Source organism: Cryptomeria japonica, chromosome 11 (assembly GCF_030272615.1).
Source record: "Cryptomeria japonica chromosome 11, Sugi_1.0, whole genome shotgun sequence".
Lineage (NCBI taxonomy): Eukaryota > Viridiplantae > Streptophyta > Pinopsida > Cupressales > Cupressaceae > Cryptomeria > Cryptomeria japonica.
Window position 1 is genome coordinate 627,738,765 of NC_081415.1, and position 72,089 is coordinate 627,810,853.

The 72,089-nt window shown below is 36.8% G+C and overlaps 1 protein-coding gene across 1 annotated transcript; it reads left to right on the forward strand.

The window, feature by feature from the left end:
- The first annotated feature begins 28,017 nt into the window (after positions 1–28,017).
- LOC131063071 (uncharacterized) lies at positions 28,018–38,651 on the forward strand. Its single transcript, XM_059214775.1, has 18 exons — positions 28,018–28,521; positions 28,760–28,901; positions 29,396–29,694; positions 31,456–32,155; positions 32,265–32,369; positions 32,410–32,548; positions 32,906–32,994; positions 33,137–33,202; positions 33,480–33,786; positions 33,976–34,130; positions 34,277–34,351; positions 34,442–34,512; positions 34,821–34,878; positions 36,369–37,433; positions 37,550–37,584; positions 37,730–37,914; positions 38,047–38,178; positions 38,310–38,651. The coding sequence occupies exons 1-14, from the start codon at positions 28,217–28,219 to the stop codon at positions 37,296–37,298; spliced, it is 3,441 nt and encodes a 1,146-aa protein (XP_059070758.1). The 5' UTR covers positions 28,018–28,216; the 3' UTR covers positions 37,299–37,433; positions 37,550–37,584; positions 37,730–37,914; positions 38,047–38,178; positions 38,310–38,651.
- Positions 38,652–72,089: the final 33,438 nt, after the last annotated feature.

Genomic DNA, 72,089 nt, shown 5'->3' on the forward strand with positions numbered 1-72,089 from the left:
AATAGTGAGAGAAAACATGGACTTCTCGCCCCTAGATCTTGTCTAGGTGATCCATGTAAGGGAGGAGAGTGAGAAAGTCTAGCCTTATGCTGCTAGTTCCACTCAACCTCGTGCATGTGTGTGTAAGTGAGGTTAGAAGCACCTCATAGGAGTCTATGCCCGAGTATGCTACAACCTGTATATGTATAGTACAAAAGCGTGACATCTTTCTCTAAGAGTCTGTGCTCTGGTTCCGAGAATAATCACCTTGCATAAAAGAAAAAAATGGAGACATCTCGCTCTAAGAGTCTGTGCTCTGGTTCCGAGAATGACCCATTGCTCAAAAAGTGTAATGTTTATATCATAAGCAAAGTAGAACAAGGATACCTACCTTCATCACAAAAGAAGATACCCCAAAAATGCAACAATGTCATAGATCCAAGCAAGAGAGTTTTGCACTCTTTAAGAAAGGATAAGATAGTTGAAAAGGGATATCTTGTAGTATGTGTAAAGGAGATCCTTAGAGGAGAAGAGATCTTTGTACAAAAGACACCTATCCTCGAGAGGAATTGTCTTAGACAAATATAACATCTTCTAGAATAAGACAAAGAAGAGAATAAGAATGCAATACTTCCTTCTTTTGCGAGGTGAAAGTGATTCTTAATGAAGGATGACGCTCTTTTTAACCCAATTGGGAGAGTGAATTCATTATGGATGTATTTTACCAAGTGCAAAAGAGGTTGTAGTCAAGGACTTACACCTCTTGTAAGAGAGAATCCTTGAACCAACAACAACAAATGCATACAAGGAATAACATCAAATAATAAAGTTCACACCATCCACGAAATAGGAAAAAGTGGATCCTTAGATAAAAATAAGGAAAGATCATTGCCTCCCAAGGATAAGGTCAATGAGAAGGACTTACTCAATCTTCCAGGGAGAGATTTAGACATGAACAAAATGTACTACATACTCACATGAGTTCATGCAAGCAAGACATTAGTGTATGTAAAATGCTCCTCATAAGAAGTGGGTAGGATAAGAAAGAGAATACACATCTTCTCCCATATCTAGGAAAAGAGGATTCTAAAGAAAAGATGATCAATATTTCCACATTATTACCCCAAAGGGAAATTTTAACCATAAAAAGAAGAGATGTATGAAATCACTCTTGTCCCCATAGGAACAAGAAAATTAGGCTATTATGTTGCTTCAAAAAATATGATTGCACTTGAAATTGTACCATCATGAATGACAATGAGCCCCCAGTAAATGAGCTACCAATGTCACATAATGATGAGCAACATAACAGCCATTAATGTTATTTAAAGACATGATAGATTGAATGAGGTATTTGAATATGACATGCTAAATGCTCAACTATAAGTGAGATCAAAAACATGTATAAAGTGATAAAAATTGAAGAAGAAAAGTCACAAGAAATCTTAGAAGAGGGATGAGTGTAATTTATTAGAGCCTTATCCCTAGAGGAAAGGACTTTATGATGAATAGGAGATAAAGATTCATAAGTGGATTTAGAAATTTGAGGGGAGTCATAAAGAGATTTGTTCATTGCCAAGATTTCCTTATGAGGGGAATGAGAGTTGATAGAAGTAGAAGATGATTTAGTTGAAGTGAGATCATCATCACTACTAAATATAGCATTCACATTGAGAGATGGTCTTTTAGATGCTTTAGTGCATTTGCAGGGATTGTAGCCAAGTCCAAAGGCATAATTGTGAAAAATAGTCTCTAGAGGAACCTTCATCCCTTGTTCATGAGCGCCACAACCATTTCCATGATACCCATGCTTAGCAAAAATGCGAAAACCACGACCATAATGATCAGCCATTTCAGGAAGAGAAGGTGGTTTTTCATAAGACAAAGAATCAAACTCTTCATAATTAGAGGTGTGAGGAGAAGAAGTTTGAGAATTGGCCACAAAATTATTGCTCAAAGGTTCAGGTAAGACTGATTGATCTCTAGTTTCTTCCTTCTTTTTAACTTTAATCACTCTAGGAGGAACCCTATACTCACCTACAAAGGTGGGATTAAAGTCAAGAGATCCCCAATCGTCTTCTGTGAGAACCTTCTCAGGATCAAAAGCCTTTTCATGTGTAGATTCAAGTCGAGAAGAATCTTCTTCAGGAGCTCCAGACTCATCCAAAGAATTTTGATTATCATAGGGTAATGATTTGTTCATAGGTATCTTGTTTAAAGAGTCATCATTAGAAGAGGAAGATTTAGAAGAACTCCCTTTGGAAGTAGATGTTTGCAAACAAGCTTGAAAATTAGTATCGCCTATCAAGGTATATGTCTTATTGTTATAAATAAATTTAACTTGTCTATGCAATGTAGAGGGGACAGCTTGCATACCGTGAATCCAAGGTCTCCCTAATAACAGGTTGTATGTTAGATTTCCCGACATAACATGGATAGGAGTAGGCAAAGTAACAGGTCCCACTATGATTGGTAAGGTGATAATACCTAATGAAGACTTAGCCACATTATCAAAGCCTCGAATGGGACGAGAGTCAGGCTCAATAAGGGATGTATCCACATTCATCTTATGCAATAGATTGATGCTACACACATTAAGGCCAGAACCATTATCCACCAGTGTTCGTCTTATAGCAGTGTCATTTATGATAACCACAATCATCAAGGGATCATATTGTTGTTGAATTTCACTAGTAGGCAACTCATCTTGGGTAAACACAATTTGAGCTTTAGGATTCATCACAGAGTTAACTAAAGATGCTATATTACTAGATGTATTCGGTGGAGGAACATTCAAATCTTTCAAGGCATCTTGTAACATTCCATGATGAGCGGAAGAAGTTTGGATCAAATCCCAAAGGGATATCTTAGCAGGGGTAGCTTTAAGTTGTTCTATGAGATCATATTCCTTACCAAGAACTTGTGAAATACGTGGAGCTTGTGGAAGAATTGGTTGGGAAGGAGGAAGTGAAGTTGGGATAACTGGAGGAGGATTAGGTTGCCTATTGTTTCTTGTGTTATAGGTATGGGCAACCGCATGATAACTCTCTCTAGTCAGTTGCTTAGCATACTCATAAGGGCTCTTAGTAGAATAACCTCCTTGCACAGTAATAATAGGTTTCTTAGGCGTGCAAAAAGAATCATTAGCATAACCACCTTGAACCACTAAGATAGGCTTATTTAAAGGTTGAGAGTTTTGAGAAGGACAAGAACCTTGGACAGTGAAGAGAGGTTTGTTAGGTGTTTCATTCACACGTATCAAATTGATTGAGGATGGTTCAGAGGAATGAACAAAAGTGTTGGAAGAATTATTGATAGTCTTCTCTTGCACTAAAATCTTATCACGGATTAAATCAATTTTAGGAGAGAGACAAGGGGTAGGCATTGCTGTTCCAGTAGGAAGAGTAATACTAGGAAAGGTCATATCATCCTCTATCATCAAATGATCTACATGGGGAATAAAATCTCTAGGAGAAGGATCAACATTACTCTCTAAAGTCTCACTTTTGAGAGGGAGATCTCTGAAAGAAATGTTAACCATCTTGCTTTGAACTAGGGTTTCCTTATGAGTAGAACCAAGTTGAGGAGAGGGAGATGCTTTATTTTTAGAGGGAGAATAATTAAGATTCAAGGAAGGTGAGAAACTATCAAGGGAGTTTTCAATCTTGATTTCATCCCCTTTGGCTAGGGTTCTCTCACGGGGTAGAGAATAATCTACACCTTCTTCCAATGGTTCATCCCAAATAGTGAAGTTGTTGAAAGGAATGTTTGAAGTATTGTCAATTTCGGGAGAGGAGATAACATTGTTTATTAATTCCTCATCCTTAGAAGGGAGAGCATCAATAGATGTGTTAAACTCATCCTCTTTCCTCAAAATATGTTCAATATGATCTTTAGGGGAGAGAGAATTAAGGAAAGTGCTTATTATTTCATCTTCTTTCTCTAAGGGATGCTTATGAGTAAAACAAACTTTAGGAGAAGGGTAAGCATTTATCATTAATTCATCATCTCTAGTGGGAATTTTGTTGGAAAAGGAAATGCCATCACTAGGAAATGTAGGGATCATGTCATCTTCTTGCACAGAAGGATCCTCATGAAGGGAGTGTTTTTTAGGAGGAACATGAACATATTTCTCCAAAGATTCATGCTTAGGAAGGAGATCTTTGAAAGAAGTGTTCATAACCTCTTGTTGCACTAACATGCCCCATTGGAAGGACCAACTTTAGGAGAAAATAATTCAATGTCCATCAATACCTTTTCACTTAGAGAGGCATCATGGAGGGAAGGTGAAGTAACATTAAGAAAGGTGTTTATGATATCATTCTCTTCCTCTAGGATAGCTAAATAGGAAGGGCACATTTTAGGAGAGTTGTTAAGATCACTCTTAAAGTCTTCATCCTTAGAGCATGGGAGAGTCTCAAAGGGATTGGTAGAAACTCTTTTAGGCACTAAAATGTTGTTATATATGAGGGGAGGTCCTTTAGAGGAAGGAAAAATTGAAACAAGGGAAGCTAACCCATTATCACATCTATGGAATGAATGCATAATGACAACAATTTTCCTCTTTCAAATGATAACACATGCAAAATAGAAGAAAATGTTCAATTTTAACCAATGCAAGCACTTAGAATGTAGATTTAGAAAATGAAATTTATGATTCAAATGAGTTCCTAAATCAGATTTGAAATTATTGATCCCAATTAAGCTATCCACAAGTTCAACTTTGAATTGAAAAATTAGGGTTTTAGCAAAAATTTCCTCTAAATTTTTGAATCTTGCAAGAAATTAAAACTTTTAAATACAAATTTGAATTTGAAAACACTCAAATTTGAAAACATAAATCAGAATTAGAGAAGATTGGAGTTCACGTCGGGTTCACCAAAATGTGTAGGAGAAAAAGTGACACTAAGCAAACATGCCCTAATCTCACTTTCAACCACACACTTGTGGAATACGAAAGAGCCTAGAGGTATCACACAATTGGCTACTTCTTCTTGTGGAAGAGAGAGCCACGGGCTACCTATTAGGATTTCTATTCCTTTGTTGCAATTGAAAGATACAATGATGCAAGTTCAATCCCTAACCCCAAAGTACAAGTATGAACTAATAACGAGATTGCAGAATTGAACTTAAACAATGGAAAGCTGTAAATACAAGGACAAGACAAGAATGCAAATGCGTACCCAGAGTTAAAATCTGAGTGAAATGTTCGGGACGGGGGCGTGGGCACCACTGTCCTGATTCTGCACCTGAAACTGCTCTGGAAACTCCTGTTTTGCAACCTGGCAAGCTGTCAAAAATGCTGAAAATGCTGTCTGTCAGGAGGACCAGGGCGCCCAGCGCCCCTGTCCCAGGGACTAGGGTGCCCAGCGCCCCTGTCCTGGCAGGACCAGGGTGCTCCACGCCCATGTCCTGGTCTTTTGCTCTGAAACTTGATGTGTTGTTTGGTCTCCGTCTGCTTCTTCCGGATCTGTAACTTGCGGCGTCGTCCGAGTCCCGAAACCTGCACTTATATCTGAAAAGGGGATGGGTGGCTATATAGGGTTTTGCCTTAGTCAAACCCCCGCTTCGGTGATTTCCACCTCCACGAATAGCCAAGTTGTATTGTAAAATGTATTGTGTGTGCAGACCTAGTGTGTGTGTAAGGTCCTTAAATGCAAGAAAGCAAACTAGAGCAACGTAGAAAGTAAACCCTAATTGCTTGTAAATGATAATGTAAATGCTCTAAATCAAGATGCAAAGTGATCTAAAGCATGAATAAAGGATATTTGAAGCTTATGCAAAGACATGAAAACAACATGAAATCATACCCAACCCTCAAGGGAGGAGTACAAGCCAATCTTCAGTCGGTAATCTCCTATTGTTCTTCAATGTCTTTCAAGCCCTAAATGGATGAATGAAATTGATAAATGCTTGATGGATGGATGTTGAATGTTATTGAAGTCTTCAAAGATCTTCTCTTTCGCTGCATATGAGGTTCCTGAAAATGAAAATCGGATCCTTTTCAATGAAGAAAGAGAGCTCTTATATATGAAACCCTAGGTCTTAATTTCAACTTTAGGCCGACTTAGAGATTGAATCTCCCACCAATTTCTTGGGGTTAAGCTTTATTTTATGATTGGATCGCGCTCCTAAAATTTCGGGAAAAATGTCCGGGACCATGTTGCACTCCGGGCGCCATGGTCCCGACAACTTTTCACCAAATTTTTAGGGCCGTCAGATATGATGATTTTAGAGAGAATCCCAAAGTTACAGGTGATTTCGAGATGTTTTGACCCCCGAAACCAAGCCCCCAAGTTCAAAATAGGACCTAATTAGGGTTTTTGATTAAATGATGTATTTGAGGAATAAAATGAAAGGGGCACACTTTAATGAAAGGGCCCAACTTTATGATATGGGAGATGATAAAATAGAACCTTAGACCTAATTAATTTAATTAATTAAGTGCTAAAGGGGAAATGCAATGCAAAATGCAAAATGCGCCAAGGCAGGTGCTAAACTAGGTGTGAAATTGTACCACCCAAGCAAGTGCGTACAATTTACGAGGCTACACAAACCACAAATCTGCATATCATCATTTCATCAACATAAACACAAGTACTATCTAACTCATAAGTAGCATCATTCATTCATCATTTTGCATACATAGTCATCATGACATTACATACATAAAGCATAACAATGCATCATACATGTATTAACCTACATCCACATGTTAGCATCACATTCATAAACATGCATAGAGACATCATACAATCATCATCATACACATATAGAAAGAAAAATCATCTATAACATCCATCTAACCATAAATCATAATCATCATCCTGCATCAAACCATACATATCATCAATATGCATATCATCACAAAAGATGGGATCTCCTCATATATCACATCATATATCATCTCGCAAAAGCATACATGTATCAGAGTACAGTGATGTCAAAAATATCAGCTACCAAGAGCCATCCAAGTCACAGTCCAAAATGACAATGTAATAAAATACATAAATCTCTCTCAAATGGCACTCTAGCTAGATGCTGCACCCCCATCACCACCTACTCCACCACTACCCCCTGTACCACCTGCACTACCTCATCATGGAGGAACCATAACACCATCACTGCTCTGCATCCTCTGAGACCGCTCTGATCTTGCCCGAGGCATCGGTGAATAACTCAGTGCCCGCTAATTGGATGATACCACCTGCTCATATAAACCCCGCCAGTAGTCAATCTCTCCCCCTGCTCGCTCGAGTGCACATAGTAACGCATCCTATCCTTGTGCTCCCTCCAAGATCCGAACCCTCTCTCGCAGTTGCATCACCCTATCCACATCATCATCCTGCTCTCGCCTCACTATTGTCAACTTTGATTGCCGTGCAAACAACTAAACATCTCTAGCTGCAATCTCTACCTCACAATCCTCCATTTGTGCCTTAGTGACTGTAAGTCGAGTCTTCATATATACTAGCATATGCTCCTGTAAATCTCCTCCTCCCATCCCCATAGGATCCTCTCCTCCACCTCTAGCTCCCTCTCCTCCACTAGTAGCTCCCTCTCCCATATCCATAGGTGCCTCTCCCTCCCCAATATCCCTGCCACCTAGTCTGACTCCTCCCTGAATCAAAGGACCTTGTGATAGTTGCAATGGTTGCTCGCCTCTCCCTCTCCACTGTAACCATCCTCCTCCACCACCTCCACCTCCAAATCCACCACCACCTCCAAATCCACCACCACCACCCCCTCCACCTCTTCCTCCTCCTCCAAAACCTCCACCTCCACCTCCCCTACCTCCCCCACTACCTCCTCCTTCATCACCTCTACCTCCTCCTCATACTCCTCTGCCACCTCTCCTTTGTCTTCGTCTCCTATCATCCTCAAATGATGGTACTGGCTCAGATCGATCTGAAATGTGTGGAATAGGATGCACGATACGATACTGCGTGTACTCCTCTCTCATTCCTGCATCCACAATCCTTGGCCTCATATGTCATGGTCTCACTTGTAAATTCCAAAACTTGGCTAAGGCTTGATCATACGGTAACACTGGCCCCCACTGAAATCTCTCTTGTACCGCCCATGCATACTCCCCTAATCCACTCGACAATCTTTGCCTCCAACCGAACTGCCTCATCAACCTGGCACCTATCTCTCAACATTGTAGGATGTCCTAGCAATCATATACCGTGTCATAAATACATAAGGCAAAGCCTCTGCATCATCCTCCCAAGGCTCACACTCAATAAATGGCTTCCATATCAGTACATCCAAATCATCTAATGCCTGTTGCCACCACTCCAACTTCCCCAAGTGGGGTTGACTCATCATACCTCTATACATATACACATAGGGCTGATCTACTGCCCTGAATCTGAAACATACTGGTCATGTAATTGGTAGGTGCTCCCATGCCCAGATATGTAACAAAGTAATGCCAACCCCCAGAGAGCTTGTCTCCCGGTATACCACCTCATGCAGCTCCCTGTATAGGTATGATAGCACACATGGCCCCCATGCATAGCAGGTCCCATCTGTCACCATGCGCTCAATCACCTGGCCCTAACCCACGACCAATCCATGCAATCGTCGATCGGGGCACAACAAACCCTCGATAATGCCTGATAAAACAACTAGTAATGGCTCATATAATGCCTCTATCTCTTCCCACGCGATCAAGCCATCCTGATTGTAGAAATCCTCATTGAACATCCGATGTACCACTGCTATACCCAATCCTCTAACATACATCACTAGATCCCCTCGGATAGGGATATGCAAAATCAGCCACACATCCTCTAGTGTAACGATCATCTCTCCCGTTGATAAATGGAATGTGCAGGTCTCACTATGCCACCGCTCCACTAATGCAGTCACTAGTCCATGATTCATCCGAGTCACGGGCATGTACATCATGTCATATAGTCTAGTCGCCGCAACACAATCAATCTCTGCCTCAGTCAGCTGATCTCGCAGCTGCTGCGTGGCCGGATGCCACTCTCGCATCTGAAGCACGGGAAGATCCTCCTACACACACATCAACATCATCATCTGTTGTTTTGTTTGAAAATTTCTTAAGTTTAAACCTAGACTATCAACAAATACTTTGATCAAGTATCTTCGGGTCTCAATAGGTAAGCGATCATGGCAAACCTAGACTACAACAAACATTTATCATAATGACCTAGTCTCAATGGGGCTGCCATGATTCAAAACAACTTATCCATCCATCCACCCAACATCGGCATCAGGAGATCATGTTCCTAACACTGGGGCATCTATTTTTTTCAGACAATAGTGCTATTTTGTTGACAGTCGCACTAAAACAACAAACATGCTAAATGACCTATACAAAAGCGCCATAACATGGCGATAGCGCTACAACAACATTAGCGCTAATGCTACTATAAAACTATGCTACAACAAGCCGATAGCGCTAAAACCACTATACAATAGCGATAGTAGCAAAAAAACTCTATTTTAGTTGACAACCGCGCTAAAACAAAGTTTTAGCGCTATTGTCATAGTTGGACTTGGACGCTTGCAAAAACATATAAAAAATGCATGAAAAACAAAAATTCAAATTTGAGTACCACTGGTCCATAGTCATCTGGCCGCTGGAATTGATGGACTCGCTTTAGTCGATGATCTGCTATCATTACTGACATGCTGACTATTGCTCGCTCTTTCACAAAAGTCACTATCAGAGCTCTGAATCGCTGTGGAGATGGATGCAAATGACCCTGTTTTTACCCCTTCCCCTCCATATATACCCTAAGCCCTAACCCTAATTTTACCCCCCTCACCGTCGTGGTCCCCGTGAACTTCCAATGCCTCTCATTTCTTCATTTTACTCCCGATTTCTTCCGTTCGTTCACCGTTATTGCTATTTTCTTCTCTTCTACCTCTCTGCCAATTCTCATTCTTTTTCGAGAGATCGCCCGATTTATCAAAATTTTTCGGCCCATCTCTCGAGAGGGCATACCACCCATTAAATTAACATTTATGGGGCATATTTCTTCACACCTATTTTTCTTTCTTTAAAAATGACATGATAAACTGCATCGTCTCAAAGAGGGGCAAATGTAGTCACATAAATCTATCCATTTAATTAAATGAATATTTACTATTTATTTGATTAATAAACCCATTAGCCAACAGTTAATTAAATTAACATTTAATTAATTCATCTTCAACCATTCTCCTATTAATTAAATAAATTATTCAATTTATTTCAATTAATTCATTAAACCAAATTCATAATCAATTAAATGAATAAAATCCTATTTATTTAATTTAATCCCCTTTCCTCTTTTAAAAAATAATTAAAACATTTTAACTCCCCCCACTTGCATTCTCCTACAAATGCAAGTTGCAACCAAAAATGAAATAAATTAATTTTAATTTTAATTTAAATCCTATTTTCCCTCACCCACCAAACCCACTTGCAATCCTAAATCCCCTTCTAGACTCTTCTAAACCATTCCTAATTAGCCTAATCCATCCCCTAAATATTGTCACATTCCTAAGCAACTTGGAGTCACTTCTCAAAGCCTTCAAAGTCTTTGAAAAACATTTAATGTTTTATGTGTTCAACAAGCTAACCCCTAAAGTATTCCAAACCACTAATGGCTCTTACATGACCATTAATGACTCTTACATAGCCATTTATGGCTCTTACATAACCGTTTATGGTTAAATCTACTTGCCCCCATGGTTAGAGACTTTACCTCTAACACAACCCTCATTTGACCCATGGGTCTCTTCAAGCATTTATTGCTTTGACCATGGTTATCCTCACTAACTCTTGCACAAGAGTTTATCCATTGGATAAAGACATTATTTATTGGATAATGACTTTATTTTTTCAACTCAACATTAACCTTACCTCCCAAGTTAACCCTCAAGTCATGTTCAGCATTTAATGCTTATTCCCTCTCCTCTCAACCCATCTCATGTTGACATTTGTCATCCTGAGATTGGATTGAAAGCCCTCACATGGATCATAAACCCCTCAATCCTGACCCTTGATGAGAATACTCAATCTCAACCCTCCATTGCTCCATTTTACCTATAAATAGAGCTCATTTCTTCATTATCCAGATCCTAAAATCTTGTATGCATCTAATTTATAGTGAAATTTAGAGAGCATTTAGCATAATCATCCACATTTGCCTTTTTGGGATAAAATTAATATTAGATAATTAGATAATATCTTGTTTTAGCTTGTTCACATTTGCATTCTCATAATCATCCATTTTAGAATTTTGAACCTCCATAAGACATCCAGAATAGTGCAAAAAGCTACTGAGAGCTACACTCATTTGGGAACTTGGAGAGGAGAGGAACAAGGGAGGAGTAGCTACAAGCATGGTGGAGGGCATTTTGAGATGCCTTATTGCATTTCTTAGATTTATCAAGCTTTATATTTTATGTTTTGTGTCTCTCTTGATATGCTTGCTTAGGATAGTGTTTGATTTGTGATTACTAACACTAACACTTTTTTTTTTTTTTGTGTGTTTGTGTTTGTCTTGACAATATCCTAACCATCCTTTTTGTAGAGCATCAATTACTTTTTTAATTTTTAATTAAAGATAAAAAATATTTATTTTATTTTTTAAGATTTCAGTTTTTTTTTTTTTTTTGATTAGATATCATATAAACATTACATATCATCAGGAATGACCGAGTTTAGCAGTATCAAGGCACCAAAGGAGGGTGCATACACAAAAAATATACAGTCGACGAGCACCTCCACTTTTGGGAAGATTATTACATTAGATACATCTAAATTATAACAACAAAAAAAAACAAAATAGATAGTTCTAGAGGACTAGGAAAAAGAGATTTCAGATTCTGGTGCAAGGTTGGCTCCCAATGGAGGGATCCATGACACCCAACCCAGGTTTCCATCTTGCCATACTTCCACTCAACCATCAAGTATGTCTTGTTTGTGGGGGTGTGAGGTGTGCTCATGGAATAGGTTAGCTTCCTCCTGAGAGATCTCCATGTGTAGGTGTCTACGGTGCATCTGTCTCATGAAGGCCATGAATGCTTGTTCAAATGTGGCCTTTCCCGGTTCATCTCTTTCCCACGTGAAGCCGTGAGACAACTCTCGAATGTATACAATGGTGGCACTTTCCTTCATCCATCTATCAAACTTGTCTGAATCCAACTTTATTACCACAGTTACCTGCATCGAAACAGTATAAAAAATGAGTCTCCTAAGAGACTCAGTGAGGTGCCTGGTGTTGTTATTAAAGACATCATCATTACGGTACTTCCAAATGAGCCAAAGAACTTCTAAAGATAAACAAGAGCAGAAGATATTTGCAGTTTTCCTACAGCCCTTAATGTAGCCTAAAACAACATTTATGATTTCAACAAAGTTAGATTCTAGATTAAGGCCGAACAAACTCCATATTTCTTTTGCAAAGTGACATTCAAAAGAGATATGTTTCACAGTTTCAGGTACTCTACATATTTTGTAGTTTAGGTAGTTACCCTCCTTATCTTTTATGGGGAGTTTATTTAACAACAGGCGCCAGCCAAAGAATTCTTTTTTTGGTTCATTTTGAGCCATCCAGAACTTACCCAGCCTATCTTTCCATTCTTTTGATTCCCATATTAGATCCCAACATCTGTTCAAGTGAAGAAAAATGGTATCAACCTCGGTAAGTGAAGCATATATTCATTTGTCTTTAAGGGATGGGAGAGGTGTGCCATCAGCTCAACAGAGTGTAGAGATGGGGGAGTGGGGGAGAAGAGGGTGAGAGGGGGGAAAAGCAGAAACTAAGGCCATTTTAAGGATGTTACAGGTTCTACTCTGGGAAATCGGGATAGAGAAGGTAAGTTTCAGATCCTCCCACATTCTCATTTGGCCATTCTCCAATATCTGATCAAAACACTTAATTCCCATATTGTGCCATTTTAGTGCAGAGCAGCCTTGAAGAGCTGCTAATGGTTTCCCATTATGAAATAGATTCCACCATATAGATCTATTATTGGCAATCTGTCCCTATATACTTCCATTTACATTGTAGTGTACCAAGTGTTTCACCTGCTCCCAAGCTTTCCATAGAGACTTAAAGACCCCAGACCCAGCTGGGGACACCTCTATCTGTCCAAGGAGAAAGTCAATCATGGGGAGATCCTTCCATTTCTTGTCTTTCTTAGGGATTGAGGATGAAATATTATTTCTTATTAGAATTTTTCATGGCTCATCCCCATCCATGGCCTTGAGAATCCATTTGGAGGCAAGGGCCATGCCCTGTAGTTTGAGATCTTTTAGACCTATCCCACCATAAAGCTTATGCATAGTGCACCACTCCCATTTCATTGCATGTTGCTTCCTGGTACCTTTTCCATCTGACCATATGAATTTCCTAATTTGTTTCTAGATATGATTGAATTGATAGTTTTTGAAGAGCTAGGTAGAGGAGAAATAAATGTTATATGATGCCAAAATATTTTGACAGACCTGAAATCTTCTAGCCAAAGACAGATAGTTCCTGTTCCATTTAGAGACCTTCTTCTCTATCTTATTTCTTACACATTCCCACATTTCTTTAGAATTTGGAAGGACAGAGAAGGGGATGCCTAGATATTTTACAATATGAGTAGGGCCCAACTAGTTGAGAGAAAAATTTGAGAGTCAGTTCGAGGGGTTGTCATCCCAACCAAGTAGATTGGATTTGTGCATAGCTATCTTACTGCCAAAGGCTAGCCAAAATATATCTATATTTTTCAGCAGAGCAACAAGGTTTTCTTCCTCAAGTTTAATTAAAATTGTAGTGTCATTAGCAAATTGGACATTACAGATTTCCTTTTTGTTAGGTAAGGATATGCCCTTGACAGGAGGAGTGATAGAGGAGTCTTTGAGTAGGTAGAACATTGCATCAACAACTAGAACAAATAGGGCTCGGGCTAAGGAGAATCCTTGTTTGATAGATCTGGTCAGTGTAAAATTGGGGGATCTTATCCCATTCATTTCAATGGAGGCATTGGCATCACATAATAGTGTTTTGACTAGTTTGCAAAACCCAGGGGGGAAACCTAGTGATTGAAGCATCTGAATGATATATTCCCATTCTATTCTATCATAAGCTTTCTCGAAGTCTATGAGTAATATAGCTCCATTTTTCCCTGATTCCTTTGCCCAATGGAGTGATTCCCAACATGTGATTAGGCTCTCTAGAATATACCGTCCTTTGACAAAACATGTTTGAGTAGTACTGATAATCTTAGGTAAGATCTTTTCCAATCTGCTTGCTGTCAACTTCGCTAAGATTTTATATGACACATTTAACAATGTAATGGGTGTCCAATTTTTAATTAGGGTTTTGTCACCCTCTTTAGGGATGAGCTTGATCAGACCTTGGTTAATGTTTGCTCCCAGGGACCTAATGTGAATAGCCTCAGTATATAAAGTGTGAAGGTCATCCACAACCCATTCAATATTTTCTTTGTAGAATTCTATCGGGACCCATCAGGGCCAGGGGATTTGTCATTATTGAGAGCCAATATAGCTTCCTGGATTTCTTCTTTAGAAATAGTTGTTTCAAGCATCCTGCTATCTTCCTCATCAAGAAGTTTGGGGACCAAAGACATGACTAACTTTATTGCATTATCCCAGTCCTCTCTAACTGGTTTTGTAGAGAACAATTGCTTGTAGAATTGAGCAAAGCACTCTAGAATCTCATTTGGGTTAGAGAGGTTTTTATTCTCTTCCCATATGGTGTCTATTTTCTCTCTTGCTTGTTTCATTTTAAGAATCTGGAAGAAAAATTTAGATCCTCGATCCCCAGTATCTAACCAGTTAAATTTAGCCCTAGTTCTCCATCCTTTGATTTTCTGATTTTGCAACCTTCTAAGGTCATTTTTGGCCTTAATTAGTTGATTGGTGAGTGTTACATTCTTTGGATCCCCTTGAAGTTAAAGCTCAGCCATTTGTAGGGCACTGTGCAATTGCATCTCAGATTCTCTGGCATCTTTAGCTTTCTTTTTACCTACCACCTAACAAAGTGAGGTCCAGGTTGTAACATTTTGATTCCATCTATCAATGTTTGTCAACTGGCTGTTTCCATACTTATTATACATTCTGACCAGGCACAGTGCACATTTTAGGTCATCATCCTTTAGAAGACCAATGTTCATTCTAAATTTCGAGCTAGGGCTTGGTAGGGCCACTCTACTATTAGTTACATTTAGCCCAATCATAATAGGGTGATGATTAGATAATGTATATGGTATGACAACATATTGAATACCCTCCTTATTTTTAACAATTTCAAAAAAGTCTTTGTTGAAGTAAAATCTATCTAGTTTGCAATAGACCCTCTTATTGTACTGTTGGTGGTTACACCAGGTGTACCATATTGAATTATGCTCTCCCTTCTTTCCTGCTATTGGGTCAGTTAATCTCATTTTGTTAACCATCCTTTCCCAGTGTATTCTCTCAGCACCTTTCCATTCCAGCTTGTTCCCTCCCTATTTATCTTGTGCATTGATTACCATGTTAAAGTCCCCTCCCAAGAGCCAGGGGATGTCTTCCAATTTTGCAATCCATTCCCACATCGCCCCCCTTTCTCAGTAATCATTACATGCATAGATTGAGTAGAGACCAAATGTAGAATTTTCATTCTGTATGATAGCCCATACTGCCCTATCACAAGGGGATTGTCCCCATTTGACAACTTTATTCACCCATTTAGGGTTTAACAATATTGCAGCTCCACCCTTTCCTTTAGGGTGATTGGTGAAGAAGGGGGTGGCCTCCCTCCAGATGGATTTTAGACCAATTTCTAGAGAAAACCCCATTGATTTTAGTTCTTGGAGCATAAGGTAATCAATTTCCTTATGCATATTTAGAAATATTTTGACCACATATTTCCTGTTAGGGGCCTCTAATCCCCTGATGTTCCATGAGATGGTTTTCATCATTAGGAGGTTGCTTCAGGAGTGTCCACTAGGGATTTAAACCCTTCAAAACATTTGGGCCATTCCTCAGGTTTAGAAAGATGGCTGGCATCAAAGGCCACAGGTGAGAGTGGTCTACCTCTCTTCTTCCCGAGTTCAGAGAGTTGCTCAGGTCCCAATGATTCTTTCCTAGCTGTATTGTCTTTATTAACCTTAGGAGACCTTTTTCTCTTTTTTTTTTGTTTTATTACCAGCTAGGTCTTCTCCCCCATTATTAGCTCCAACCTCAAAGGTCCTCGGATCAGGGGAGTATGAAGTATCCCCCTCATTATTGCTAGCCACAATTTCATCAGACTGCATCCCAGGTTCAGTACCATGCCCATTCTCTAGGGGTTGGTCAAAAGGAGAAGTGGTAGGCCCCACCTCCCCATCAGTGTTATCAGAGGTCCTCTCAGGAGGTTTGTTGGGGTGTGGTATCCCCTCCATCCTTATTCTCCAATGGAGTATTTTCAATTTGAGGGATGCTCATATCCCCAGAAGGGTCATTTTTATTATCTTTAGGCCCTTGAGGGAAGTGACTAACCACCTCGGTAGCACTGGTGGTAACATGAGTACCACCATCTTTCCCTTCGATCAACTCTTGGAGAAAGGGTATGGTACATGATTCAATCTCCTTTTTTTGGTTAATTAATGTTATTTCAAGCTATTTTCTATGTTCCGTAGTCACTTTCAACTTTTCCATGACAATTTGCTGAGCATTTTGCGTTCTGGGTTCACCTGTATTAGTGGAGTTTTTAACTACAACTGGTTCCCTTGATTTAGGTTCACTGGTAGCCAAATTAGCTTCTTTCAAGGCCAACTGATACTTGAGTAAGGATTCGGCAATTGAGGGAGGAGCACTGGCAAGAGAGGGGTGAGCTTGTGGTTGACAAGTTGGGGGGTAGGTTTAGATGGGGGTAGTGATTCAGTGACAATAGGCTGGGAAGATGGGTCGCAAGATGGAGGTGTAGAGTGCACTGGGTGTGGAGTAGGATCATTCTGCTTAGAATCTTCTGAATCTGGGTGTAGGTGGTTTCGAAAAGAGGTCTTCTTAGAGGAGGTACCATTTTTGTTTACCATCAAAGGGCAGTTTTTAAGGAAGTGCCCACTTCTTCTACATTTATGGCATGCATTAATCCCTCCCACATATTCTAAGGGACATGAGAATAACTGGTTTTCAATACATATATCTATTTCAGAGGGAAAAGTTGATCCAGGGTTGAAAGCAATAAGAACCCTCACATCCATATGGGGTAGTAATGCAGCCAAGGAATCAATTTTAATTACTTTGCCGAGAGGTTCCGTGATTTTATTAATACAACTCCATAAAAATGGGGGGACATTTTTAATAACTACCCATTTAGGGTTGGAGAGTGCCATTATTTCTTCGTTACATGCAAGAGGGGTCCAGGGAACGACCCCAAAATAGGTGTTACCTATACTCCAAAATTGTTTCTCGACAACCTTCCTCTGCATTTCTTTATCATTAAAAAAAAAAAGAAATAGCCCTTTTTGCAACATTCTATAGAATGAAAACTGAATTCCAAATTTTATACACCAAGTATCTTGAAACCATTTATTCAAATATTGCCTAGATGGTATTTTATCTACATCAAGGGCTGCTAAAAAAATCGCAGAATCCCTAAGCCTAGAAATCTCTTTAGAAATGCATTCAATCATAGAGGAATTAGGTTTAATGATGACTCTTGGGGCCGAGGCAACCTCACCTTCTTTGCAGTTTTGGGTTGCTGTTACATCTTTGGCCGCCTCTGGTTCGAACCTCGCCTCATCTGGGAAGGCCGTGCAGAGCCCTTGGACAGCTTGGCTAAACGTTTTTTTGCCATTGTTGGTGACTTTGTGGGTATTAATCCCACCGCCATCAGGTTCCTTCTCAATTAATGGAGGCACAAGCAGGAATAAATGCGGGGGCTTCGCACTAGGTCTGGGAGCCCCTGGGTGGAGAGCTGACCTGCCGCCAAGGACCGTTCGTGTTCGTCCTTGGTTGCGGAGCTCCGCCAAAAACTTCTTTTTTTAGACAATTCAATTTTATTAATTAAGATTTCATTTTTAGTTGTAAAGTAATTTATTATTCTATATTTAAGTTTTATAAAAATACATTAATAAATCCACTTAAAAAAATTACTTAATGATAAAAAATAACAAAACATAAAAAAAATCAATAATAAATTATTTTTCACATGGTTGAACTATTTTACTCAAACTAAATAACTAAATATATTTGTGTTCACTAACATTAAAATACATATGATATTATTAAAAAAATTATAATATCATTTCTATGTTCCATTTATTTATTTTCAAATTGTTTAAGCAAGTCAATTATGTTTTAAATTGTTTATCCTCCAAATAGCAAAACAGTTTTGCCAACTTTTGGATTTCATTATCCAACAATAATTGTCTAGTACGTTTTCATAACATTCACATAATATTATAAGAAATCTCCAAATTTTATAAGTAAGAAACAATTAAAAAAAGTTATAATCTACAATACAGAATTAAAATGGATATCTCTATAATCCAATTATTTGTTATTTTTATTTTTTCGAAATTTGAAAAGTTATAATTTCCCTTCCATGCCAGTTTGGGAGAAAAATATAGAAAATTCTGTGAAGTTGGAAAGGATTTGGTATGTTGCTATTTTGAAGGTCACACCTAGTGCTACGTAAAATTTGAGTATCTTACAATTCGAAAATAAAACCTAAGAAATCCAACGGCGGAGAAATCAAAAGAATCTGGGCCTTCGGTTAATGCAATACAATCCCGCCATCTCACACAGATTTCTCAACCGAATTTACACAAATTGTGATCTTCCCTGACTGTTGAGGTGACAAAAATTTTCGGGCTTTATCTTTCATCTTCTTCCCCATAAATTATCTTCCCCTCACAACAAAGAAGATTTATTATTTACTTTGTACCATCCATTTCCTGGTAACAGATACGCCATTATATACTTTGTAGCAGCTTTCACCCTGAAAAAAACTATCTTTCACGCAGTTGAAACAAATTTTAGGTTGTAACCAATATTTTTCTGCAAATTCCGCCCATTTTTTCTCGTCGGCATCGTTGACAGCACGACAAAATTTGTGCAGAATTTAGAGGTAAGTCAATTGCCATTTCTCACTATTTTTTGGGAATCGGTCATTTTTTATTTTGTTCTATTTCATTATAAAACGATTCTGTTGTTATCTGTTAAATAAACGAATTGCTTCTGTGGATTTAGCTGTGGCTGTTTTTACATACAAATGTGTTTTTGTTTCTTCAAGTAGAGATATTTTGAACTGTGAAATGAGTTTTGCGTTTATTTGGTGGTTTAAATTTTTTTGTTTATTTTGTTTTTCTTCTTCTTCTTATGTTGTTTTTCTTCTTGAGATTATTATTGTTTCAATTTTCTGAACAAAATCATTTAGTATTAAATGGACACAGTGAAGATGATTAAAAACGGCAACTCCGTTTCTTGAATTTGTATCAAAATCAAGAATATCAACTTAAACGGCAATTGTTTAATAACCATTCTAGTTTAAAATAAAACAAAAATAGAAAAATCTAATTTATCAAGATTAATAGGGAGAACCTTCTAAAATTATTATTTTTTTTTAGAAGTTTGCAATTTGGGATCTTTGCCGTACGTTGTAGTGTCAATTTCAGCTTCCCATTAGATTGGGCATCATGACCTTATCCATTTGTATTCATCCGACGTGTAATCAATCCATGCAATAATGGAAATGGAAACTTTCCTACGTTACACAAACTATCCATCATTACAGCTCAGAAATCTTCTCTTGGCTGCATACAGCTGTCCTCTGTAACCTGCCAATTCTTCCACCACCCCCACCCAGGCCGTTACTAAATTAAATTCAAACTGAACTATTCTGCAGCATATATAACTTTTACGTGCATTTTGAATTTCATAATAACGAATCTCAAATTGAATTAATGTTGTGCAGCATAATCTTGAATTGGGTTTACGAGTTGAAATTCAAGCACGCAATTTCAGAGGACGCTAAGGTCGGTAGAAAGCTTACCAGCGGCAGGTTGATTAGGGTTTACGACTTCTTCAGGTAAGCTGCTTTTTATTATTTTTTTCCATGTTTTCCTCCTTGTTTCTGTTTGTCTGTGACCTGGAACATAATATACTCTACCTTGCTTGTCATTGTCTATGAACTTTTTAATCATCTTTGATGAATTCTACTAGGTAGATAATTGATGGTTGTGGAGAGTACTTAATTAGGTCTGTAATCACAATATATATTGGGATAGTTTAGGATTTGAAAACGAGCTAGAGTTTAGAAACAGTGATTGCATGGAAGGCATGACCCTTTTAATGAATAACCACTAATATGAAATAAAGAACCACCATTTAAGCAGATGAAATCGATTAAAAGGATTTGTTTCTTTTAATGAAATCAAATTTTTGTTTCTCTTGTTTCTGATTTCGATTGAATGAATAACCATCAATATGAAATAAAGCATCACCATTAAAAGCATATGAAATCTATTAAAAGAATTTATTCTTTTAATGATATCAAATTTCTACTATCTATTTAAGTTATTCAAGTTGTTTCTCTTGTTTCTGGTTTTGATTATGTTATGGTTTTTTCATCACACTGAAGATGAAGAGTACATGAGTATTCCTTCTTGATTAATATTCATATCCTTTTAATGATTTATTGAATTTAGCATTCATTACATATACCCTAATCAACAATCATATTATGACAACCTGCAATTAATCCAAACTCTAGTTTTACTACTCAAAGGAATGTAGACCAACACTCAAAATCAAAAATATCGGCTACCACATTACTATCTTAGGTTGATAAGACCTTGAAGCCTCAAGTATATAAATTTAATTTTTCTTGATATACACAAAAAGAATTAAGCATGCTTGATATATAATATAGGTCTATACAATCTTTATTACACATCACAATCTATTAAGTCAAAGAGAATAAATGAAAGAACTATTTGTGAACAAGTCTAATAAGAAAATCAAAACAAAATCACATTGTGCCAAGGAAAAAAATTTGAGAACCATCTATAGAATTTAGGAGAAAGTGTGTTCCAACTTGTCACACATTTAAAGACATCAAATATCATATAACTTGCATATTAGTACGTTGTATTTCAAATAAAATCAATAACATGAATAATATATCATATATGATCAACAAGATTGTTGTGAGCTAATACAAGAAGAAAAAACATGTTTAAATTAATCTCATCATGTTGGGTGAGCATAATTGCATACATGACATGATTAAAAAAACACCATAGGTCTCCAATCAAAAATATCCTCATAAACATGTCTCAAGATGAAATAATAATAGCATAATGTGTCATCTTAGAGACATGAATATCCATAAAATCATAACAATTCATTCATTTTATTCATAATAAGTCAATAACATATATGACTCTAGCAAACTCAATCTTACTATCAAAGATTAGCCCCACATGCATCCTTGCAAGATTTATTCTAACCACCATAGATCAAGTCCCCAAGTAACCTCATAGGGTCCCCTATGACTACCATCGCTCAAGTCCATATGATCATTTTGACCAAAGACTTGCAAACTAGGATCATCCCTCCCAAATTTTCTAACTAAAGAGCAATAATTTGTAAATGTACTATTATCGAAAATAAATAATTAAAGTGATAGATTATTATGACATATTTTCTCATAACAATAATAAAATTCTATATACAATCTGAGGTCTGAATCTATACTTAATAGAAATATGTAAATGAGATACTCCCTATGATATGTATGAGTTACCAACTCTCTCTCATATGTGAAAGCATATTATAAAATTTAATTCATATAATTTAATTAAATATTTCCGAGTTTGGTATTTATAATAAATTTAATAAATCATATTTCAACAATTGATATAGTCAAGGATTCAATTTATAAAAATTAAGACTCATAAAAAAGAAATCTTATAGTTTGATTTCCCATTCTAACCATAATTTTTTTTTAGATTGTGATCAATATAATTGAAACAAAGAAATCACATCATATATTTTAGTTATCAACCTAATAATACTTAAACACTTGTTCAGTAATGAATTCTTTTCTAGTTAATGTTTGGTTTGATAAAGAATGTGAAATTGCTATGAGAAAGTTAAAAGAACCAATCAATAATATTAAGTTGTATATGTAGATTTTGAGAAATAAAAAAAATGATTTTATGAACTCAAGATGTGAAGAACTAATTTACCATGGAAAGGATAAACCCAAGTTATTTTGGAAGGAACACTAGCCCAGAAAGAAGGAAATCAAAAATAATATTATAGCTACTCAATTGTTTGATTATGCAAGACAACTTTATGAGCAGAAATTAGAGTTTATCCCTAGGCCTTTGATCAACACCACAACAAAGCTTCTAACCATACAAGAAATGAAGATGGGTATTAAGAAGTTGGGAGGGTCAGAAAAGTTGACTTGGTTGAACTTCAAGTAGACTATCCAAAATAGGGGGTGATATTTCTTGCACTACACATTATGAAAATATTCAACATCATTTAGCAAGGGTTCCCTAAAGAGTGGATAACTAGTGTTGATACCTCTTTTAAAAAATGGTGACATCACTAATCCTTCCAACTATAAAACCATAATGATAAACTTATTGTTTGCAAAGTATTTAGTAGTATGATGGAAAATTGAGTTAGCATGCAAAAGGGAAAGCATGTTTTAGGCCTAAGCACTTTATAGTAGACCATGTTTCACTTTGAGGCACTTAATTGAAAAAGCTTGGGAGAAAAGGGAAGAAATCTTTTGTTGTTTTGTTGACTTCAAAAAGGCTTTTGAGATGGTCCCTAGGGATAAACTGAGGCATAGAATGGAGGAACTTGGGATTCTTTGGCATCTTAGAGTAGTTGTCCATAGGCTTCATGAATAGGTTAAAGTTAAAATTAGAACTTTAGTAAGCATTTCAAAAAGTTTTGGGAGCGACATTGGAGCCAAGCAAGGGTGTCCCTTATCCCATACTATTTAAATTGGTCTTTATATTGGTAATCTTGAGGAATGGTCAAATTCACAAGGTGGAGATGGGGTGTTGTTTAGTGGAGTTTGTGATAAGGCTTCTTCTCTATGTTGATGACCTTACTTTGATTGCAAATTTGGTTAAGGGATTGCAAGATCACATATATGCCCTTGAATGTTTTTGTAGTTTAGTGGGGATGCAAGTTAATATCAACAAGCCCAATGTCATGATTTTCTTTAATAGAAGAAAGAAAAGCCAACATAAGTTCCACTTTGAAGGCAATATTCTTGAAGAAGTTATGAAACACAAATATCTTGGGATTGACTTCAATGGGCTGAATTGGGAGGGTTGCAGAAAAAGTGAAACTTTGGGAGGATGGAAAGTGAACTATATGCTCTTCAAAATATATATTTGGAAAGAATTAAAGCAATCTATTATGTGTCTCATAAGATATTTAGAAAGAATTGAACAAATGGAAGTAGGTAGATGGCCTAAAGTTGTTTTCAATGACAACTTGAACAAAATAAAGAAGACTTGGATGAGACAAAACAATAGATGGACGAGTAAATGACATATCTATTTAAATGCTTGCCCCATAAACAACAAAGAGATGAAGGCTTTTGTTATGGATAAATTTATTAAGCATACTTGTAGAGTGAAGTGCTAGGAAGGAAAAAAAATAAATTATATTGAGGAGTTCAATTATGATCTTTTTCAAAAGCGTACATAAAGACTTGTATTCAATGGAGAGCCAAAATTCTTATTGCTCAATTAAGAACCAACTCTTATGATCTTTTTCAAAAGTGTACATAAAGGCTTGTATTCCATGGAGAGACAAAATTCTTATAGCTCAATTAAGAACTAACTCTCATCAACTCTGATGTGAAACAGGGTAGTGAAGAAGGCCAAAAGAAGCTTGGGAAGAAAGGGTGTGTATATTTTGTCAAGCTTAGGAAGAAAGGGTGTGTATTTTTTGTACTTCTAGATAATAGAATATGAAAAGACACTTCATTTTAGAATGCCATGAGTATAGAGATATCAAAGCAATTATGTTAATATCTTCACAAGCTGATTTTTGATATAAACTTTTCAAGTTTACAGAAGTCATCATCGTCTTGTATAAAAAAAACTGAATTGCAAATATAAGATGACAAGACTGGAGGCTATTTAATATTAAAAACAAATATAAGATGGCAAGGCTGACTGTAAAATGATAGGGGATTTAATGTTAAGCCTCATGGACGTAAAAGATTTTTTTCTTCTACAGTCTCCTGGAAATCCTTGTGAAATGAACACAAGCTACGAAAGGGGAGCAGCAATGGGAGGCCACGATCCAAAATGGGCAGCTGCACTAGACGATTCAGCGCTAAGAAGTCGACGCTTTAAGGGATTTAAAACGATTTGCATAGAAATTCGTGTGATTTGCTGGACACTGGTTGACACTATTCGATTAACGTTGGAGAACGCGAGGAGAGAACTGCAGGGAAATGGGCGCGATTTGGAAAAAAAATGGGCATGATTTTCACAGTTAGCACTAGGGTACACTGCCCTTTCAGGCTACAACTGTTCAATTTCTAGTTTATACAAGAAATATAAAATATTATTCTATTACAATTAGGATTCTGTACAATGATGGCAGAATATATCCTTTATTTTGTGGTGCCAACTATCTTGTTTCCAAGACTTAAAAAGACTAACTTGCTGATTTAAGAATGACCAAATTTTTGAGAAGTCAGCAATTGTTTTCTTTTGTTGAATTTACTACATCTTATAGCTTTTAGTGCCTGATGGAGGTCGTTGTTTGTTAGATACAAGTGCTGTTGCTTATAACTAGATACTCTCTGATTTGGATGAGGTTGGAGTCTTGGTTTATGACTTGGTTGTAATCGTTTTTGTATCTTCCCAGACAATCAGCAGTATTAGTCAACTGTTGATTATTGTTCTATTCTCTCGTAGTTTGAAATTCTTTCAAATTCAGCATGTTAGAAAGAGAAGGTGCCCATCGGCAATTTTTCATTCATTAGACTTGTCTGCTGTTTACGGCTGTCGGTGCTTGTAATTTTGATATAGTGTTTTTGTACTTATTGTGTTTATGCTGAAAGCTACTCTGTAGTTGCTTTGTAATGAGTTTCAATTTTGTTTTACTAGTTGGTTGCACCCATTCTTTTCATCTTTCAACATAATTGTTAATATTAGCTTATTGCATAAAAACTGGAGATTTGGGGTATGTGTATTGGTATGTGGACAGGTTTAACATTCAAATTAACGTATATAAGTAAATGAATAATGTTATAGCCATATTATATTTTCATATAATCACCAAATGATGTGTGTATGGGTACGAGTATGCAGTCCTACTCCCTAAACGTATTTGAATTTCCTTTTAACTATTGTTTTTTATTATTATTTATTTTCTTATGGTCAAATATTTTTCTCCTCAAACTGTCGAGAAAGGGAGGTGTTCACCTACATTGCTTCTGTTAATTGGCATGATTTTCTTTATCTGAATGCAGATGCTGCTGGAGGTAATAGTTTTGATTGCCTTTTTTATTTGTCATTTGTATGCTGATAAGTCTATGTAGTTGTTGACTGATTTTGATGAGTATGAGTTTTGGTGTATGATATGATTGTATCTATATTTTATTTTTCATAACAATTGTTATTACGTCGATGATAAGTATTCTACAATGACAGCAGGGTATATAGGAGGTCAGCACAATTCGTGTAAGAAAAACATAAAGCAGACAATATGAACATGATTTCATTTAAATTATTCAATTTCATGTAGATTTGATTTTTTTTTATTTCCACCATTTAAGCATGTTTCCATTTTAAAGAATTTATTATTTCATATTGAATTGATTTGATTTTAATGACTAGAACTTTCTATTTTTGTTGTCTTTTAGCTGCTAACGTGATTTTCTTGAATGCAACTTTCTATATTTTTTTAAGGAAAAGATATTTGTTGGTGTATTCTATATAGATTAATTTTAAGATATATATACTAGTTAGTATTTTACTATTGCTTTTATTTTCTTTCTTGTGGTAGCTTTTTTCTTTTTTAATACTTATGAAAAAAGTAAGATACAGACATCATGAAATTCTTTGTTCATTTTAGAATCTATATGCTTCCTAAAGCCGTCAGCTGGATCTCATAATTTTGAGATAGGGTGTCAGCTATTTCATGGGTATTCTAATAAGAATAATTTAGTTGTTTTTGGATTTAGATGAGCTTGAATCTAAGTCTATGACCTGATTGTATTAATTATTTTTACCTTCTAAAGTAGTTTCTTGTATTAGATAACTATTGCATTATTATTTTTTCTTTTTATAGATTTGTTGATCTTTACTTTATGTTGCAAAGGCAAGAACCAATACCAGAGGGCGTAGAATTCTGACCAAAATAAAAGTCATCCCCAGCTCAAGGAAGAACAACCAAAAGAGAAGCCACGATAACCATTATGTTCACTGCATGAGTTCTTACTTATGCATGCTGAAGAAGGCTGCAAAAGAATGCCTTAATTGGCCTTTTATCTTCAAGATGTTATTATTCTATTTTCTTATAGCTGTCTCGAGCTCATACTTCTGATATGGGATCTATGTTATTGCATGTCTATGATGATAAGGATATGTATTTGTTTTTGCGTTTATATGAGCTTGAATTTTTGCCGATGACTTGATAGTTGATTTTACTAATCGGTTTATTTCTAAAGCAATTGTCAGTATTAGATAACTATTGTTATTGTTTTATTTCCTGTGGTGCGAGTCGTTTTTAACTCCCATTGCTTAAAAGGGAAGTCACTGGACTAGTGATTCCCAGTTCTGTGAGTTGATCTGCAACTTTGTCCTTTTTTATCTTGTCTACTACTTCACAGCTCTCAGTGGCTGCTGAAGTTCACAATTTTGATGAATTGTTTTTGGTAATTTTCAGGTAATTGGTAATATGTATTATGTGGCTGCTTTCAGACCAATTTGATTTGTGTTTAATCATTGACTGTGCTTTACATGTCAGCAGCAGTTTTTCCATAAAACCAGTTACTGTGAAATTATTTTTATGCTTACCGCTTTGTTGGGGTAGGATTTTTTAGCAGCTCCTATTTGTTAGGAAGCGAAACTCTTAGTGATTCCTTTTTAATCTTGAAGCTAATTAGCAACTGGTTTGTTTCTCGGATCTAGGTTTTTGCTTAGAGTATTCAGTTGCTGGCAGAGCTTGTAATTTCGATAAAAGTGTCTTTGGTGCTTATCATGTGTATATCTATACATCTCTACAGCTTTTGTACAATTTTGGGTAAATTTGAAATTTTCGTCAATCATAAACCATGCCAAAGAATTGTATACTTTAATGCGGTGGGTTTCAGATATTTGTGGCTCTTATTGGGAAGAAAGGAAGCCACGCTGTGTTCTTATGATGCTTATTTATTCTTCATCCAAATTGTCATTATTGAGATATAAGGTGACTAGTCAGAAATCTTGGAAAATTTAGTTTTAGATGTTGGCTTACAAGCTTGTGAAATGGGCCTTTGTTTGGCTTAGGCTCTGAAATGCATAAGGTTGGGAAGGGATATATTTGAGTATTTGTTTTTCCTTTATTTTATTTAAGGTCCTGTTTGACAGTTCTGCCTTCTAGCTAGAGGGAAAACACTTCATATGGCAGCAATTCCAATGAAGTGCTACCATATGAAGTGGTTGGTGGCAATTCTTTGCTATGTTTTTCTGTACACATTTACTCATGAAGAAACTGTGATTGATGGTGTGTCTATGTCTTTCATTGCTTTTGGTGTATGCTTTAATTATCATGATGTTTCATTTACATTTAATTAACTTCACATATTCATCCTTCTGCATTTATGTTTGTGTATGTATTTTCTGGGAAGGACTACTTAAGTTTGTTTCCAGGATAACATTCTTAGGCAATCTTATCCATAAGATTCATACATTTTGATAGACTGAACAACCTGATCTTCAAACTGCATTTGTATTGTCTTTTGGACACATTTTTTTGCAATCCTGCATAGAGAAATCTGTGAGACAATGTGCCAGGACTCAGTATCTATCAAATTGATTACTATGATGTAGAAAAGATCTAATTAAATCCTTTACTCAGATGTTTCCTTGAATGTAGACAAGGTTTAATTAACTGTTTTAGTCAGATGTTTCTTTGAATGAAGCCCTAGCTGTAAAACTATGGTAGCTACTTGGTGTCCGATCTCTGAATTTACCTGTTATAGATTAAAATTTGAGGATATTGAGTTCTTGAACAGATCAGATAAAAATGGCGAGGAATCCGAGGTTTGAAAGATCCTCTATTAGCCCAGATGGATCAAATTTTCCCAGGAGGGGTACATCATTACATGTAGAAAATTTGCCTCTGTCACAGGTTCTGCTTTTGGATAAACTGTCAATTGGAGATCATACATATCGTCATCCAGAACTAAAACCGGTGACCAATGCTGTAGTAGGAACTGTAGCAGAAGATCCATTATTGGGTCCAGTGCAGGCTAAACCTCTTTCTTCTCTTGGAGTAGAAGAGCTGAAGCGAGTAAGGAGTTGTGTCACTGAAAATTCTCTCAAGGCGAGGTAATAAACCTTCCAAAGACAACTATTACATCATGGTTGATTATAGCAAGGGTTTTTCTTAAAATTTGTAGTGATTTGCATGGGTTGTATTTAAAGCATTTCAAGCAGAATGTATAAATGATTATTGCATTTTTTTCAATCCTAGATGCTATGCTTTATGTTAAGTATGGTTTGGATATCAATTCCATTAGTCTGCATTTTGTTTATCATAGTTAAATGTGAAGCCTCTGTGGTGCAGAGAGCGCATAAATTTTTTGAATGAAGCTATATACAAATTAGATAGATATCATAGGCCAGTGTTGCCGAGAAAGAGGTCTCAAATAGAACTACCAGCACCTGTGCCAAATAAACAAGTTCACACCTCCATGAAGAATATGCAGGTTTGTATCAGAAATTTCTCTCCAGAAGTATAATTTTTAATCTTTGCATTTTTCTGTTTCACTGCATTTTCTATTTTTATTGCTTTTTTCTCATTCAACTCTTGCTAGTTTTACTTTATCTGTTGATTGTAGGAGGCCAAGTATTTGGTAAGGTTGAGAAAATTCAGTAAACAACTGTTTTGATTGACATGCTTTTCAAATTTTTAAATTTCTTTATGCTGTAGACATCGTATAGTTTTTAGTGTTTTTGACAAGTACTGCTGCTTGCGAGTTTTAAAAAGAGAACGAGAGATGGGTGTTTATAAAATATCTAGTGTTTATAAATTGCTTCCTTTTTATTTTTTATTTTAATCAAAAGTTATTTAAAGTGCTTACTAGTTTGCTATACTTGAATCTCACATTATCTCAAAGAACTTGTTATAATTCAGGATTATTCTAGTAAAGACAATATGCAAATTCTGATCTTTTGATTGATGCTCCATGAATGTTCTCAGGTGGAAGAGCGCCCCTACAATATGCCTAGATCATCTGTAATGACAGATAGGGAAAGAGATATATTGAGGTCTGCAAAAGATGCAAGTCAGTTAAAACACGAGGATCAGACCTTAACAGTTGGAAGTGAAAGCAGGAAAAAGGCAAAAATGACAGGAAGATATTCTGGAACGAAGTTATATGTTTCTGTCAAGGTAGTAGCAAATAGAATGTTGGATGGAGATAGTGATTATAAACAGGGTATACAGCAAAGGTCCAGCACTGATAGCCACTCGAGGCCAAGTGAAAGCAATGGCTTCAGGTAGGACTTGTGATTGACTATTTTAATCTCTATTATTCAGGATGCTTGTTTATTTGTTCTAAAATGTTTACATTAAATGTTAATGGGTTAACATAACAGCGTCACAAATATTGATGTTGTCAGAGCTTTAAATTTTGAGTATTGAGTTTATGGGAAAGATAATGAAAGAAGACTTTTTGTAGGATCTATAGATCTTGTGCTCAGAAGTTTGAGGCTATGAGTTGAACAGCCTCTGTAGTACAAAAGTTGTTTTACAGTTTTATTAATTTAGTCATTCTCAGTCATTACATTCAGAAGCTCTTAGATAATGCACTTTAATGGTTTTCACTACTTTTAATAATTTTCTGAAATAAAGAAATAAAGAAATAAAGAAAGATTCTTTATAGCAATATGGGTCTACAGATGGCTTATAGCAATATGGGTCTACAGATGGCTTATAGCAATATAAGACTAACCTAAGGCACCTAAGTGTGCTACAAATGAGGCATATATACCTTACCCGCTATAGGATTTGAACTTGTGACCTCTCTTTCAAGAGCACAAATTCACCATTAGGCCAACTCAGGCTGAAGATTATTAAAGTAACTGATTGTGTTTTATTTTGAATTCTGTGTACTGCAAAACTTTGGTCATGCATTGGACGATAATGTACATCCTTATTATGGATGCTTACTGCTCCTGGACACATTACAAGAGTATATCGATTACTTCATATAAAATCTAAAGGATTGCAGAAAAGCATTGTATTTTGGAAATTAAGAAACAGCAAACATAATTATTACAGAAAATATTTATTTCATTGATAAAAGAATGGAGACAATTATCTTGTGGGATAAAAAGTATACATATGCAATTGCTAGCAAATGGTAGGGGAATGACAAATGCTATTGAACGACGTGGAAATATTAGGAAAATTATACGTTAAGGCATTTTTTTTGAGAAGGTAAATTTTGATGAAGTGGGAAACAGATTTTAGATAAGTCAAGAAGTCACTAGTGCATCAACCCATAACTAATGTTTTTGCTTAAATTATAACATGGTTTGGTTAACATTTTCAATTTTCACTATTGGCACTTTTTGTTTATGTCATTGATAGAGATTAAAGGGAAACCAAGCTAATGATGTTTTAAGTATAAACACGGAAATGAGTTTTTGGAATGGTGCAGTGCTTTTAAAGTTTCATAAGAAAAACAGTTCAAGGCTTACCGTATTATATCTACTTAGGTCACAAGGAGAAAACAAGTGGTTTTATCTTGCTCCCAATCCCATAATCATATTTGGCTGTTATCTAACTTGTTTGGTTTCTGTACAACTTGTATCAAATGCATAGGAACCTTTGCTTTGTGGAGGAGTTTTTACCACTCCCATTCCTAAGATTGTGTAACTGCTATGCATCTGATATTGATTCAGAGATTGTTTGTATGAAATTAAAATTCACAGTGAGGTTGCATTTCAAATGATTGCTGGTAAGTTAGATACATACGTTTTGCATAACACTATATTTCATTGGAATGGGTATAAAAGATATAGGAATTTCCAGTCTTTGTTAATAACTTAACAAAAAGACGAATGCTTGTATCATCGTGAATTCAAAAATATCAATGTTGAAAGTTACTGAATCTGGTGATTTTAATGCAGGGTGTGGAAATATGATTATCAACTTAACCAGTTCTCTTGTCAGTGCCCATAATTCTTTTTAAACTTTGAGCTTATCTTGTTAATGTCTTAGTATTCAATATCTTTATGTTATTTTATTTTTAGGTCAAATGTCTGCAACAAAAATCATGCAGCAAGCTCCACAGAAGGAAAGGGTTCTCGTGCATATGTGAAGTCAGCTCCGAATGTTTCACACAACTCCCCAACATTTGATAGCCAGGAACAGACTTCAAATCCAAATAGAGGTCAGATCACTGGTGGTGCAAAAAATTACAAGCGTCCATTTTCATTAGGATCTTCATCAACTCATGTCACCCAGTGGTCTGAGCAAAAGCCACCAAGACATCAACATACAAAAAGAACAAATTTGGTGGAGGGGTCTTCAATTTCCAAGTCTGTTGCTAAACGCGACTCTACTGAAAGCAGCGGCCAAGGTATTCTAAGATGCTCTTTCAACAATAGTGCTTTCCAACAGAGCAGATTAAAGACTGAAAATATCTCTTCTTTAGCTGCTTTATCTGAAAGTGAGGAATTGGGAGCTGCTGACAAGTGCAAGAACAAGATCAAGAAACAAGGAGATGCAGATGAAAAAATTGCACCTGTTTGTGAAAAGGTTGGATCATTGGTTTTGCCTCTAATCAAGGAAAAAACTGTCACCAAAAAAGAAAGTGGAGATGGTGTCCAGAGGCCAAGAAGGAGTGGGAGGGATGGCACTCCTCTTAGAATGAATCCTCCTCTAAGTGGGAAACTTGAAAATGCTGCAACAACAAAGCAACTAAGAAGCACAACGTTTGGTACTGATAAAGTAGCAAGGTGAGTAGCTTTATATTTAGAGCATTCTAGTTTTGCATGATTATAAATACTAAAGAATCATTGAAAAGAATTGGCTATTATATATGCATGAGTGAAAGTAGCCTGTCGGTTTATTCAGTAAGACAGATCGATCGCCAACAAAGAAAACTTCATTGGATCGAAAGCCAGTTACACAGCTGAGGTGTCCAATGAACAGTGGACTGTCAGTTTTTACAGGCATGCTGTTGTTATTTTTTGAAAATTGAGTATTTTCTTTCTATGAAAATTGATAATCATTGTTCTATAATGTCATATGATGTTAATGTTTGGCCGGCAATCTTTGTAGGGGATTTGGATGATAGTGAAGAACTCCTGGCAGCTGTAAATGCTTCAAAAATTGCAAGTGGTATGATTTCAACTCTTACTGGATTAAGAATCAGCAAATTGGCAATAATTCAGAATATGGATACATAGTCAGGCCTGAAGTTGAAAATGCTAATTGCTATGATTCATCATTTTGCTAAATTTCACTTTTTCCCAGAGAAAAATAAAAGTTGGACATGATGATCCTATTTCAATTTTTAATTTTCTGTAATAGAATTAGTTTGATTAAAATTTTTGAGGAAGTTTCACCTAATTTCTGTAAGATTTTCTATGAGGTAAAGAGTCTTATACGTTTGCCAAGGTTTCTGAAAATTATCTCTGCTACGTAGAATAATTCTGTTCAGAGTTTGGTAGCTTGACCTAGAAGCACTTGTGGCAGATGTTGCATGCTCAGGACCCTTTTGGAAGCAAATGGGACCATTTTTTGCACCTCTCACTCGAGACGACCTAGATTTTCTCAAGCACTTGGTAACAGCTTTACCATGCATGACTGCCGCCAACAACCATATTCAAAGGATTCCATTCTGAAAAATTATGTAATTGTATCATTTTCTTCAACTGGATTCTTGTTTAGCTTATGTCCTTTATACATATGGGTTGGTAGATGCAGGTTGAAGAGGTAGAGGATGATGATGCAATTCTGATAAGTCCTCCTGCCAGTAATCAAACTGGAGAGGTGCGAGAGTACTTTCATTCATCAATCATAGGTTTATTATACATGAGATTCTGAGTTTGGCATACTTTTAAGAGTCTCCAAAATGACTCATTTACTGTATTAAATATTATTTAATAAGCTTCAAGGGCTCATGCTAAATGTTGTTTATAACTATAGAGGTTTTGCGGGTTTGCAATTGCCTTTGATTTTTTAGTATTGATTTTCTTGTAAGGAATTTTTTTTCTCTTATCAAATTTTGTTATCACCATCTTTTGATAAATAGTTCCTCTCTTGCCAGGCGGATCTTGTCTGTAGTATGCTGCCAGCAAACTCAAGTCCAAATATGTGTGTGGATAATGAGTCCCTGAACCCTTTTATCAATTTGAATGCTAAAGAGGACATCGAGAGACCTGGAAAATTTAGATGTTTTGACAGGATGCTTCCACTTTCTCAAAGATTGCTTTCAGCTTTAATTGTTGAAGAAGATTGTGAGGAAACACACAGAAAATTGTATGATGGACCACAAGATGACTGTCTTCATCGCACAAGTGAGGATTGTCCTCATGGTAATTGTACTCAGATTGAAAGCGATACTGAAAATGCAGGTAAAGTGAAATTGAAGATAGAGCAAGAAGTTGAGTTGAAAAATTGGAAGCATCACAAGTTGGATTATTGTAATTACAACAGTCATTTTGTTAATGGGCATCAGAATCATATGGCAGAAAATATTTGTAGTGCTGATTTGAGGCAAGATGATATAGTAGTGCACTCAGAGATTTTCGGTTTTGTTACAGAGTATAGAGGCTTGGATGAACGACATGCACATAGAGGGCAAACTTTTGGATTAATTTCAAGCATTGCTGCATATGACATCCAATCCCAAGAAATGGACCTGGACCAACGAATTTTATTGGAACTCCAAAGCATCGGACTATTTCCAGAATCAGTGGTATTTTTCCAATTTAATGTTATCTCTATCATCATGCAATGTGCATCAAAGTTTTTGTATTATTTTATACTTTAAAATTATTTGCCTTAAGGTTTTTAGTTTCCATGACAATTTTTTTATAATACACTTCAATTTCCCTTTTTCAGCCAGATCTAGCACACAGGGAAGATGAGGAAATAAAAATGGAGATTTGTAAGCTTAAGGATGAGCTCCAGCAACAGGTAATTTCCATCAAAATCACTTGCTGTATATATTATTGTAGTTGGCGAAAGTCAGAACAAGTATCTTACCATGCTTTGTTGCCACTCTAGGTATCAAAAAACAAACGTCATCTTCACAAATTGGAAAAGGCTGTCTTCAAAAGACAAAAAGTTGAAGAAAGGTACATTGATTTAAAATCTTGTTTGCTAGCAACATATGTTCATTCAAAAAGGTGGTTATTGAATATTCATGGTGTTCTACACCTCATCAGTTCAATTTTTGTTTGGCTAAGCAGTAGTCTGCAATAATAGATAGTGAGGCTGTCATTTGGTGTGAAAATATGCTTTGTACTGCCTCTAGTTTCTGTATTTTTTAACACAGCATTGAATGAAATTTGTGGTGCACCTTAACCATAATGAACTTTTTTGGTTGGTTTCTACTTTTTCTAGAGTGCCTAATATTTTCTGTTTTGTTGATGATGTATTTTAGAGAGCGAGAGGTTCTTGCCATGAACAAGCTAGTGGAATCAGCATATAATAGGCACATGGTAAGCTCAGCTCTCTAATCTTATCTCAACTACTATTTTGATTTCTTATTAGCTATTAGTCTGTTTAATGCACATTGATTGCAGAGATTTATGCCAGTCTTTTCAACATAACCTATGCATGTATTTAAGGTTTCAAATTGTATAGAATTCTTTGTACGACACTTTGATGTTTGATTATGCTTCGATGACTTGGATAATTCGAAAGCAGATATAATGACTTTGATGTTTAATTATGCTTCGATGACTTAGGATTGCCAAAAAGAAGACTATTGCCTTTTTATGTATGCTTTACTCAATGATGACACTCTTAGATAAAAAATTGGACCACTAGTGATACTAAAATATGATGTCTTTAAATGACAATAGCATTTAGCATTATACAATACTATCGAAGTTTCCAGTTCTGGTTTTTCTGGTTTGGGTTTGTAAATTCGGTTCTTGAATCCAACCAAATTTTGTGGCGTTGGGCATGTTTTTGGGTTTGTCTCTACAAAATAAAATAAAAATGATATATATATATATATATACCCATTTCTCATTATATCCTCAAAGCATGTATTTTCAAATAGTAAATCATAAAAAACATTTTCTTCATAAATAAATAAATTCTTATCATCAATTTAATAATAGTCCTAGAAAGCTTCACAATTTATTAATGAAGTCCTTTACCTTTATCGTGATCACAATATGAATATTACCCTTCACAATTTAATAAGGGCACTAATATAAAATTTAATAATAATCATACAAAATTACATTGTATGAATAGTTTTCATAATAAGTTATAACCATATGATCATAAAGTTAATAATAGTCATTCATAGAGATAACAATTGCAGCCTTCTGAAAATTACAACCTCTCCCTTTGCTTTCCTCTTACGTTTTGCAATATGGGGCAAAAATTTGGAATGTTTCACTTGTTCACAATAGCACTCCTGATGGTAGTCTCCTTGCCAAATCTAGGGTTTCGTTGTGGGGCAAACACAAGTCCTCTACACATGACAACTCGAATGATTTTGCAAAGATCAGGGATGATGTTTCAATCATACTCTCTCTCCACGAGTCTACTAAGCTAAACTGATTGATTCCAGGGTTTTTTAATTTTCCATGTGAAGATTACCCTAATTTACATTGTTCTTGGATGGCATTAAACTCATTTGTTGCAGACGTGAGTAGGAAAAAGATTGGATTTGTATTAAGTGAACACTAAAACATTTATAAATTATTTGTTTTTCAAATCATAAAGATTTATTGGATTCATTTTGGATTCTGCATAACTTGTGAAATATGGTCTGGGTTTGCCCAATTTAGTCCGGGTTGAACCAACAGTGATTCTCTCACCTCCTAAGCAATTCCACTACTAGGCACTGCAAAACTGCTTTAAGTTTCTACCAGTAGCAGCATAAAATACTTAGAGAAAACCATCACATAGAAATGACTGTCCATTTTTGTTAGTACATTTACATCTGAGGGAATTATTTTTTTTACAGGGATTGCGAGGCACCAATGCATCTGGTCGTAAGAGTGCGCAAAACAAAGTTACAAAGCAAGCTACTCTGGATTTTGTTAAACGGACACTATCTAAGTGTAGAATGTTTGAAGAAACTGGCAAGAGCTGCTTTTCAGATGCATCTTTAAAAGAAAGAATGTTCTCAATATCCTCAAAGGAGATGGATAAGAAGTTAATTGGTGATACTGTCAAAGGTGACACTGCAAATGTTCTTGCTGCTCTTGGGACTACTCTACCTGGGGGGGCTAAAAGAAAGCGCACTACAAGAGATAGAGAGGGTAAGGTGCAGACCAAAGAGATCATAACCAGATCTAGCTCCACTAGGAGCGATCGACCAGATCTGGGCAATGCCAAGGGTGAGGTGAAAAGCAAACTTAAACCAAGGCAAAAGACTGCTCAGTTGTCTGCTGCAGTAAATGACCTTGGGAAGGTAGCTGGAGCACAAAAATCATCATTGACGTCAAATTTTTGGGAAAAACCTAGTGATAAAATGGTGATAGTGAAAGATGAAATGCCTGCATCACAGAATTCAATTGCTAATGATGATGCTTCCGATGATAATATCCCCATAGATTTGTCACATTTGACTGCTCAGTTGTCTGCTGCAGCAAATGACCTTGGGAAGGTAGCTGGAGCACAAAAATCATCATTGACGTCAAATTATTGGGAAAAACCTAGTGATAAAATGGTGATAGTGAAAGATGAAATGCCTGCATCACAGAATTCAATTGCTAATGATGATGCTTCCGATGATAATATCCCCATAGATTTGTCACATTTGCAACTCCCTAATTTGGAAGACTTTGATTCTTGGTTGAACTTTGAGGACGATAGTTTGCCAGATGCTGACAGTTATTACATGGGTCTTGCTGTACCAATGGATGATCTAGCTGACCTGAACATGTTCTGAGAACAAGATGAAGCTGTGGTGCTGCTATTGTGTATTCTTTAAAACTTGAAGCTTTTGCTCATTGGTTGGTTTATGCTTTGGTGGGGTTGCTACTGGTTTTAGATTTCTCCTTCACACAAGGCTCTACAGACAATGGTAAGCTTTTGGCGGTGTTCGCTTTATCTTTATTGCCTCTGTCAATTATAAGGATGGCATGCAACTGCCATATGAGAATATGCTGAATTATGATAGTTATCATGTTCACATTGCAGAGGATGATATTGCCAGTTTAATTCAAATTCCTAGAGTATGCATTTCAACCTGAATCTTGATCCATTGTGAAAATGTTATATAACTTTGCAAGATTAACACCAAAATTACTGCTCAAGGTTGAAGTCAAAATGAGCAATTTAGTGCCAACGTGTTAGCTAATAGGTTCTATGTACCTACAGGGAATTAATGAAACAGAATAGGAATTCAAATTGTCCAATGCACATAATCTTTGATAAAGATTTATATATCGGGGTTCTTTTATGCTGGAAGCTAGGCTACAAAATGCATCCTATGGTCGTTTGGATGATTGGGCTGTACAATGTTCACTCCTTCAGAGGACGATGTATTTTCTACATCCACACAGGTCTATAAACTGCTTTACCTTTTTTTTTTAATTAATAATGTAGCAATATAACTAGATTCTCTCCTGGTTTCAGAGATTGTGAAAAATATTATGAACTGATAATTTTTACCTATTTCAAAATATCATGAGCAGGCTTTACAGTTTACACTATATCGGGGTTCTTTTATGCTGGAAGCTACAAAATGCATCCTATGGTCGTTTGGATGATTGGGCTGTACAATGTTCACTCCTTCAGAGGATGATGTGTTTTCTACATCCACACAGGTCTATAAACTGCTTTACCTTTTTTTTTAATTAATAATGTAGCAATATAACTAGATTCTCTCCTGGTTTCAGAGATTGTGAAAAATATTATGAACTGATAATTTTTACCTATTTCAAAATATCATGAGCAGGCTTTACAGTTTACACTATAAGCTGCATAGTGATCCATGGATATCAAAACACAGCTTTCCGAACAAGGAATTTGGGCTTCCACAATATTGTGGAGAAAACAAGAACAAGTACTGTAAGAAGTAAAAGCTACATTTGAAAAATGTACATGGTTTTTGTTCGTTTAAAAAATGTTGTAAGAGTCAATGATGGGAAATTCATGTACTTCTTGTGCTATTGTAACATTTACTCTTTCATTGGGCATTGCTTGGCACTGTCACGTGCAAATAACCTCACAATTTTGTAGGCAATAAAAAGTGCATTCTTTTAGTCAAGAGAATGGCAACCCTGCAATTCCAGGGTAATTTTATTATTTCTTGGCCTATCATAATGAATAAATCAATGGAAGTTCGAACATCCATTTAGATCAAGATGGTCAGGATGTTAAGTTGAGCATCTTTGATAAGTTAATAATTTACTTTTTAATATTCATTTCAATTAATAAATTAAGCCTCACAAAGGTAATTTTTTAATTCTTCAAACACTATATTTCAAGGTTGTTGAATATTGAATTTCTTTTCGATCTAAGAATAATAATCTTCTATTTAGCAAACTCTTAATGTGCTAATCAATACCATGACAGCATTTCTAATGAGCACATTTCAGATTTTTTTGCCCTTCATTGCTTAAAGGGAGAAAAAAGTGAATAATGGTGCGGACAATGGAAGGTGACACGAAGCAAAGTTAATTGTAAATGTTAAGCACCCAGAATTGAACACTAAGTTACCGAATTCTGCTATTTTGGTTGCCATCGCAGCACTGGACTGTACGATACGGAATCAAACTTTGCTTCCCGAAAAATACGCCTCAGATTTTTTAAATCCCTATCTTTCAGGGTAAACCAAGTCCTCTGCCTTGAGCTTAAACCAGTATGAGTGCAGTCCACATCAAAGCGCCCCTCTTTCTCAATTAAATGAGTGCAGACCACATCAAAGCCAAGGAAAGAAGAGTACAAGTTTGATGTGCTTGATATCTTTGAAGCTGGGTTGTCGCGTCAGGTCAAGAACATCACATCCGCAATTAACCATCACACACTTTGAAGTGAGAATGCAGGTGCAAAGAAAGCAAGGGCATGGCCTGTTATTCCAGGCTTTTTCAGAAACTTCGCTGCCCTGGAGGGTTAGGTAGGTTTAAAAGTGTTAATTAAATCTTATATCATCAAATATGATATTCGCAGTGAAAAATTGGAACAATAATGATTTTTTTTATAACAGGAAATTGGAGAATTAAAGAAATTTATATTAATGTTAATTTGAGTGGGTATTTTTTAAATTTTTTTAAAGCAACAAGTGGTTAAAAAAATGTTTTAGTATAGATTAGCATTCATCATCTTTGGTGCATTGGATTAATTTGAACATATCTTAGTAAAGTTGCAATGTAAATTAATTAATTATGAACATTATTGTTATTATATATATTTTACACATGATATTGTAAAAAATAATTTTGAAATCACAAATATATTTGAATGAAAATGTTTAAGAATTTTTACTTGATCTTTTTGTATTATAGTGTACATCTTCCTATTTTAACCAAACTTTTTTATATATTAATTTTGTATGGATCTTTAAAAAATTGTTTAGTTCTTTGTTTTCTATTTTTCCCACCTCTTTTTCCTTGTTCTCTATATAATGATCAAATGTTTGCAAGCTATCAACTTTCCTATATATCTTATTGACAGGTCACAAATTATGATTCAAAACATTACATTTTTGTATGAAAATTATTACATTATGCATTCATCATTTTAATAATATGGATTAAAAATATTATGTATTAGGAAGTAATTTCACCCAAAATTTGAGATTAAATTTCAAGTGCTTTCATGTTCACCGTTTCAACTATGAAATGAAATAATGCTTAAAATATTAACTCTCATTTCTAGCATATATGTGAGTGGTTGTTATTTTAACTATTTAATATTAGTAGGACATTGGCTATGGAAAAGGAAACTAAGCACACCCTCTCCTAATTTATTATAAGAGCAACCACAAACTCAAAAATCAATTACAAAAGATTATAATTGATGTAGACACATAAAAGTTGCACAATGAATTAAGTGAATTTTATTCATTTAATTATTCTTAATTCTTCCTATTAATTAAATTAAGATATATTAATTTAATTAATATACCCTTCTTCTATCTAAGCCATTTAATTAAATTCACATTTAATTAAATCCCCCTTCTAGCCCATTTAATTAAATTTACATTTAATTAAATCCCCCCACTTGCAAAATCCTACAAATGCAAGTTGCAACCACAATTGAAATAAATTAATTTTATTTTAATTAAATTCTATTTTCCCCACCCACTTGGAAAATCCTTATCCTTATCATTATCATACATCTCATTTTCAAGATCTATCTCATAATCATCATCTAGTCACATTCATCATTGCATCCCTTGCATGCATATCTATCGCATCATCATGGAATCTTTCTTCACTTTCATATCTTCATCATTCTTCCAAACTATCTTCTATCATGTCTTATACAGGTTGTCTCTTTCTTGAAACTGGATGTTTTGATTAGCTCTTATACATGATATATCGTTCCTGAAACCAGATGTTTTGATCAGCTCTTATATAGGATATATCATTCCTGAAACCAGATGTTTTGATCAGCTCTTATACAGGATATATCATTCCTGAAACCAGACGCTCGATCATCCATGTCTTATACAGGCGGTATCATTCTTGAAACCAGATGCTTCGATCATCTTTGTCTCATACAAGCAGTATCATTCCTGAAACCAGATGCTCAATCATCCATGTCTTATACATGAGGTGTCATACCTGAAACCAGACTTGATCTCAATCTAATCAATCTAATCAATCTTATCAAACCCATGCATTTCATCACTATCCACTCTTCTATCTTTCAAATAGCATTCTTCTTCTTTTGAGAGATCATTCATGCCTTTTGTGCACGAACGATCTCCCGAGGGGGCATTATCATATCAAATCTCGACATCAATTTCATATCCGTTTCATATCAAATCAATTCTTCATATCTGGGGCATCATTAATATCGTTCATCAAATTTGGGGCATCATATCGACTTTTCATATCAAATCAATTTTTCATATCCATAGCATCATATGCAACAAATTTTCTTTGAATCAACATGTGGTCACACGTTAACTCAAAGAGGGGCAAAATGTAGACACCTAAAAGTTGCACAATGAATTAAGTGAATTTTATTCATTTAATTATTATTAATTCTTCCTATTAATTAAATTAAGATTTAATTGATATACCCTTCTTCTATCTAAGCCATTTAATTAAATCCCCCTTCTAGCCCATTTAATTAAATTTACATTTAATTAAATCCCCCCACTTGCAAAATCCTACAAATGCAAGTTGCAACCACAATTGAAATAAATTAATTTTATTTTAATTAAATTCTATTTTCCCCACCCACTTGGAAAATCCTACATCTCCCACTTGCCTCCTAAACCCCTTTCTAAATTCTTCTAGAACCCATCTAATCCTAATCAATTAGCCTAAACCTTTTAATTATCCCCTTTCCCTAAATTTGAGGATGTCACTTCTCAAATTTGGAGTAAAGTCTTCCAAAGGCATTAAAGCCTTTATGCCTTCAACAAGCTAACTTGTTGAATACCCCCAAATTTGGAAGGACTCTTACAAATTTGTCCCCAAAGTCTTCCAAACCATTAATGGTTAACTAATCCTTTGTGGCATGGTTAGAGACTTTTTGCCTAACTCAACCCTCATCTAACCATAGGGTCTCATCAAGCATTCATTGCTTTGACCATGGTTATTCCTTTAACCCTTGCACAAGAGTTTATCTTTTGGGTAAAAGCTTTATCCAATGGGTAATCTTAACCTAACATTAACCCTTACCTCCTAAGGTAACCATGAGGTCTTCTCAAGCATTTAATGCTTCTTACATCTCCTCGCAATCAATCTTATGTTGACAATTGTCACCATTTCATTGGAATTGTAAACATGGATTGATAACTTTCAATCCTGACCCTTGATAAGCTCATCCAATCTTGACCATTCATTGCCCTGTTTTTCCTATAAATAGAGCCCTCATTCCCTCATTCTCACAATCCAGGTCTTTAGCATTTCACTTATACTCATTTTTAGCAAGCATTTAATCTCTCTTTGAAATAGAAATAATATAATAAATATTTTAGAAGCATTTCTATCATCTTAGTTAATCATATAAACTAGTATATCATGTTAGGATAGTCTTGTACTAATCTTTTCATTGTATCATCACTAGTTTAGTTCATATTTGTTAAAATCATGCATAGATAGGATTGCATTCATACTAAGATTGATCAAAAGCATCCCTCATTCTCATGATTGTCATCCCTAAGTCACTTTGCTCAGTGATCTGAGAGCAAATGCATTGGCTTGAGGGGTCTTGTGAGATAGAGAACAATGGAACACCCCTTGGGAAGTTGAGCTATTCCTGAGAGCTCCATAACTTACACCAAGAGTCCCATTGGTGTGTGGGCAAGTCATTGAATTTTGTAATTTTTATTTCATTGCACTGTTTTTCCTGCATACAATTGCATCAATGGAGAAATGCAAGCAAATATAATAGATGAAATAAGCATAAAAATCAAACCAAAATTGCACTCCTCCATGAAACCTTCACTGATCTTTCAGAATTGTAGCACTTCGTTTGATAACATGATCCTAGAAAATTTTGAAGACTATGGTTGTTTTTGAATGAAGATGAAGATTGCATTTATAGATTTTTGAAATATCAATCATTAGTTCAGACGTGATGAGTAAGTTGGATTATCAATGATTGAGATTGGTTAGGAGGAACTGATGAGTTTATTGACTTTGTGATTGGAGATGATTGTCCAAACTTGAGGCATTAATTATCTATTTATATAATAAAAATCATTTGAACATGTGCAAAAGGAGAAATAAATAAATAAATATTTTATTTACTTTAGAGGAAATTGATTTTCAAAAAGTGGATGATTAAATAAATTAAGAAATTTATTTAATTGTAGATGACTTAGTTAATTAAATAATTAAAATGATTATTTAATTGTGAGAAGGGAATAAGAGATTTAATCAAATAATAAGAATTATTTAATTAAAGTGTGTGATTAAAGGAAATAATAAAATAATAAAGATTATTTAATTATGTGTAAAAATGGATTATTATATAATATTATTTAATTAAGATTAGAAGAAGAAAAAAGATAATTAAATAAATAAAAATTATTTAATTATAAGATGAGAGGGAAAATTGAATTTTTGAATTTGAAATAGAAGAATAAAGTTAATTAAATTAAATATTAAATTATTTGATTAATTAAGAGGAATGCTAATAAAATGTTGCATTACAAGCGGTGACAATTTTAGGTGTCTACATTTTGCCCCTCTTTGAGACAATGTTCGAAGTAACATTATTATAAATAAAAAGTGAAAATGATGCCCCAATATGTCAAGGGATGGAGGTAGGACGCCCCTCCAGAGATTGTTTGTGCATTAAAGGCAAGAATGATCTCTCGAAAGAAGAATGTTAAATGAAAGATGAAAGATGAAACATAAGAATGCTTAGGAAGAAGTGAAGAATATTAGCTGATAGTAGACAAGGGTTGATCGATATCAAGTGCAAAAAAGCTCAATTGATAAGATAGAATAGTCAGCATGAGATTGAATGATTAATTGATTGAGATTGATAGATTAGTCTTCAACTTGTATTGTGCTTTCATTAGTGTACAATAATATCATCATAGTGCCTTATTATGTGAAAAATGGATATTTTTGCACCAAGGCATGAAAAGACCAAGGCTATCCCTTTGCATAGATAGACACGATACAAACAAGAAATGACTTGATTCATACTAGTGACAATGGACCCTATCAGTATGTGAGGAAGTAACTGCAAAGCGTGTTAATGTTAATACAAGAAAGCGTTAGATGACCTTTAACTTAAACATAGGATGTTTTGATTATGCCAAATGGAATCCCAATCACACACAAGGATCCTAGTTGCCCCAATAATATTATCAAGACAAATCACAAACATAAATCAAAGATAAAAATTATGATCCATTTGCACTCCTCTAATCACTTGTGAATATACTTGAATAGCATAGGAACATGATGTAAACATAAATCAAATAAAATATAAGACTCACTTGACCAAGCACATCAATAACCATTTAGATCTTCTTCCCAAAGATATGTGTTTTCTTGATATGATGCCCACTGTAGGAAAGATGTATTTGTTAGGGCATGATATTTGATAGTGTGTTTGTTCAAGGAATGATTTATTTGTAAAGGCACGTTGTTTGATAAGGATGTTAAAATTTATAGACAATTAATTTGTTATGTTGTAGGCTAGTTTGGTTGTTTGTTTATTGATGTGTAATTTGTTAAGCTCAATGTTTTGTGTGATGTTCTAGTTGTGTTTGCTTAAAGTGTTGGTGTCTTAGCAAGAGACAGGTTATTATGGATGATCGATTTTTACAAAGAAAATTAAATTTATTTTTGAATCTTTGAATTTTTTTGATTTTTTGTTTGGATTTTTGAGTTTTTTTTAAAAATATTTTTAGAAATTTTTTAGGATTTCTTATACTGTTGTTGGATTTTTGGAGGACATTTTTTTATTGTTTTGGATTTTTTAATTTTTTAGATTTTTGAAAAATGTTTGGATCAGTGATTGAGGTAAAAGACATATGTTAGGATTTAGTCTCAAGCAAGATGTATTTATTTGCCCCCAATGTCTAGCAAGGAATAGAACATTATGAATCAATGTAGGAACTAGTGGTAAGGAAATTGATAGGTGAAAGATGGAGACAACTTATTATGAAATTGGAGCTAATTTGGTTTCCAAGGACTATCTTGCAATGGGATAACATGTTTATCCAAGATAAGGGATTGACTATGGAAATATAAGGTAATGGCTTGGTGCATTTAATGGCATGTGGTTTGTAGAAGTGGACATGTTAAGAGGTTTCTAGAAACATGTTTTGCATTTTATGTTCTTAATTTTGATCAAGATCAAGGGATGGATTAAGTATGGATGAAAATAGGACAAGGATAGGATAAGAAACATCAAAGGTGATAATGGATGATGGAAGTAAGAAATGGATAAGATAAGAGATACAGAATAAAGCATATGGATAAGGTGTTTAGTAGATAGGATGTATGATGCTTGTAGAGATCCTTATTCTTGTCAAGATCAATGGTGGAAAAGGCGATATCAATGTAGATAAGTGATGGATAGGGGATGAGGAATAATGAGAGATTTGGTAGGTGGGATAGCATGAATGAAACTTTCCCCCAAGTGTAGAGTGCAAGAGGATGATGGATTACATATGATGTCTATTTGCCAGGTTTTCATCATGTACTTGCCCAAGTCACTGCAAGAAGTGGTTTTCACCATTGGATGAAATATTTCTCTTTACTTCTTTTTTTCTTCATTTTTAAAAACTTTTTGGAAGATACTAGATGCAAGATATGAGATGGAGGAAGGAATCAAGCATATTTTCTTTGGATAGTACCCTTGAAACCAAGTTTTCATCATGATACTTTCCCAAGGCACCACAAGAAGTGGTTTTCACCATTGGACAAAATACTTCTCTTTACTTCTTTTTTTCTTCATTTTTTTTTAAATTTTAGGAAGATACTAGATGCATGATAGGAGATGGAGGAAGGACTCAAGCATCTTTTTTTTTGGATGGTACCCTTGAAATATGTGCTATAATGGACAAGACTAATGAAGGTATGCTCAAAGATGTTGGTAGGGTGATGGTAAAGGAAGATGAAATGGATTATAAGATGGAATGGGGTAAGGATTTATGCAAAGGATTGGATGGGTAGGATGGAAGGATGGAAAATAGGTGTTGGATAATAGATGAGGTTTTGGATGATTTGTGTATGGGTGGATGAAAATGTTATCAAGATTAATGTTGGCACACACCTTGAGGGGTGGTGGAGTGATGGAGAGCAAGTGGATTTGGATTTTGAGATTTTGATGGAGTGGATGTTGATTTTGAGACATAAGGACCCAAAATGGACAAAGGAGGTGATGGAGGATTTAAGATAGTGGATTTTGGGACATAGGGAGGCAAAATAAATTTGTAAGGTGGAGATGTTTAGGTGGAGGAATGAAGGAAGCCTTTGGAATAACAAGTTTGAATGTCAATTTTTTATTTTTCTTTAGGACACAGTGCTTCTATGAGCAACTTAGGAATCCATGTGATTTTTAATTTTCCTTTCCCTTGTGGTTCTTTGGAAGGCATTTCTTCTACGAGTGACTTAGGAATCCACATGGTTTTTGATGTTTCTTTTTTCTTAGTGGTCCTTTGTGGTTTTCTGGATATTTCTTTTTTCTTTTGGATCAAGTTTTGATTTGTTCTTACATGTCCTTTATATGGGAAATGTTGATATTTGGATGTATGTGGATTCTTAAGCTTGTGGATTTTATGCTTGGCATCCAAATTGATTCCAAGAGCATTAGAATTCATGGGTGGATAGGAATGATATAGATACATTTTTGATGATTTCATATAGATGGATGGTTGGAAGATTTCGAAGGATGTGTCCCTTTTTTATCTTAATTTATGGTAGTGTAACTAGATTGTAAGCTAGGAGTGATATGAATGGTGGATGGGGGGATAAAAGGACCTAAGGTGGATGAAACTGATGAAGCTTTGGTTTGGGGTTATAAGGACCTAAGATGGATGAAAGAGATGAAGGGTGATGTGCATGTTTGGATTTATATGGAGAAATGTCGGGTTTAGCAAGGATACCAATATTTGAGAGTGAGCTATGTAGCCAAGGCCATGATAATTTGGATTTTATTTGATAGGAAGGGGTTATAATATACCTTGTTGAAGGATTCCTAACCCCATGCATTAATAATACATGTTTTGACAAATCCTTTTACTAGAGAGATACTTATTAATCTTGAAACATGATGCAAGTCTCTTTTGAAGAGGATATAGTAAGGAAGGAATGATAAGCTCATGAATTAGACTATATTGGATGAAAGAGGATGATCCAAGTTGATAAGTGAGGGGTTTCTGAATAACTTGGATAGGGGTGATGGGATCTTGAGATGGATTAGGATCATGAGGGGGATGAGGAAGGATGCTGGGTTCTTGAGATGGATATGGATGATTATGATGTAAGGAGATGGAGGGATACTTTGATCTTAACATGGAAGTGGATATTTGTATGGAGTAGAAGGGATGCTTTTCTTTTTCTTTTTAATAGGATCATTGGAAAGGATGGAAGGGATGTCATGATCTTTCTTAGGAAGTGGATTATGAGTGGGATTTGGAAGGATACTTTTCCCTTGAGATGGAAAGGGATCATCTTGGATGGAATAAAAAGGGATGGGGGGATCATCATAAGATTCTAAGGAGATGGGATCTTTGTAAAAAATTAGATGGGATTGGAGATTCTTGCTATTTCGATCTTGATTTATTTTAGGACTTGTTTCTTCATACTTTAGATTATCTTCTTGACATGGGGTATGAGTTTGGATATGTATAGGGGATTCTTGGATGGAGTGCATATTTTGGTATGATGAGAACATATTTTGAATGACACTCTTTGGAGTAGGTTTGGTTGGGAATGGAGTGTATGGTGGCATTGGGTCTAGGATTTTTGAATTGTAAAAGGGTTTTGTATAAATAAATGTATTTGATTGGATGTCTATTGTGGATATGTCTCGGGGGTAAACTTGAAAGGTGTCATCAATGGATGTATTGTTTGGTGTGGATTGTTGATGTTGATTGTTGATGTGGCACTTTAGAGGATGAAGGCATGATGAGATATATGGAAGCTACTTGTGGGCCAATTTATTCTAGATAGCCTATTATGGAATCACATGAGGTAGATGTCATTGGTGTGATTGTTTTGGAATGAGATGGATAATTTTGGTCATGCTTGAAAAAAAGTGTCTTGACATATGCCTAATTCCTCATTAGGTGAATTATTGGGATATTCTTCAATAGTAATTTTACCTCGATTGATAAGATATTGAATAAGATTTCTCAATTTTGAGCAATCATAAGTTTTATGTCCTTTGGTCCTATGGTATTCACAAAATTTGGCTTCTTTCCACTATGTTGGTTTGATTTGAGGTTCTTAATAAACAATTTCAGGCAATGTGATGATGTTTGACTGGGTCAATTTTCTTAAACAAGATTTGATTGGTTCTTCAAGATTAGTATATTTTCATGTTGGTGTATGGATAATGTTTGCTATGGGTTTTTTGTTTGGAGGAATGTGGGAATGGTTTTGAATATTTTTCATAGGGATGGATGTCCTAACATGACTAGGTGATGTAGTTTTTTGGTAGAAGGTATTTGTGAATTGCAAGTTTTGGGGTGATACACATGGATATGTGGTGTTTGGATGATTTTGGTACACATGTAAATTGGATTGATGTGAATGATAGGTTGGTTGTGACAAAATCATCTCATAAAAAATGGATGTGGTCATGATAATGATGTTAATTGAATTGGAGGAGGAATAATTTGATGGGAGAACAAAGGTTGGTATGATCTAGTGATTCTATTTTGATTGGAAGGATAGATGCTTTTAATTCTCTAACCATTTGTTAAGACAATCCATGATGTTGGTTTGTGAATTTATACTATGATTGGGCATGTTTTAGACAAAGATGATGTGTTGGACGTGAAACTCGATACTTTGTTTTGACCGATTTGTTTGGATTGTTTGAGTTTTTGGTAAGAAAATATATCAAGAAATAAAGACACAATGGTTGTAAGAAACTAAATTTTAGAGTATGAAAGGGGCCTACATGAGCCCAAAAGTTTGATGTTTCTCTTGATATATCACAATTAAAAATATTGAAAAGCGAGCACAAACTATTACTTAGGTGGGTTGTTATTTGACTAGGCCCAATCAATAAAATGCAACCAAGAAGGGGATAGATAGAGATCCGAGCCTACAAAATATTTCTCTTCTCTCTTCCCAGGGAGTCATTCAAGCCAAAGCTCCATGAGTTCCTATCTCACTTAGAGGAGCACATGTTGAGTATCTTAAAGGTATGATCTACATCCCTTGCACCTTTGAAATAATGTTGAAGGCTGGCCTCTAAAATTAAAAAAAAGTGTCTTGTGGGGGAACTTCTAAGTACATTGATGCATGACTAAAACATTGAGACCTAGTGTTGTTCGATCAAGTTGTAGTGATCAAACTTGTACCCTCACCTCTATATATCATGCATCAACAGGGAACATAAGGAAATACCTAACACAAGGGTAAGTGCACCAAGATAGGGGACCACAAAGTTGCCATTTTTCCCCCCAAAAGTAGCCATTTGGCACACACCAAATAAGGTGCTCACCATATTTTTCATGCCAAACCTAAGGTTTGGTTACACCAAATCTATTTGGTGTGTGCCAAATTTGGCCATAGCCAAATGGAAATGCATTTTGAAAAGTGCATTCCCATTTCAATATATCATTTTCCTTTGTTATACTTTAAGTTATATTTCATGCACATATTGGCAAGATGTTTGAGAGTGGTTTAAGATCTCTAGGAGTTATAATGTAGATTCTAGGTTTTAGATGATCATTTAAAATTAAGACAATCAAATGTCAATAATTGGCATGCTTCTATCAACATTCTCTCACTCTCTCTATGCCATTGTCTTTATCTCCCCCATAATCTAAACCTATAGATCTCTCTCTATCACTCTTCCTCTATCAAATTTCTACCTCTCTCTATCTCAATATCTCCTCTCAACCATAAGATCTAACACTACCTCTTTACCTCTCTTTCCTACCCTTCACTCTCTACTATATTCTCTCTCTCTCTCTCTCTCTCTCTCTCTCTCTACCTTTACTTCTCTAGATCTCTCCCACCTTCTCTCCCTTTATAACTCACCTTCATTCTTTACCCCCATCTCTATCCCTTCCTCCCTCTCTCTCTCTTTTGAACTTTCTCCCTTTCTTATTGTTTCTCTCCTCTCTCTCTCTCTCTCTCTCTCTCTCTCCATTCTCTTGATCATTACTTCTTCCTCCCACCCTCTATCTTTCTGCATCCATAGGTCTCTCCTTCCCTCTATCTTTAACTCTCTACCTCTCCATCCCTGTCTCATTTCCCACCTCTCTCCCCATCTATCTATCTCAACTCTATCTTCCCACTAGGTCTCTCACCCCTCTCCCTAGGCTCTAGGTCTCTTCTCTCTCTCTCTCTCTCTCTCTCTCTCTCTCTCTCTCTCTCTCTCTCTCTCTCTCTCTACCTCCCTCTCCATCTCTCTCTATATCTCCTTACCTCTCTTTCTCTCTTTGTGGACATCTCTCTCTTCCTAACCTCTATACATCTCCCCTCTCTAGGTCTCTCCCACCAGCTCTCCTTCTCTACCTTACCTTCCCTCCTTACCCCCATATCTATCCCCTCTCTCTCTCTCTCTCTCCTCATCCCTATGTCTCTCCTTCCCTCCATATATCCCTCTCTCTACCTCTCCTTCCCTATCACATTACCCAACTCTATCTAGAGAGTGAGAGGGGGGGTTGATGGAAAGAGAGAAAGACCGGAAAGAGAAAGTGAGAGAGATAGAGGGATTAGGGGAGGGCTTGATGGAAAGAAAGGGAGATACTATGAGGAGAGAGAGAGAGAGAGAGAGAGAGAGAGAGAGAGAGAGAGAGAGAGAGAGAGAGAGAGAGAGAGAGAGAGAGAGAGAGAGAGAGAGAGAGAGGTAAATACTAGGGATAGAGATATCCTATGTGTGTGTGTGAGAGAGAGGGGTGATTGATGGAAAGAGAGGGATATATCAAGGAGAGAGAGCCTAAAGAGAGAAGGAGGAAGGGATGGAAAAAGAGGGAGAGAGAGCTTAAGTGAGAGAGGGAGGGAGGGGTTGAGGCAAAGAGAGCCCAAGTGAGAGAGGGAGGGAGGGGTTGAGGCAAAGAGAGAGCCCAAGTGAGAGAGATGGAGGAAGTTTTGGCAATTGACTCTCATCTGGTGGTTTCTGGTGGCTAATTATTGGTTTAGGATTGTCATTGATGGCAACTCTTCATAGAGATTCGATACGGTGGTCATAATTATCCTTATTTAGAAGTGGGTGTTAATCGGTATTTCAGGAAGAACATAGCATTTTTTTGGGTTTGGAAGCTTTCCGATGATTGTAATGCATTGAATCATATTTTTGTTGATTGGGCCAACATAGACACATCATTTTTCTATTGTTTTTGTGATTCGCACTTATCTTTTTTGGATCCAGTCAAGCTGACATGTGACTACACATTACACATTCAGGCTGACATGATGTATGATCTATTTTATGATTACGAGTATATAAGTTTGGTGTGGATGATCTTTTTGGTAGATGATGTGTGTGTATGAGAGCGAGAGGTGATCGGGAATCATTTTTGGCGCAATTTCACATGCGCATTCTTGATCTGGTAGCTGACTGAGATAGAGAATGAGGCAGAACATAGAAAGTGATCCAATCAGTCTATTCAGTACTTAACTGGAACTCATCCAAGCATTGTAGATCTATTTCAGAGTTCACTAATTGTAATTCATTACTGTAACTATATTGTAAGTCAATGAGACTTCCCTGAGGGTTGTAGCCTTTCGAGTTATTGTAATTGAGCAGTGAGCTCTAGGCAGTGTGCCTGAATGCCTGTGTATTACCATATTGTAATATTGTTTTTCTACTGGCCATACTGGAATAATATTGTGGGTTCAAATCCCACTATGGTTTTTACCATTTGGGTTTCCATGTAAAAATATTGATGTAATAATCTTGTGGTTGTTTGTTTCATGTTTTTGCATTTCATTTTTAAGTGCTTGCATCCTGTGGTTGAAAGTTAAGTTTCAAAATCTACTAACCGGTAGATCACTGATTCACCCCCCCTCTTAGTGATTCCTGATTCCAATAATTGGTATCAAATCCTATTTCCTCTAAGGAAGCTTAACCTCTTGAGGAAGGTCTGAGAGCGATTCAATGGATTCTAATTTTTTAGAGACAACTTAGTGCGGCACTTGAGGATCTTGAAGCAGCTAGAAATGAGATCTATACCTTGAAGAAAAACCTGAATGTTGCTGATGATTTTGTTAATGACTTGAAGGATCAAGTAAGAACTTCAAGAGACAAGAGGAAAGAATTGATGGACAAGCTGAAGGAGAAATAAGATTAGATCATGGAATACCAGGATAAAGCTGATGAAGTTAGCAAGCTTGAAAGAGAGAATGTTTCTTTGAAGAATGAGGTGCAATACATTGTGATGAGGCTGACTAAGGAAATCGAGGACCAGAAGAAAAATGAAGAGAATCTGGCACAATAATTGAAGGAAAGAGCTAATGAATTCTTCAGGCTTACCTATGATTATGATCAGTTGAAGCATGAGTTGACACAGTTAAAGAATAATGGTCAAGAAATTGAAAGACAGATTGCCACTTTAAGGGATGAACTTGCTACTGATAATGAATGCAAAGACAAATTTAAAGCTATCTCAGCAATGCTTGATGATATGCTGGAGAGTCGAAGACATGGAAAGGACATGCGAGGACTTGAATTTGAGAAAGGTGAATCCTCCAGATCTGGACAGACAATGCAAAACCTAATGAGAAGAAGGGCAACAATCCTCTGCTAAGACAACCTAATGCTCATTAATTCAATGGTATATGCTTTACTTGCAATAAATTTGGTCATATGGCAAATAAATGCAGAAGTAGGATGAATAATGGAATGAACAACATGAATAATGCTCCTATCTTTACTGGTCAGTGTTTCATATGTAATAATTTTGGACACAAGTCAAATATGTGTAGAGAAGTAATGAACAACTTCCAAAACAAAAGGTGTTATGCTTGTGGGATGTTTGGACACATCTCTAGCTAGTTTAGGATGAGACCAAATCAGACAAATTCAAGACCTATGTAGAATAATGTTGTTTGTTGTGTATGCAAAAAAACCAGTCACATTGCAAAGTACTGCAGAAGCAACAACAGTGCTCCGGTAGACAATAGAAAATCATATGAAAAGGGAAAAGCAAAGGCAGAGGAGATTAGAGACAAACATGAGAAAATGTGGGTAATAAAAGATGAATCTAAAGTTGACAATGGGTCTGCACCCGAATCCGGTGTAGGATCTTCATCCTGTAACTAGGGATTTATGCCTTAAGGGGAGCTTTTCATGCAGATTTTGAGAACCCCCTCTTCAGTGTTCTGCAATCGATTCCAGAAGGTTGTAGAAGGCTTAGATCATACATGCAAATGTTATCCAGAAGTTTCAGAAAGGATTTGATGCTCTAGTATGTGACTTCATGAAAATCATGGTATCCGATTGCAACACTTATTATAGTGGAAAATTAGGTTTTCAAAGGATAAAAATGCATTTCAAAGTTTCAAGTTGTCACAATGCAATCAAGAAAATAGTGCAAAGAAGAAGAGTGAAGTGATTTGACAATTTTAACAACGATCTTAGCGACTCTAAAGTGATTTTTCAGTGCTAGGTTGTGAATCAAGGCATTTATCTGTTTAGGCTTTCAGTTTCTGCAAACCCTAAATTCAAAATGGCTTCATCTTTTGGTGTTTCTACCCCTTTGGTGGTTGAGATGAGGGACAAGGCCAGACCTATTTTCAAGAAACACCCTTTCAAGTTGGTTGAGGACAATTTAGAAGGTGCATTTTCATCGGTACCCTATGACGTTCTCCATAATGAAGATATTTGGGCTTACATTCACTGTGATCTTGAGTAAATTGGAAATGCAGATATGTTGGACCTGTACAATAAACACTTGGCATATAGTTTGGGCAATCTCAAAGCCGAGTACAAGGTTCTTCAAGACAAGGGTTTCTCATAGTTTGTTCACTTTCCATTGTTCGATGAAACAGAGTGGATCTGGTACATTCTTAGTCATGTTCATGATGAGTTCATATGGCTTGATAGGCTGCACAAAATTACCAAATAGGTGATCTGTGTCGTGACAAGCCTAGTTGAAACCGGTGATGTGCCCAGCCTGAGGAAAGTGTCGAATGACACGATGATAGCCACCATGGGTTCCAAATTCGACAATAGGGCTATGACCATAAGAGATATACTAGAGAATGATGTAAAATTTACATCGATGGTGGTCAATTACAAGGTTTACCAATCCATTAGGTGCAACTCTGTCTCTGGTACTGCCATTTACTCTGCATATCATATGCTCAAGGATGACAAAAGGTATGACCTGTGCACTACCCTCCTAAATGAGTTATTGAGAAATTTGAAGAAGATCAAGCAGGACAAAAAGAACACTTTCAAATATGGTACACTTCTTATTTTCTTGGTTGTATACTTCTTGAATGAGATACCCAGTGTAAAAGGTAAGGTCCAATGGGCCTATGATAAACCAATGGCCATGCAGATCAAAGAGGGATTATGGGGAATTGGAGATGCAATAATGAGAGTATCTACTTTCTGAGGATACTTTAAATATTTTCAAGCTACAATGAAAAGCAGAGAGAGGATCCCTAAAGAAATTGTTGAAAAGTATGAGCAAACCATTTGCTTCGTGATTGACAAAGATCAATGCCAAATGGAAGCAATGGAGCTGAGTAAATAGTTTGGATCCTACCCATGGGGTATGAAGTTGACTCCATTACACTTGAGGCATATGTCCAATACCTTTTGAGTCAACTGGTGGACACTAAGGAAGGGAGATTCAGAATATTCAAGGAGAAAGACCTTGAATTGTACAGGCAATTCACTACACCTACCAGGAAAAGGAAAGTCACAAAGATGGCTGAGGAGGTGGCAACTCAGATAAGTTTCACTCAGGAGGAGGTGAAGAAAGCAAGGGAGAGACATGCGTAGAAGGAGGCCAAAGAGAAAACCAAGAAACCTAAGGTTGATCCAGTTCCCTCCAAGGTCAAACCTAAGGAGATCAAGTCTACTTCTGCTCTGGTAGCACAATCTACAAGACCTAGCCCATCTGAGAAAGGTGTCTTGAAGCAAAAAGAGAAGCCTAAAAGGACCTATGTTGCAGTATCTCTGGTAGCTTCTAAAATAGAGTTTGAGGAGGAAGCAAGAAAGGCAAATAAGAAAGGAGAGTTTGTCAGAGTGGTGAGGAAGCTGCAACCTGGTGGAGCCCAACAAAGCAAGAAGGAAAAATCTAATCCCGCCCCTACTAGAAGGTCCAAAAGAGGTAGATAGGTCAGAAGTCAACTTGACAAAGACCTTGAGTCTTGTGACTTACAAGGTAAGTACATAATTGTTCCTCCACTATCAACAGATCAGTTGATAGATGAAATAATTGTTGATGGAAATTTAAAGAATATTGGAGCTTATTATGAGAATTTAGATGAATCTGATCAAAGAAAGGTAGTAGAAGTAGTTGTACTATATTTACACAATTTTAGAAAAACATTAATTGAGATGGAGAAGAAATTCCTAAGGATTTGTACAACCTTATAGATGCAAGGAGAATGACTGCAAGCAAAATAGACAAGGAGATGAAGGAGAGAGAGCTAATAAATTTGTGTACATGTATCACTCATGATGAAACCAAGAGGCTAATTGAGGAGGAAAATAAGAAGGAATTTTGAAGAAAAGATAGGGTTAACAAATTGATGATTGGGAAGGTAGAGGAGGTGAGGAAAAAGATAGAGGATATATGAAGAAAGATAATTCAAAATGACATTTAAGCCCTCTTAGTCAACAGGATGAAACCTAGACTAAGGATCATTGGAAAGATCAAGGTAACACTACACTTGATGCTGAGATCGGTGATAGTCCTCTAGTGATGGACAACTCTACAACTCCTGAGATACAATAGGTTGATACTACACCAAGTGGCAACACCAGTGGAAAAGATCAAGGGGATGGAGAAGAGAAGAAGGATGTTGAGAGTGTAGAGGCAAAGGTTGGAGAAGTTGACAAAGGAAAAGGTGTAGTTGACCCAACAATTGTCACTCCTCTGGTTCCAGGGACCCCACCTCAGATCCCCATCAATCTTGATAGTCCACTGAACCTTGGCAAGATGTCTCCTGTTGAGAAGCTTATGCTTGTACTTACTGCACAAGCCCAGGCTAGCCAAGATTTGGTGAAGTCTGAATCTGAGGATAAAAAGATAAATTTGATGTTAGTTAATGTTTTGCAGAAGGTGGCTCCAAGTGTACAACTAGATTCTAATAATAGCCCCTACGTTAAATTGTTGCAATTAATTAACACTGTAAATACCAATTTTGATTCCTTGGAGAAAACTGTTACTTAGAAAGTTTTGGATAAATTTAAGGATGTTAGGATATAGACATTCTGAAAGATGTTGAAGATGACATAGTGAGACTAAATAAGAGACTGCAGATTATTTCTGATACATTGTCAAAAGGCAGTAAATTGTAAAAATCTTGCCTAATCTTGCCTAAATTTACTGTAGATATAGACAAGCAGATTGGTATTTGCCAAGGAAAGTGTGTTGGTGTTTCTCATTCCTTTGATCCAAATGTAACTTTTAACCAGAAGTATTAAAGGGTAGATTATAGCTCTAAATAATCAAATCTCAAGCCTCCAAGTGGACAAGGACAAAATTTTGAGAAAATTTGGTGAACTCTAGAACCTAATTTCCCCCCGGTTGGACACCATGTTGAGTAATAAGAAAGTTTGTATGAAGGACATGGCCTGGTTTATGTCACCTGACCTAAGTTTATTAGAAATTCATGCCACTATATTTAGTGCATTTATCACAATTTTGGATAATTTGAAGAGTGGGTGGAATACTCACCTAGGATTTTTTAAGGCTATTTATGTTGACCTCTTCAAGTACTTATAAATTTTTTGGTGGATATCTCTATATATAAGTTTTGAACAACACCCTATCTTTGGCATTGCTATCAAAGGGAGAGAGGTACAGTGAAAAATGTATAGTATTGTGGAGTAGAACTCTTTGTCTAAGGGGGAGCCTTAGAAATTCTTTTGATTTTTTTGAACTGGTATACAGTGCTCAACACTTAGTCATTTTTCACGAGTGTTGCCATCAATGCCAAAGGGGGAGATTGTTGGCAATTGACACTCATTCGGTGGTTTCTGGTGGTTGATTATTGGTTTAGGGTTGTCATTGATGGAAACTCTTCATAGAGATTCGATTCGATGGTCATAATTCTCCTTATCTGAAAGCGGGTGTTAACTGGTATTCAGGAAGATCAAAGCATTTTTTGATCTGGAATCTTTCCGGTGATTGTGGTGCATTAAATCATATTTTTGTTGATTGGGCCAACATAAACACATCATTTTTCTATTTTTTTGGTGATCCACACATGTCTTTTTGGATCCGGTCAAGTCGGCATGTGACTACATGTTACACCTTTAGGCTGACATGATGTATGATTTATTTTTTGATGACCAATATATAAGTTTGGTGTGGATGATGCATGTGTATGCGAGTGAGAGGTGATTGAGAATCCATTTTGGTATAGTTTCATGTGTGTATTCTTGATCCGATAGCTAATTGAGATAGAGAACATGGGAGAACAAAGAAAGTGATCTAGTTAGTCTATTCAATACTTAACCAGAACTCATCCAAGCATTGCAGATGCTATTTTAGAGTTCATTAATTACATAATTCATCACTGTAGCTATCTTGTAAGTCAGTGAGACTTCCTTGAGGGTTGTAGCCTTTCGGGTTATTGTAATTGAGCAATGAGCTCTAAGCAGTGTTGCTGAATGCTTGTGCATTCCCATATTGTAATATTGTTTTTCTACTAGCCATAGTGGAATAATATTGTGGGTTCAAATCCCACCATGGTTTTTCCCATTTGGGTTTCCATGTAAAAATATCGGGGTTATGATCTTGTGGTTGTTTGTTTCATTTTTCTACATTTTAGTTTTAAGTGTTTGCATCTGGTGGTTGAAAGTTAAGTTTCAAAATCTGTTAATCGATAGGTCATTGATTCATCCCCTCCTCTCAATGATCCCTAAACCCAACAGGAAGGTAGGGGTTGAGTAAAAGAGAGCGAGACACCAAAGAGAGAGCCCAAGTGAGAGAGTGAGAGAGAGAGAGAGAAAGGGAGGAAGGTAGGTAGGGGTTAAGGGAGGGATATACCAAGGAGAGAGCCTAAGTGAGAGAGGGGGAGAGAGAGAGTGAGGGGAAGGTAGGGGTTGAGGAAAAGAGGGAGAAAATTAGAGAGAGAGCCCTACCTTCATCCCTCCCTCCCTCTCTCTCAACCCTTGCCTTCCTCCCTCTCTCTCAACATCTCCCTCCCTCCCTCCCTCTCTCTCTCTCAACCATTTCCTTCCTCTCTCTCTCTCTCTTAGGTCTCTTCCTCTCTTTTCCTCAACCCCTAAATTCCTCCCTCCCTATTTCTCTCTCTTATATCTCTCTCTTTCCCTCCCTCCCTCTCTAACTCTTAAGTCTCTCCCTCTCTTTATGAAGGGGTGAGAGAGAGAGAGTGCCCAAGTGAGAGAGAGGGAGGTAAGGAAAGAGATTGAGATGAGTGAGAGGGAGGAATGGATGGAAAGAGATGGAGAGACTAGAGAGAGAACACCCAAAGAGAGGGAGGAAGGGATGGAAAGAGAGGGAGAGAGAGACCAAGTGAGAGAGAAGAAGGGAGGAAGGGAGGGGTTGAGAGAGAGAGAGATGGAAATAAAGGGATATATCAGGGAGAGATCCTAGAGAGAGCCTAAGGGAGAGAGGGAGAGAGAAAGTGAGATAGAGAGGGGAAGGTAGGGGTTGAGTAAAAGAGAGGGAGAGAATTGAGAGAGAGAGAGCCCTACAGGGTTTACTTTAGTGGCGAATATTTGCCAATGATGAATATTTCATGTTGACGACCTGGAAAATGACGAATATATTGTATCAATTGGGGTTGGCCATGTCGCCTAGACTTCATAAATATCCATCAAATGCACGACCTAATCGCCCATTGTTTTATGTAATTAATTGTATCTCTATCAATATTTCGCTAATAGAATCTATGTTTTCCACACGCTAAATTCAATATTTTCGCCTACACTTTTTGAGGTTGTCTTAATAGATGGCCATAATTGGCCAATAGCCATATAAAGATTTATTGGCCAGGAGGACCCAATTTGCCTAGAATTTTGTGAAAGTGTGTCTCAATTCACCCCAATTTTTGCCAACTCTATTATAATTTCCAATTAATTGGACAACCCATAATCGCATCGAAAATTACATAAGACATGTTATAATTAAGTGTCATCTGCCAAATATTTGTATACCATATAAAATTCCTGCCGAAATTGCCAAATAAGGATTAGTATAAATACAGTCAAAGATCAGATTTATCTCTACATGATTTGGTCAGTTCTGAGCTCTCGATTCGGATCACTAGTGAAGTTTCAGACCAGGAACTGTATACAAATAAAAATGGCCACGAGAAATTAAATAAATATTTTATATTTATTTAATAATTATTCTTCTATTAAATAGTTAATTTGAAAAGATTAATTTATTTAATTCATTTCATGTGCTTCTATTAATTAATTTTATTGAAATATTTTATTAATTAATTAATTTATCCTTTTCTTCTAATCAATTAATTAAATATCTAATATTTAGTTATTCCTCTGATCAATTAATTAGATATCTAATATTTAATTATTCTTCTAATCAATCAATTAAATATCTAATATTTAATGGTTATTCTACTATCCTATAGTCTCAAATATTAAATAATTTCTTAATTATTTAATCCCTTTTCCAACTCACCTTCCATCTCCACTTCATCTTTCCTTTGCCAACTCATCCATCATATGGCTAAATTAATTCAACAAAATTAAAATAAATAAAACATTTATTAGCCACTTATCTACAACTTCTAAAGTAAATGAAATATCGTGTACGTACACATATTTCCTAACCTTCTTCTATATTCTCTCCAACATCCTTATACCTTAAGAAGGACTTGAGTCCACTTGTCCTCTCATGCCTAAATCTTCTCCAACCATCCCTAGATTAACTCAGTTTGCAACTTAGTCAAGGTGAGATGAGTGACACTTGGCTTCTTCTTCCCCCTTTCTCTCAACCTTTAGCTTTGCTCACAACCATCCAAATTTGCAGATCTTATCATGATTGTTGATCTTAGACACATCATCTTATTCTCTCAAAAGTCTATAAAAGTAGGAGTTTGAGTTTGAGTTGAGAAAGAGTTAGTCTTCAAGTTAACAATTTGAGTAAACTTATGCATCCATGAGTTTTTATCTTGAAGCAATTTAGCAATTTAGCATAATCATTTAGCTTTAAACAATTTGCATTGCATATCACAGTATCAGTTAACTATCAGTTATCAATCCATTATTCATATGCCATCTTGGAAGCTACTTGTGCTTGTCTAAGACCAAATCATCTACAACCAGGAACAATAGAGTTAGGACACAATGAGACTTAAATCATGAAGGTAATAATATGGCTTTTATTTTAATATTCATTTCATGTAGTTTCATTGGTTGAGTTTAGATTTCCTGTAGTATTTCCTTTGTATTTTGTGTAACTAATATGTTGCAGGTAGTATTTGGAAGATGAAATTCAAGTCGACACATTTTGGCACCCACCGTGGGGCCCGAGCCTCGCATATATCTTTCTAGTATCCTATCTAGTTCTTGTAAACATAAGTTTAATGCATTTGTAATCCATATTCACGCCTTTGTGAATTTTGATAGCGCATTCATTTAATAGATTAGCACCTTTGTCTCTCAGGTTACCGCATTTGACATTTAGGTTCGCGTTTTTGTTCGCAAATCAATGCATTTAATCCTTAGATTAGCGCTTTTATCTCATAGGTTAACGCGTATGTCATTTAGGTTAGCTCTTTTGTCTGTGAATTCGCACATTTAGTCCATAGAGTATCACTTTCATATCACATGTTCACGCTTTTTTCACCTAGGTCAGCGCTTTTGAGGTGGAAAACAATGCATGTGCTAGGATAGCGCTTTTATTCTCAGCTAACAAAATTTTTCTGCAGGTCCGAATGTCCAAGAATTGAAAATTTCAAACTACTAACATAACTATGTGCAGGATTATTTTAAAGAAAATTTCATGCATTTACTCACATAGTCAATTAGGAGAGTAAAATATCATATCTTGCTCATTTAGCTTAACTAGGGGGACAAATTGATAGCATACAAGTTGCATTTTGAGTGATTTCTTTAAAGTAGTTGCACATAGATTGTAGAAGGATAAAATAAACTTGTGTATTCTGTGCTTGATGAACTAGTAGGTAAGTATGCTCTCACCCTCATATGGTGATCAGAAAACTAGACCTACTTTCTTTTATGTGTAGCCTTTAGAGGGCCTGCCTTCCTAAGTTGCCTTGAGGGGGCCAGTGAGAGGGGAAGGACCCAAGTGGAAATGGGCTAATACCGAATCCTTCTGATCCACTCTAAATAAATTGTGTTTTTGATGAAAGTCATAAACAACATGTGTTGATAAGTTCATACCAACACTATGTTTCCCCATAAACCCTATGTAGTGTAACCTCTATAGGCTGGGAAACTTTAATATTTACAGAGCTGAAAGTGCCGCATGTATGGCCACATGACTGGAAGCCTTTACTAAAACCACTTGTACTAGTTGCCAAAATCCTTCTAATTGTTGGCGCAGGAGGTCGACCTTCTGAAGTGGCTCACACACATATGATTCTTAGTAGAGATATAAAGTTTACCATGGGGAGTTTTCATGGAAACTAGTGCTTGGCTACCTCGGATAAGTGAGTGCCGAGGGTGGGGCCAGTGGGGTCAAGCATCTAAATATCCGCTCTGAATAGCATAGCCTCTAGGGAAACCCCATGTGAGATTCAACAATTATTGTCTCAGCTTGCCATAGGATTCATGCTTGCTTGTGCATTTTATTTTCCAAACATTATGTCTTCTATGTCTATAACATGCTTAGAATGGTAAAAAATTGAAGAAAATCATCTAAAAATGAGCAAATATCTAACAACTTGCTGGAAAAGTTGAAAAATCCTTGTAACACAGTTAGAACAATGCTTTTAAGGTATATAACCACACATTTATTATGCAAAAAAACACATTTGAACAACATTACAATGCTTTTGTGTCATCTGTTCACACATTTGATAAGTGGATTACCACTTTTAAACATGAAACAATGCTTTTATAACACAGTTTTCCACTTTTAGTGTCACAGAGAAGCGCTTTCAAGCAATAAAGTAGCACATTTGTCCCATAAGCTAGCGCTTTTGACCAAAAAGTTAGCGCAAATGCTTTCTCGCATCTGAGACAGAGCATATCAGACCAAAATTTCAAAGTTGGTATCAAAAGCACTTCTTGAGTGTAGAGTTGTCTTTAAACTATCGCAGATCTTCAAACTACTTCGATAATTGGGTTACCAATCCAACTGGATATTTCTAAAAGGTTTCCATAAGCATAAAATATTCAACAAGCTAGTGATTCAACCATCTTAAGTGCAAAAATCAACATCATTATCAATTTCTCATCAGGATATATCAAATCCTCTATCACGAAACTTGATCAATCCACCCTTTGTTCATTATCTTGGATATATGATTCCTATTTTGAACCTAGGGTTTATCAAAATCAAAATTGTACTCACATTGGAATAGAGAAAACTTGTAAACTATCATATGCTTATATGAGTTTTAAATATCGCTTGAAGAAAAGAAAACCCGGTTATAAAGCTACTCAGAAGAGGATAAGATTCTTGTACATTAATCACAAGATCTTGTTAAAACATAGTACATTCCTACACTGTTTTTGTCACTATTTACATGGCTGCAAGATAGAATTTGACAGAGAAATTTTGCAAGGATGTTCTTTTCAACAAACAGACACTTTATCACAACGAACCAACAATAGTAGTAAAATCAACAAAGCCTACCTTCCTAAACCAATAATCACCTATTGAGTTGTTTTTAGAAGGTTAAAACATGAGAAATTTTTTGAAGCAATCACATGCCAGTTTGGACTAGAGCTCAATATGAGCAATTAAGAAAACAACAAAAACAAATGAAAGAAGATAATTCAATGTTCCTAAATTTTGAGTATATGGTGGTTGATGAAGAAGTGGTCAATAAAACCATTAGAGACCTTGAGAAAGATTTCAAATTTGATAGACCAATGGAAAAGTTATTAGCGAAGCAAAAAGAAAAATATATTTTAATGTTTGGAAAATCAATAGCTAAATTACCGCAAGACTTTAATGTAGAAGGCTTGAAACAAGACGTAGAGACGAGTAATAATCAAAACATAGATGATCCAAATAATGGGGATATAAATAAAGAAAGCCATGAGGAAACCAGGGCAGATAAAACAAGAAAAGATCATGATGATACAAGAAGAGAACATAGTGATAAAAGAACTTATGAAGATACAAGGAGAATCTGTGTGGATAATCCTTTGTTAACTCTTGCTCAACAAATGCAAACCTTACAACAACAAATACAAGATATGTAGAATGGAATGAGTTCCAAGAAGTATTCGTTGGAAGATATCTGCCCATATCCTTTTGACAAAAGTTTAAATATGATACTATTTCCACAACATTGCTAAATCCCTAAATATGATAAATACGATGGGAGATCTGATCCTCAAGATCACATTAGGGAATTTGTACTATGAGTATGGAATTTACACACGATGAAACTTACTTGATGCGTCTATTCCCTAGGAGTTTAAATGGACAATCAATGGAATGGCTATCAAGACTACCATCTAGAATCAAATCTTTTGAAGAACTTGTGAATAGATTTATTTCACAATGCTTCTACAATGTAAGAAATGAGATAACAATGTTGGATTTATGCAATGTTAAGCAAAAGAGTGGTGAATCTTTCATGATCTTCTTACAATGATGGAAATGAATGTTTAATAGGTATCCAAGAGATGTACCCGATCAAGAAAAAATGGACATATTCATCGACAACCTTATCAGTGAAATGAGTTACTGTCTAAACATGCAATGTCCTCCTTCTTTTGCTAAGATGATTGAAAATGGTCTAAGAATAGAAGATGCAATGGTAAAGAAAGGAGAGCTAAAGATTTACAATAATTCCTACAATAACAATTGTTAGGGGTAAATAAGGTATGATTAGTAAGAATAATATTTATAAGTGTGTTATGTTTATGTTTATGTTTGTCGCCTAGATGTTCCCGTCGAGTAGTTGTTAGTTGGTGACGGTTGGCAACTTGACCAACCGTCGGGTCTTTATATTGTTTGGTTGGAACCTTGGCAGGGGGAGGATGTATGGACAACTCTGGACACTAGAATAAAGATATAACTTTTCTGGTCTAATTATTAAATTGTCATTTATGTTGTGATGTACAATCATTCTTTTACATGAATACTTGGTACATGTGGGAAATACTGTGTTATCTGATTATTCACCAACCATACATTTAGGAATAAACATTTTGGTGTTGTTTCTTGAACGAACCTAGAGATAATTATGGTGGTAGTCAGAAGCAATTAATGGGCCGACCATTTAACCAACAATTAATTGTTGTGGACAATGACACCCACGAAGAGAGTACCACGGAAGAGGAATGAGAGGATCAGTTGATGACAGACTTGGTGGATTTGTGGGATGTGTCGCTCACACAGTATGTGCAGCAAGAGGCTTAGGAGAGAGCCATCTCGGAAGGCACGGTATGTGGTGAACTCACCGTTAGCACCCCCGTCTTTGACCTACTCGGGAGTATTCCAAGGTTACTTGCCAGAAATTTGATTGCACTCCAAGACCAAAGAGAGGAAATGGCAAAGGAACTTTGGTGGCAACAAGTTCTCTGATGGTATGAGGAACAAAGTCATAAGGAGGAAGAGGAGAGGGAGGCTAGTCGGTGCCATACCTCTGACACTTGATGCCCCTACAGCCGAACAAAGACAGACGTACCACTACCACCGAAGGAGTAAATGAGGGAATTGTATGGAGATCTCTCTGCATAAATGAACAGGCCGATAGAAGATGATGACTCAGGGAGGTTGCCGACTCAAGGAGTTCAGAGAAACATAGTAGAAGTCAGAGTGTGAGTTGGAGTCATAGTCGGGAGAGGCAAAAATCGTGTACATGGAAGGAGTTACCCGAGGTCGCCAGGAACCTGCCACTTCCAGATGTAGTGGAGGAAGATCTCGTCGACCAGGCTCCACACTCAACATCAAGTGAAGAAGACTCCACAGCCGAATCACAAAGCACCCAGTCAGAATTTTTTGAACAAGGAGAGGAGTTGGTACGAGACCTACACGTGGAAATCGCCACTATTTTTGAAGCAACATTGTTTAGCATTAAAAATTTGTCCCTGTCAAAGGGCATGAAAAAAGGAGGGTCAGGTCCAGAAACCCCGGGGAGGAGGGACTATAGAAGTGAAGGTGACCAAAGCCTGGTTGACAGGGGCTCGACTAGACTATGAGTGTATGGTACCTCTTGGACACATAGTCCCTTCCTGACATATAGCAAATTCCATGCACTGCATAAAACCATACAGAAAAGAATGATGGCACACACTCCGGAGAAGCAAAAACTCCCAAAATTCATGGGCAACGGGTCACAGGACCCTATACGACATTGCAAGACATGCATCACCATCTGGGAAGCAAATGGCCAGGACGATTGGGACTATTGGGTGAAGGCATTCCCGGCCACTCTGCGAGGAATAGCTATTGACTGGTATATAGACCTCAATGCTCAACATAAAACATCCTGGAGCAATCTAAAGAAGGTCTTAGAGGAAGAATTCAAACTTCTACGAGATGACAATGAAATTGTGGCAGAGATTTACAACACCAAAAAAGGAAAAAATGAAAGTGTGCACGCATATAACAAAAGGTTGAGGGAAGTACTTAACAAAATGGAGAACCAGCTAGCGGATGGCCTCAAGAAGCGGTGGTTCGTAAAAGGATTGGTACCATCCCTAAGAAGGAAAATGAAAGTGGTCCCTCCATCATCATACGATGAAGCATACAACCACACCATGGATATTGAAAGTGAAAACAAGACATCCCGGGGGAAGCTACAGGCAAGTGTCAGTGACAACACAAATGAAGACAATGATGGGGGATCCAAAACCATGCAAGCACTCCGAAAGGATATGATGAGGATGATGAAGGATTTAAAAGGTGACAAGGAAAGTGGTAAGGAAGGAAAAGAACTATGGTGCACTGACTGCAAGAATGAAGGACACACTAAAGGAAGTTGTCCCCATAAAGTTTTATGTGACATCTGCCAAGTAATGGGACATTCCACTAAGGAATGCCTATACAAATTGAAAGCACGGACCACACAAGTGCTCTATTCCCAACCCAGCCAAGCCACATCGTCGGTGACACCTCCAAAGCCAACAACAAACTCTGATGCCTCCCTTGGAGGGTACAAAAACAATCGACGGGGTAACAATAGATCCAATAATAACACACCAAGGAGTAGAATTCAATACAATGCAAAGGGGCGACCCATGATTCAATGCAAGAAGTGAAACAAATGGGGTCACTTTGCTCGAGAATGCCAAAATGGAGGTGATGCAGGAAGTTTGCTGTGCAGATGGTGTAGTTCGAGAAATCATGAGGACATAGATTGTCCAAAGCAAAAAGGGGTGAACATGCTGGACGTGGAAGGATCAAGAGAAGATGTACTGGCAATCACAAGGTTGCAAAACAAGAAAGCCATGTATCTTGACCCTCACACAGAAAAAGAAAGGCTCTAGGAGGCAAAGGTGGATATCGAGCGGGTGATGGCTAGAGAGCGGAGGGCCTCGCACTTGGCTGTCTGTACACTAGTTCGGTCATAACTAGAGAAAACTATCATTAAGAAGATGTTACAAATCACAATACCCATATGGGTGTTTGACCTTCTACAGACCATGCCACAGTTAAGGATGGCTCTGACAAATGTAACCGGGGACACTACCCTCGGTCAGGAACACAAAATGATGGCAGAACCATGTAGTACGAACCCAGTGAAGGAATCTGGTATGGATGCCATGAATCCTATGCTACTCACGGTGGGTGTCGGATGGAAATTGATAGTAGTAGAGATGGATATAATGAGGCAAAAGCTTACAAACACCATTGTTGATGGTGGGTCCGGAGTCAACGTACTACTAGAAGAAACTTGGTGAAGCCTTGACAAGCCTACACTCTGGCCACCAATCTTCCACTTGGTCGGTGTGGATCAACATGGTATCAAACTCCTTGGTACCCTCATGGCACAAAAGGTGGTAATTGGGACACAACATTTCCTTCTGAATTTTGTATTCATTCCACTAGAAAGGAAAGCGTATGATGCTCTTCTAGGAAGGGGGTGGCTGATCATGGCCAAAGCTAATCATAACTGGAAAAGGAATACACTCTCAATTGAGACTGATGGTCATAAGTATGTAATTGATCTAAGGAACTAGTTCATTAGCAAAGAGCTCGAGTCATCAGACTCCGACTCAGAAGATTCAAATAGATGGGAGTGGGGTTCTGAAGGAGACAGAGGAGGGAAAGAACCCGACGAGGAAGGAGTGTTGGAACTGGATGGATGTTCTTAGGATGGAACCAGTTCACTGGCGAGACTTTTTCATTGGAAAATGGAGGACTATGAGGTCTTCCACCCAGAGTGTCTTATGCTTCAAATATGTGAGATAAGAGAATCAAGTGGCGGGATGGAAGAACAATCCTTCCCGTAGTACGGTAGATACCAAGAGGGGATGGCACGGATGGACGACATGCCAACCCACCAATTTGAATGGGATAAACCCATCAAGTATGAGGAATAGGGTGTGGAGAAGGTTAATTTGGGGAATGAGGCAGAACCATAGGTGATACTTGTAGGAGATGACTGGAACCCCGTGCTAAAGGCAACAACCTTCAAGATATTTTTGGAATATAAAGACGTCTTTGCCTGGACCTACAAGGACTGGAAGGGGGTACTGCCGGAGCTATGCATGCATTGCATAACCCTCATACCAAGAGACCAACCGGTATGAAGGAGGCCATACAGGATGAACAAAAACTATGCAGCCAAAGTGAATGAGGAGATCAATAAAATGTTAGAAGCAGGAATTATATTCAAAGTGGAAACTAGTGACTGGGTTTCTCCAATAGTTATCTCTCTTAAAAAGGAGGTTAATTAGATAAGGATATGCATGGATTTCAAGTATCTAAATGCAGTAACCATAAAGGACCCATTCGTTGACAACATCTTCGAAGAAGTCGCCAGGCATGAGATATACACATTTCTAGATGGATTCTCCGGGTACAATCAGATAAGTATAGTGGAAGAAGATAAGCTAAAGACCACATTCGTAGTGGAGGAAGGAGTGTATGCCTATAATTGCATGCCCTTTGAGCTATGCAATGTGCCTACAACCTTCCAGAGAATAATTTTGCACATTTTTGAGAAGATGTCCGTAGGGAATTTCAGAGCATTCTTGGATGACTGGTCGATTTTTAGCAATCAGGACACCCATTTGAAGGCTTTGGGGGAATGCATGGAAAGATGTCAGAAGGCTATGTTAGCCCTGAATCCAAAGAAATGCAGGTTTATGGTACCACAAGGGAAAGTCCTGGGCCACATCATCTGTAAGGAAGGGTTGAAGACAAACCCAGATAAGATAGGAGTAATTGTCAACATGGAGAGTCCAACAAACGCAATAGGAGTGAAATCATTCCTCGGCCATGTTGGCTACTGTCGGAGATTCATCAAAGGCTTTGTGCAGGTGTCTTGGTCCTTTGATAAGTTGACAAGGAAGGGAGAGTCATTTGTGTGGGGTACAAAGCAGGAAGAAGCCTTCAAAGAATTGAAAGACCGGCTTGTGAGTGCACCGATATTGGTATACCTGGATTGGAACAAATAATTTCACGTACACGTCGATGCCTCCAACTTTGCAATTGGTGCTACGCTTGCTCAGGTAGGGGCATAAGGACTAGACCATTCCATCTTCTTTGCAAGCCAACTCCTATCAAAGACCGAATGGAACTACAACACAATGGAGCGAGAGGCACTCGGGATGTTGTACATAGTACAGAAGTTTCGACACTACTTGTTGGTTACACCGTTCACATTTTATGTGGACCATCAGGCACTAATGTACCTAGTGAATAAATCGATCATCCAAGGGAGGGTAAGTCGGTGGCTACTGCTCTTATAGGAATTCACCTTCACCATTATCATACGACCAGGGAAGCCCCATGTAATAGCCAACCAACTATCAAGGATCATATCAGGGGAACTAGCCAAGGGAGTGAACAAAGACTTTTTAGATGCACACTTGTTCCAAATTGCAATACTACCAACTTGGTATGGAAATATAGGCTAGTACATATCTACCTCCACATTTCCAAGTGAGATGCCTTTAGGGGAATAGAGGAAGCTGGCATGAAAGAGAAAAACCTTCCAACTAATTAAGGCTTTTATATAAGATGGGTCCCAACCAAATCTCGAGGAGGTGTGTCATGGAGGAGGAAATTTGTGTTGTATCAAAGGAGGCACATGATGGGCTAGCAGACAAACATATGGGACCAGATGCAACCGCCAGGAAGGTGCTTTTGGCTGGTCTATGGTGGCCAACTCTATACACCAACGCTCAAGAGTGGGTGATTGGATGTGACACTTGCCAACAAGCAGGGAAACCCCTCAAGAGGGACTTCATGCCTCTCTTTCCTTCGCAGCTGCATGAGTTGTTCGAATGATGGGGTTTGGACTTTGTGGGAGCTTTGAAGACAAGTAACATACATAGGTGCAAATATATTGTAGTTTCCATGGAATACCTCACCAAGTGGGGAGAAGCTAGGGCCTTGCCGGATAACACGACTCTGAGTATGACATGGTTCTTGTACGAACAAATTGTCATAAGGTATGAGATACCACTCCAAATCACCAGTGACAAAGGAGTGCACTTTGTCAATCAAGTAATTCATACCATGACCATGGAATTTAAAATATTCCATAACCTATCCAGTCCATACTATCCCCACGCTAACGGATAGGCATAAGCAACCAACAAGGTGTTGGTATCAATAATCTACAAATCGTGTGGGGTGGAACAAGAAGACTGGGAGGAAAGACTACCAACCATGCTATGGGCCTACCATACAACATACAAAGTCAATACCAGGCATACCCTATTTCAACTCATGTACGGGTAGGAGGCAGTGATACTAGCTGAGTACATTGTGCCCAACCTTTGGGTGGCAGTGGGAAACAAACACGGGGACCAAGAAAGCTTGAATGCAATGCTTGGTGGTTTGATAAAGCTGGATGAACGAAGACTGATGGCACAATGGGCAACAGAGGTGGTGCAATACTGACAGAAACATTGGCACAACTAGCATCTACGAAAGACCAACTTCCGACTGGGGCAATTAGTTTTGAAGTATAACAGTCGGAATGAACTTCAACTAGGGAAGTTCAAGGTCCATTGGTTGACCCTATAAGATCAGAGAGGTTGGTAGGAATGGATCAGTAAAGCTCTCAACTCTGGACAACAATCCGATCAAAGACCCGGTGAATGGTTCCAAGTTGAAAATCTACAAGGAACGGAATAAACCTATGATTGAGATTAACACTTTAGGATACGCCACAAGAGGACATTGGACCATTGGTCGAAGCAAGGAGTTTGAAGAGGACCTAGTGGTAAAAGGAGAACCCTATTTAAGGGATGATGATTGGGCGAAGCCATTGGTAGCCATGGAAGAATGACTCATACTAAAAAGGGTGGAAGGTGTGGTGGTTCCCAGGATCCACAAACATCTCACGAATGCATATTTTGGGGACCCAACTGTGTGGGTGCAAGTTTTAGGATATTGGAGGAAGTGGGCCCCATACGAAGGACCTCAGGAGGGATACGTAGCATATGACATTGATGAAGAAGTGGAAGCATAGAGGAGAGCCGAGAACATGAATAAAGAGGAGGAGTCGGTGGACCTAGAGGAAGAGCTCAACTTGGAGGTATATGGGGTAACCCTAGGTCTATGTTTAAAAATGGTGCTGAAAACAAAAGACCTATTCATCATCGCTTCTGAAGCAGGCAAGGTAAAAGCCAGACCTAACTCATTGTATCGGGTGATTCCTAACCTAGTTGGGCCACCAAATATTGATGGAGAGAGAGTAAAATGGTACCAATAGTACGGGGATCGCTACATTAACGATCACTACAAGGGTGTGGGACCCACTCCATTGGTGGACAAGATATGGGATCTGGAGTACATAGGGACGTGTTGTGCACAAGAATGATACAAAATACTACCACACGTATGTATGTGGTTACACGACTCAGAAATAAGAATGAAGATGCCCAATAATGCCTTAGGGGTAAAGATGAACAACAACGAGGATGAAAATTCCAAACAGGAACCAAACAAGAAATGGAAGGAAGACAAAACAAGGAATAAAGGAACATGGAAGAAGTTAAAAAAGAAGCAAGGTAGGGGGCCAACAAGGAGGAAACAAAGGAGACAGGGAAATTCTTCAGCTGCAAGAATGAACACAATAAACTGGCCAGTGGCTTATAGAAAGCCAACTAGAGGGCACAATCAGGCCAAGGGATACCTAGGTAAATTAAAGGCAAGGAGGCTAATATTGAAAAAGCTGTGTCAGATAAAGGAAGTAAGATGACTATTAAAAAAAGGGGTCTTAAAGGGTGAGGAAGAGAAATACAGGGAAAAAGCAACTAAGTCCAAGTCGTCAAGAACTAAAAAATTGAAATATTAGGCAAGTACAAGCAAAAGCAATAGGGAAAATTAAGATTGCTAAAAAGGCAATTATTTTATGTTAAGTTAATAAAACATTTATACCTAACCCTAACCCTGGCAAAGAAAAATGATTTTAAAAGCCTTCATGAGATCCCATTAGGC

What these genes read in the sequence shown, in the direction of transcription:
- LOC131063071 (XM_059214775.1), top strand. Translation starts at nt 28,217, where the DNA reads ATGGCGAGGAATCCGAGGTTTGAAAGATCCTCTATTAGCCCAGATGGA. An exon ending in GACTATTTCCAGAATCAGTG is followed by an intron (nt 34,131 to 34,276) that starts GTATTTTTCCAA and finishes TCCCTTTTTCAG; the next exon opens with CCAGATCTAGCACACAGGGA. An exon ending in AGGATGAGCTCCAGCAACAG is followed by an intron (nt 34,352 to 34,441) that starts GTAATTTCCATC and finishes TTGCCACTCTAG; the next exon opens with GTATCAAAAAACAAACGTCA.